Raw genomic sequence first — 71664 nt, forward strand, 5'->3', positions numbered from 1 at the left:
TTATCAAAACTTATGGTAAATGTTATGATCCCTTTTACACCTAATTCCTTACCTTCCTTGGGGCCCATTGTGCTAGGTTGCGTAATGTCTACCAAACTAGATCTTCTCACCATTGATCACAACTCTTTCCAATTAATGTGCCATGTTCACCACTAGTCCATAGTTTTAATTAAGAAGTAATATTAGTTGGCTATTGTATTCTAATTTTCCAATCCCAAAATACTTACTCAATAACCACTTTAAAATTACACAATATATCATTTCCAACTAAGAGTCTTGTGTAAATGTCCTTTACCATGAAAATCCAACCTCAAAATATTGTTATGTTTTGTACTTTTTGGGGGTTTGTTTTACCCACATAATCTATGGAAATAGATTCCATTCTTTGAGCCCAGTGAAGTTTCTTTGTGGTATAACCACTTATGTACAATGTGCAAATCTACGTATTTGGTTTAAAGTAAGGATTAAATTAGCGCGAGGACAAAATCTTAGAGGATCATCGAAAGAGCTTTGAAAATAGGACATTCTCTTATATTATAAGGTTAATGGCAATGCAAGAGCTTTCATAAAAACATTATGTGGGATTTTACTCAATCACTCTTCATGGAAAGCTCCCTGGATATACTTGTTAAAGGCCTATTAAAACCAAAACCATTTGAAGACCTACAATATCATCATTAATACAATTGAGAGCATAGGCACCATACCCTTGAACTTCGTTAATGAAATTCAATCATAGTGTAGCAAGTCCTAAACATGAGATTAGAATGCCTCAAAATCTCAACATAGTAAAATCTTTACTAGTTCTCTCTCCCAAAATCAAAGTTCACTTTGCTCTAGTTTAGTGTCTTTGGACAATGGGCATGCAACCATAGTATACAAAGAGACAAGTCTCATGTTTATGTAGCATTGAGCTTATATATTGTATTACACTCATAAGAAAACAAAAGATTAGCTCTATGTGCATGTTTATCATGGTGGGATGTCGCATATAGAGGAAATGTAGGAGATTTGCGGAGAAAGGAGTTAGATAATTGGAATATACAAAAGAAACAAGACACTAACAAGAATTTTAAGATGTGATAGAATATAACTAAATATTTTGATGGGTGTTTCAAAAGATCACAAGCCTAAGATTTAATTATAGCAATTAGACTATGGGAAGTGATGAGCGCACACCACACCTTGGCCATCCAAATCTAGCCAAAGATTCCTCTATGTAATCGCATGGAAAGGTTTGCCTTGGTATCCAACATGATCACAAGATAAGACAACAATGTGACCATTCCCAAGTGGGTGAAATATATATAAAATGGATGGAACCCCCCCCCCCCCCCCCCCCCCCATTGTCTCCTTGTGTCGATAATGTATAGAAAAAGAATTCATTGAATCAAAGTTAGTTCAATCAAGGGCCATATTAGAATTGAGTTATGTCAATGTCATGAGTATGGGGAATCCAAATATGGCCTATGTTATCTCGATTAAGTAATAAAATTTTTTAAGGGCTTAAAATGACATGTATATTAAGTATCAATAGACGAGAAGGTTTAGCTTAGCTCATCATCGCACCTAGGATCTTTTTTATTATTCAAGAAATTGTATCAAATATTGTTAAGTCTATATTAATGCTCCATGAGTTTGAATGATATTTTCAAATTTAAGAAAACTCCATAATATTATCGTATCATATGCTAAAAAGTGGATGCAACAAGGGTTGTGGTCAACAAGACAGTTGTAGATGTTTCTCTCCACCAAAAGAGGAGAGGGAACACCGGGGGGAAAGGGTTGAGGAACTCAATAGCATGATGGCGTATTAAAATAATGCACCTTTCTTTCCTTCTTTTTGTTTGTCTAGAAAAGTATCGGGAAAAAGGTGGAGTATGTGACCTATTTGTATTAAAAAAAGGAGAAGTATTTTCATAATACATGTAACCTTTAGGGGTGGCAATGTGTGTGTGTGTGTGTATTATAAAGTAATGAGTGAGCAGCGTGTGAGCATAAATGTATGTATAAAAGAGAGGAGATAGAAAGTCTTTGTTACTTCTAGATTATCCCACATCTGTAGTTAAAGTCTTGCAATGTTGATGGTCTCCTAGTCTCTCCCCCTCCCCCTTCCCCCCCCCCAAAAACATTTAGCCACATCTTGCTTTGCCCAATCATAACATCTTTAGTCCACACAATCATACATATAATGACTACAAGGTACCCATAAAGAGTGATGGAGAGATTCATTCAATATACTCATGTAATTAGACTTGGTAGAATATACCATATGCCGGTTTGAGCTTCATTTTGCCTTATGATTTTGATTTCATTCTCTTAAATTGATCATATACTTAGCAACCAAACAATGTTGAAGTCCAACTTGGTCAAGCTCAATCATTATAATTCAAGTAATAGTTGTACTGGTGGTGGCCTATCTAAACAATTCAACAATTTGAGCACATCGGCTCATCGACATCATGATGACTCCACACTTACAATGCAACAAGCCGCCTTGTGGCCCCAAGATGGACTATTGCGTAAGTGGCCACCTTAATGTCAATTCAATATAGAATAAATATTTAACCAGTAATTACAACCAACTACAATTATAGGAAGTTTATCAAACTTCATGGACAACCATATAATTTCATGAACTTTTGTTTGAAATCAAATCTATTGTGACTAGCTAGGGATAGATAGACTAGATGGTTGTAGTTATGTTGGTAACAACAAGGTTGTTTGCCAAAGATAGGAAGGTCGTGCACTCAAACCCCACACATTATGTAGTGGCATCTAGTAAACAATTGAACATATTGTGAATCAAATAGAGGTGCACAGGTTAGTGAAAACCTGGCTCAATGCTAATGAGAAATCAAAACATTTAATGACTGTAAATAAGAAGTTACTAATAAGATATGGGGACTATCCCCTTGGAAATGTATATAGTAATACGAAGACTTAACTATACTAACTATTACTCAATTTGGTTTATGAACACAATCCTTCCAATTAGCCTATGGTTCATATGTAAATAGGTTTGAGCACTAGGCACCTGTCTTCCTCATTAGAAGCTAATGTTGTGCCAATGGCTGAAAATCCCACTAACCATTGGAAAATTTTCAAAATGAGAATGATGTATATTATACTTAACATTTATTATATAGAGAATATTCATGAAAGAAAGGTATAAGGTAGTTTGAATGATGAATACTTCACTAGTACATATTGCTCACCAATCCAATAGGATTAATAGGGTGCATTCTAGTCAATGAGATCCAAGAAAATCCACATACTAAGGAACGCCTAACATATTTTATTCAACATTATCCAGATTCGTCCTCATATGAAATCAATCTTTTCATTCAATGTGACCATTGTATTCAATCCTTAATAATCCGTAAAACTTCAACGCATGACATGATTCTTGGCATAATCTAACAAGTAGGTATATAAATATCTCTCTCTAATTAGTTTCAAACGAAAGACAAAAAATAAAATAAAATGCAAAGAAGAGCCAACAAAATAATGCATGGCAATGTGGGGTGGTTTTGCACCTAATGTGGTCATTCTAGATTTTAAATGAGTACTCTCAAACAAATAGGATGTCAAGTTTTGAATATAATGAATGCTAATATATCTTTTGTTTTCCTCTAATCACTAGTTTCTCTAGAGGCCTATGCTACGACATTAAGATTGGGCAATGCATCACATTTTGACCATTGCTTGTATCCTTACATATATTAGTGGGGGATTGACATGAGTAGATGTAGTGATAAGCCTTCATGAGCACATGATATCTTACCAATGATCAAATGCATTATTACATGGTATAACATGGGAGTAGAAGGTTCACATATACCAATCATCATGTTGCACGCATGTCGACATGCTTAAACAAAAATGACAATTGAAACACATGATATAGTAAAATATCATCTAGGATTAACAATTAGTAGAGATCATAAGTCACCCCAATTGACCATATAAGGTATACTAGAGGGAGGGAGGGTTCACATATAATAGTGGTGGTTATAACTAGTGCCTTGAAACACATGTGGTAATGTGGACCATTTACTCACATACATTAACCATGTGCATGTGATTATATATATAGTGATATTACATAACAAATTTATAAGATCCCAATACGCATGATACGTTCAAGCGATGAAGATTAATAGATCGGCACGACATTGGTGTGTTATTATAAAATTATGCACATGATATTTGTTGTCAATAATGCACCACGATGTGGCGACGTAGAGGGTCTACTACGTATATAGACATCAAACATCGATGAGGGATCGTTTCATAAATGTGCGCATTAAAACATTACATTTGTTCGATATATGCATGTGGCCATTTGTGACAAAAATGTCAAGATCAATATTGCTTGTCCATGGATGATTGACAACTTGTTAATGTGATAGATATTGCTTGTTAACGTGATTGATATTATCGCTTGTCCATGGATTATCGACAATTTGTTAATGTGATAGATATTGCTTGGTAATGCAATCCATATTGTTGCTTGTCCATGGATGGATCGACAACTTGGTAGTGCGATCGATATTGTTGCTTGTCCATGGATGGATTGACAACTTGCTAATGTGATCGATATTGTTGCTTGTCCAAGGATGGATCGATAACTTGCTAATGTGATCGATATTGTTTCTTTTCCATGGATGGATCACCAACATGTTAATGCGATCCATATTGTTGCTTGCCCATGGATAGATCGACAACTTGTTAATGTGGATCGACACACAACTTGCTAAGGTGGATCGACAATTTGTGAATGCAGGCGATATCGATGGCGGGGAGGAGGCATTAGCAAGTGGGATGGCCCCGGACAAGGCTAGCCATGACGACAATGTAGCCGTAGTGCGAGATGAGGCGGGAGGAGGAGGAGGAGGCCGTAATACCGTGGTATTGGGGACACCATCAATATCATCATCATCATCATCATCATCATCATCATCAAATTCAATATCAATGGGGGGTGGTGCGTGCACGCCTCGGCCTCGGTGGTGCCCGACGGCCGAGCAGATCCAGGTGCTCGAGGCGCTCTTCAATTCGGGCACGACGACGCCGACACGAGACATGATCGTGGAGATCGCGGCGTGCCTCAAGCAGTTCGGGAGCATCGTGGAGGCCAATGTCTTCTACTGGTTCCAGAACCGCAAGGCTCGTGCCAAGCGCAAGCTCCGAATGCAGCAAGCCGCCTCCGCCTCCGCACTATCCCATAATAATCATAATCATCATCATAATAATAATCATCATCATAATAATAATCATAATCACAATCATAATCATCATCATAATCATAATCATAATCATAATAATAATAATAATTCCTCCTCCTCCTCCTCCTCCATTCTGATGCCCAAATTATTTACACCCACCCAATTATATGCTTATAATTCTTCACCCCCTCCTCATCCTCCTTCTTCTTCATCTTCTCCTTCTTCCTCTTCTTCCTCTTCTTCTAGCCTTCATGCTCCTAATGATTTAAATCATGCCCTTCATGATAATGATGACCCTCCTCACCCTCATCATCTTTATAACAATGTTGCTACTAATCACACTGCTTATGATCATCATCATCATCCTGATCTTTTCAATAATCACACCGTGATGAACACGATTAGTGCAGGTATCATTGCAGATCACCATCCATCTTTCATTCATTCATTCATTCATGGGCCGCATGTGGAAGAACAACAAACACATTAGTTAGTTTGTGGCCATTCTCATTCATTGCCCATTATACATTCCTTGTTTAATTAATACATATATAGCTCAGTTACTTCGCTGATCAAGGATAAATATTGTTTTTCCATTCTACTTACTTAAAATTGCTGAAACAATTGGATGAGATATATATATATATTCTTTAAATCCTTTTTAATAATCTGGCCAGGTACAAACGGGTCTAATGATCTCCAGATGAAATATCCGGCCGCATGCATGAGCACCCAATTTTATTCGATGGCGGCTGCCGATGGTGACGATATGCACATGATCATGCATGTAATAGAATTATAAGTAACCAGGAGTTTCAAAATCAATGAATAATGAAATAATCATCATCAGCTTCTTAATCTCTATTCATAATTAATGCATATTATATAACAAATACAAGCATAAAACCATAACCCAGCTGTTAAAATTTTAGATATATATATATATATATATATATATAATATCTGTGTGTCTGTAGTTTGTTAATGTTATGTAGTTGAAATACTGATCCTTAATATAGAATCTCCTTATAATTTGGTCCTATAGGTGCCGGCCACAACTTTTGCGATAGAATTATAAGTAACCAGGAGCTTCAAATCAATGAATAATAATAATAATAATAATAATAATAATAATAATAATCAGCATTAGCTTCTTAATCTCAATTCTAACAAGTAATGATTAATGCATAATAATATAACAAGTAACGACTAATGCATATTATTAGAAGACAACAAGCATAAAAGCATAACCCAGCTCCTAAAATTCTATATATATATATATATATATATATATATATATATATGTGCTTGTTAATGTCAAATAGTTCAAATTTTACTGATCCATAACTTGGTGGCACTATTATTATTAGGTTCCGGCCACAACTTCTTCTTCGAGCATGTCATCGACAATGTCGCCATCCATGATGATGATGATGATGCCTACATGCACGTGGGCCGCGTGCGAACCAACCCCGACCCGAACCCAAACCCGGACACTTGCGGCCGCCAGTACCACCGGGCCGCCCGCTTGTACCACGTCTCGTGATTCTTCCAGGGGCCCAACGGCATTGTCCGCTTATACATCATCAGCTACACCATCTGCATTTTTATGTCCGGGACCGGGAGCAGCCAGCCTAATGCCAACTGACCCATACTCCGGCCAATGTCCGGCCGTCAACTTGCCTTTGTGGGAAGCCGTCGCACCCTACACCATCATCGACAATAACTAGCTCCTCGTACCGAAGCTGGACATTGGTGTCCAAGTTCATATTTATAACATCAGTTTAAATCCATGTTGGCCCTAAACCCTAAACCCTAAACCCCATGGAGGAAGAACTTATATATATATATACATTGGTTTTTAAAACACTTTCATGAGTTAGCCCACATTACCTTATTGAGTCTCTACTAGTTAAGCAGTCATTGGCTATTCATACCTTATTGATCCTGCAAATTACTTCTCAAATCTAATCGCGAGAATGCATCTTCGTGTTTTGAGCCATCATCATGCTAAGCTAATTAGTTTGCCTGAGTGCAAATTTTGGGACTTATCCCCCCACAATACTTACATCCTAGAGCGACAGGAGAGGGACAAAGGCAATGCCGATTTGTAGTCGTGATCTGCAGTTCTCATAGTTGCAATGTCATAATGCAATTTATCATGACAATTTGTGGATGTGAACTCCCATAATTAACTTTATATCTGTGGGTGGAGGAGGAGGAGGAGGAGGAGGAAAAGAGATTAATTTTACACAGTGATTACTACTATAAATGTTGTCTATATAACCTTTATGTTGAACTTTAAAAAGATCACATGTTTTGTGTCATTCAAGATCAATCTTTACGGTATATGTTTAGTGAAGGAGATCATGAGATGGCTCTAATATTAGCGACATGAGGCCATGAATAGCATATTTTCAAGAGTTTAATCAATATCCATGCAAACGATTTAGATGAATAGCATATATTTTACTATTGCCCTCTCTCTTAAGGTCACTATGACATATGAGATCCACACAAAAATAATTTAGATACTACAAAGATAAAATAAGTTTAAGCGTTTCCATAACGTGTTTAATGATACAAGGAGAAGACCATATTTAAATCTATGTATAAATGTATGTACATATATATACATGTATGTCTATCAAGAAGACAATATGTATTAAGACAATTTATGAATATAGTGAATAAAATGTATTAGAATTTCTTTCTTAGGTGTTCCAAAGCATGTACCGATACCTATATATTTATAGTTGATTTTCACGGTTTATGAAAGCAAGGGAGGAAGCATCACAACTAACTCTGAACGACTACAAAAGCGCTCTTCATTTTTAAAGATTTTTGTCAACCATCAATAGTAATGGTTGAAAGCCATGGGGATTTGGGTGCTTTTCCCATTCTATTATTAACATTAATGTTTATTCATCTAATCACTGTGATACATCCTTGAAGAATGATAGTTTTGTCGTTGCCATTTACACCACCAAATATGAAACAACTAAGTTTGTGACTTCCAATACATAAATTTGTCTTCAATCTTTTGGGCCATTGGATGAGACCCGTTTGACCTCTCCAAACAAATAGTATAATAACCCAAATGCATGTACATGAAACTAGAACAAATGGGATAATAACCCAAATGCATGTACATGAAACTAGAACTTATTTCTGCACACTAATCTTCAAACGTGAGGCTACTCAAATAGATCCCACACTTTCATATTTTTAACAATGTTATCATGCATAGCACCTAAGAACATGATATGGTCATTTGTAATTCTTGCACAATACAAGTATTTGCTAATGGTAGCAAAAGTCCTACCACATATACCCCTTGTCGCATTATGTAACATTGTTAAAATGGGATGTATTACAATTGCAAACGAGAAGGTATTGCACAAACATATTTATCAAATGGATTTCTGAGATGGAGTGGGTAGGGTAGTTCACTTTCTATACGTAGAAAAGCTTGCAATAAGCTTTTGGGTACCTTCGAAAGTATTTGTACAAAGCACAATGCTTACTTGCTTTACTAGCTCGTTGGTCATTTGTTCCAGTTCATGAATGCATAAACCAAAGAGAGTTTGTGAGAGTGGCATAGGTTTTCTTGCCACCAATAGTATTAGCGAAAAGAATCTGAAATTCATCTCCCATTCACACATGGTACATCACCTTCTCATAGATTCAAGAAATTGTAAGAATATGCTCAAAATGTGATGCTTATGTTCTTAGATATGAGTGATGTGGTTGATGTAACCTAGATTGTTGGCTTGGCCACATTGTCATCCCAAATTCTCCCATTACTCTATTTGCAAATTTTTTATACCAACATAAAATGCTTTTATAAAATACACAAGAAACAGTTTTTTGACAGAATAGATAGCTGAAGCAACCTAAAAAACAATTTCATCGTTTTTTAATTGATATTTTTCACTTACCTCCCACTACAACACTACTTGGAGAATCAAGCCAGCACACTTACTCGAACAAGGATAAAATAGCTTTTCTTTCATAAGAGCAAAAACAATTAATCGTTATGCTTAATAATGTCTACTTCCCAATGCAAAATTTACTAAAAATTTGTGAGAGCACTTCCTCTGATACATCATCCCCACTTATCTCCCCGAGTGATATAGTTACATCTTTAAGGTCGATTGTCCAAAAATCCATGGGTAAATCTTGCTCCACGGATGTCCGAAGCCTTTCCAACGCTTTGCTTGCCTTTAATAATTGTTCAGCTTGCCTCTACACAAGAAATACACCAATTGTTGACTATTTGCATGACATAATTATAAAAAGGCAATCATTGCAACAATCAGTAAACAGTTTCTCACTTGTGTGACGTATTACCAAGATCCCAAAATCAAATAACTGAAACTGTATTCACCTTACTCTGAATCCAGAACTTTCATAGATATGCAATATCCTAGTTTTTTATACAAGTTTACCGTAAGAAACTTAAGGATTATAGGTCATTGACAGTTTCTAAAAGTTGTAAGGTACTATTTTCTAACAGCATGCATGGTGCTAATAATGAGCTTAAACCAACCTCCCCTTCTAAAATTGACATACAATATCAACTATGTTGTAACCTACCAACTATCTATCCATTATCTAATGTTTATTGAGATCCAAATCCTGATTAGAGACTAACAGTTGGCAATGGTTCGGTTTGAACCAAACCGTGAAACCACAGCTGAACGGTTTAAACGGTTTAGTTTAAGTTCAAGTTTTTTTAACGGTTCCGTTCTGTTTGGGGGGTGATCGGTTCAGTTTCAATGGTTAGAAACCGCAGTTTAATGGTTTTTAAATAGTTAGTTTTTAAAAAAAATAATCTTTTCAATTTAAAGCCTAATTCTCACATTTTAGGAAGATCTTTAAAATTTTGAAAAATTTAAACTTAAAATTTGAAATTTGAACTGAAACCGAACCATGAAACTGCAGTTTTAATGGTTTTGATTTTTTTTTAAACGGTTTCAGGTCAAATGGTTTCGTGGTTGAGTTCGGTTCGGTTCAAGTTTCAAAATTTTTAAACGGTTCGCTTTTGACACTCTCAAACTGAACCAAACCGTTGCCGATTGTTACTAGAGACAAATTAGTGTGAGAAAATATTGAAGGAAAGACAATACCTTCATCACAACAGGCCAAGAGCCCTCGTATACCATACCATAATGCTTCCAAGCATAGATTATAATGACTTGATATGGAGGCATTCTTTTCTTTGCATGCAAACAGTGTACTCAAATGATGGTATATAAGGACAGAAAAGCATGTTGAGAAGCAATGCATCACAAAAAGGGTTTTCATTTTCCCCCAAGAAAATAGCCTTTTGATGATGCTTTGTCTTTTTCTGCACCTCACATTATTACAAGATACAACGTTTTAATGCTGAATAAACACATGTTATTTAGTCACATTACAGACGAATTACAGAAACATTGGAAAATTAAGCAGCATATTGAAAATAACGGACCTGATTGACAGCCCACATTTGGCCACCACTTGGTATGTGCTCTGTATCAACTACTTCAAGCAATGCAGCTTCAAGGTCTTCAAATCCTTGTCGTAATAAGGCACTCGTAGGAACAACTTTGTCAAATGTCTCTACAAACTCTGATGTCTGGACTGTATTAGCTGCAGCTTGATCAATCTTATTGATTACAAGCATACTTGCAGCCGATTTAGGTTGACTTTTAAATACAGTCTCAAATATCTGAGTGTCTCCATCTGTCCAACCCTCTTGTGCATTAACTACCATTATGATTACATCAGCTCCTTTAGCAGCAATTATAGATCTCTCAACACCTGATCATTGGCATAAAAAAAACTTATCTAACCATCAAAGATAGTCAATTTGGATAACCCATATCACTTCACCAACTACAGTTCTCACCAATGCTCTCAACAACATCAGTTGTTTCACGGATTCCAGCAGTATCTAAAAGTTTGACAGGGAAACCAGATACCACAATGCCAATTTCAACTACGTCTCTTGTCGTCCCTGCTACATCAGTGACAATTGCCCTCTCTGTCTGTAATAGATAAAAAATATACAATATAAGATTATGCAAAAACACCGAGGGATGCACATATAGAAGAGACTACAGCAGATTTACTTAAGAAATTGACACATACAGGCATACATGCACTGCAATTTTGCTCTACAAGGAACTATAATGTACGTGCATACATGTCGAAAAGGAAAAGCTCACCTACTTGACTCCAGGCATTGAGTAAACTTGACTTCCCAACATTTGGTCTCCCAACAATAGCTACCTACATAAGGATGAGTTTAACAAAATAACGTAGCAAATTATCTTCCAACATGATTCTTAATGAGAAATAATGTTGCGTACTTGTATCCCAGTTTGCAAGAGTCTTCCTCGTTTCTCAGTTTTTAGCGCTTCTTGTACTTTTTCCCATATCGTCTCTATTCTTTGTTTTAACAAATTTATGTCCAGATCAGGTAGCTCATCATCAAAATCAAGCCGAGCATCTATTTCTGCCAGCATCTCAATACATTCTGATCGCAAGGATCGAACTACTGAGGAAAAGCCACCCTACAACACAGAAGATGTCTCCAATCAGATTGTAAAATGTGCTATCTTCTAACATATCATATGTTATTACACTATTCTGCCTGACAAGTTTCAAATAGATTGAAGACTTGAAAAGGCATAATAGGGGATTATGCATAAAGAACACCTGCAATCCAGCTAATGCAGTCTCAGCAGCTGAGACAGTCCTTGCAGATACAAGTTGGGCAACATTTTCTGCCTGTGAAAGATCAAGTCGTCCATTGAGGAACGCACGAAGAGTGAACTCTCCTGAAATGGAAAAATATCTGTAAGAAAGGTTCTTAATTGAAGCATTATTTCATGCCCTAGGTTTGTATAATTTATGGTTTAAGGGGCACCTAGGGAAATAATGAAAACTGAAGAACATTTCCGAGAAACAAAGAAAATCTCAGGTTATTTCAGAGTTTTTCCTTATATAAACACAAATCTAACCATTAAAATCAGAGATGTCGACTTATATACCAGGTTGCGCAAGTCTAGCCCCAGCCTCTATACAAAGTTGAAGTATCCGACGAGAGCATATGCCCCCACCATGACATTGGAACTCTATGACATCTTCTCTTGTAAAGGATCTCGGTGCAAGCATTGGAACCAATAGAATCTGCATTAATTTTTAATTAGATGAATAGACAATAAAGAATAAGCAAAAAAATTTCATGTCAGCAAAGCATTAGAGCCGAAGAGGAGACCTTTTGAAGTACAGGGAAACAAATGAGTGATATTATGCAATTCCTGAACAAATGTTTTAATGTAGTAATGATGTTACTATTAGTTATAAACAAGTTAATATAAACATAAGGGCTTAAGAGAATTCAGAACTGAAAAACTCCTTAAAATTATTATTGTGGTGTGCATGTGTTCCTTTGTGCCACCCTTTTAGCACACTCTTTTTAGCATGCATGTAGCTAAGCCAACCCACCCTTTTAGCACACCCTTTTTAGCACGCATGTAGCTAAGCCATCCCAAATGGGTACCTTTGTATCGACTATAAATTGAGCAAGAAGTAAGAAGCTAAGTAAGCTGGTTTGGAGTCTCTTTATGTGCATTTCACATATTGATGGAGATGACGGGCAAAATTTTAGCCACTAACACCTCCTTCATGGCGTCCCAACTCCCTCCCGTCGCCTCCGAAGCCAATACCCCTATGCAGCCTGAGTTCCCGCAGCCTCATGAGCGGCCACCCCACTTCAAATGGAGCAGCTCTTGCAAGTCCTCTCCAATGCAATGCTTCAAATCAGCTCTTGAAACTTACCTCTGGGGTGCTGATGGAAGAGCCAGCCCCCCACGTCCAAACGTCCGCCTCGTCTGCTTTGCAAGTATGCACCGCTCTTGCCACCATCAACCACTCCACCCACTTCATCTTGTTAGACATTGGTAGTAGTATCTCTTCCATTAGTGCCACCTTAGTTCACTAGTTAGGCCTCTCGACATCCACCGGTCCCTCCATCCAAGCCTTTTTGGCAATCACCAACATCTATACCACTCTCGCACGCAAGCCCATTGCACCTCACCTTAGGCAGTATCACATTCTCACACCACTTTTATGTCTTGCCCCACCAATTCTTCCCCCTCACCTTAGGTTGCGATTGGTTCCTCAAGTGTCGCGTTATAATTGATTTCGTTGCCCACCAACTTCTTGTCCCACGAGCTCCCCCGATCCCCCTCCTACACAATAGCCCCCCACCTCAGCCAAGTTCAGGTGGCCCTCAGTCCACAAGAGCGCTTGATCTCCATCCGCCAATTGTTAGCTCGTTTTCTGTCACTAGCCTCGTCCAACTATTATCTAATCAAGGCCGCCAGTTCCATGGGGATGTCCACAACGTCGTTGCAGCTCAACTAGGTGTGCATCAGGTGTTTACGTCCCCATACCATCCTCAGACAAATGGCCTCACTGCATGCCTCAAGAAGACCCTCAAGGAGGAGATTGCCACTTACATCAATCCATGCCACAAAATTGGGGATCAAATCTTGCCTTTTGTCACCCATGCCTACAATACATATGTACAGGCATCAACATAGATCAGCCCTTTTCGAGCAATCTATAGGCGAGACCCTCGGCTCCCACCAAAATCGTCCATTCCAAACCTACCAACATGGATAGTGCCACTTGGGGGCTCTATCTCCAACAGATGCTCCCCCTCCTTCGACAAGCCAGCTCCTAAAATCTACAAGTCGCACAACAGCGCTAGAAGCGCCACTACGAGGTGGGTCAAATTACCCTGACTTATGCTGATGGAACCAAAGTCCTTGTTTACTTCCCAGTCCGGCGACCCAATGGATCGGCTTGTTCAATGTAGTTCGTGCCATCAAAATCCACTACGTACTTGCTTCGACACGATTCCAACGGCTGAACCGCATCAAACCCTATGCCACCCCAAGCCCATCTTCTGACCCCCGTCCTTTCCCCATGTCATAAACCTCCTTGTTTCTGTCAGGGGGGAAATGTGGTGTGCATGTGTTCCTTTGTGCCATCATTTTAGCACACCCTTTTTAGCATGCATGTAGCTAAGCCAACCCAAATGGGTACCTTTTATTTGACTATAAATTGAGCAAGAAGTAAGAAGCTAAGCAAGCTGGTTTGGAGTCTCTTTATGTGCATTTCACATAAATTATAGACGATACAAAGGCACCCATTTGGGTTGGCTTAGCTACATGCATGCTAAAAGGGTGTGCTAAATGGGGTGGTGTGCTAAATGGGTATGCTAAAAGGGTGGTGTGCTAAAAGGCATGCACTTGCACGGAAGGGACACCACATTTCCCCTCTGAGAGAAACAAGGAGTTTTACGACATGGGGAAAGGACGGGTGCTAGAAGATAGACTTGGGGAAGCATAGGGCTTCATGCGGGCAACATGGGGGGAGGTGAATCGGCCATTGGAATCGCGTCGGAGCAAGTAGTGAATATGATGGCACGAACTATGGTGAACGGGCCGATCCATCGGTGCATGAGGGATTTGATGAGACCGCGCCGCCGGACCGGGAAGTAAACAAGGACTTTGGTTCCATCAGCATAAATCGGGGTAATTCGACCCACGTCGTAGTGCCGCTTCCGGATTCCTTCTTCTTCTCATTGCTTTTAACAAGCTTTCTACACTCATCAATAGTATGACCAGCCTTCCGGCAATATTTGCATCTCTTCTTCTTTTGCAAATCGCCATCATTAGAGGAATAAGTGGAAGAGGGAGGTTGAGGCTTTGGTTTTGATGAACCAAAAGCTGAACCATACTTGTTTTTTCCCTTTTGTGAGATAGCAAGTGCTTGTGTTCCCTCTATCAAACCACTTCTATTCACTCTAGATTATTCTTCTTGCAAAAGAAGAGACACAACCTCATCAAATGCATACATATCGGTATTCCCTTTTGCAACCAAATGGATTGTAGTAGCAAAGCTTTGAAAAGATTCGGGGTAACCCTTTCAACAATGTAGAGATGAGTGATGTATTCGGAATGATCTCATCTATGTTTGCCAATTGCCCTTTCAAATCTTTGATGCGTGTCACATACACATCTACTGACTCATTTTCAGCCATATATACATCCTCAAGTTGCTTTCTCAAATATGCAACGCATGCTTCATTACGCACGGCATACAACCAAGCAAGAGCGTCCCATGCTTGTTTGGATGTAGAGCATTACCGAATATGTGGAACTATCTAACGCTTCACAGAAAGTGCAATCAATGCATGAGCTTGAGCATCTTTTCCATCCCATCTAAGTTGCTCCTGAGTAGGTGGAGTAGATGAAGTCACTGTGCTTGAAGAAGAACACGTATCTGTGACAGTAGACTGTGAAGTAGAAGGACCAGCAGGACGTCGATCTACATCTACCACTATGTTCCATAGTTGTTTGGCAACAAGTGTCATCATGTAGGACCACTTGGATAGTTAGTCCCATCAAGCTTATCCTCAGCTTGAAGCATGCCAAATAAGTCACTGTTGTTTGCCATTTCACCAAAGAACAAGAAAGTGGTAAAATCTTACCTCAACGAAATCTGAAATGAGTGCTGAAATTTCAGCTCACAAACCGTCACTCGGATGGCGATTTTGACTGCACGAACAGCTTCAAAATGGGGGTAAAACAACGGGGATACCTGCTGGAAATGCTCTCCGAGTGCTGAAAATTACTTCTTTATATTCAGAAGTTGATTTGCATTGTTAAAAATGTGTGCGCACCGCAACGTGGAAAACCGAAGATGGAGAGGATGAAGAACTTGCTCTGATACCACTGTTGGGTGTATATGGAAGAGTGGGAGACACACAAGAAGCTCAGACAAGAAGCACTCACACAGACAAGACAATGGCTGGAATAGCTCTCTCTATTGATGAATAATACAAAACTAGTAAGAGCTGAAATATATATCCCTAAGTACTAAGTACCACCACATATAAGTGAGTCATGTATGTGGTTACATGGGGAAAAAACCTCTAGCCAGCACTAGAGTAAAAAGTGCCCATGTATAGGGAAAAGGTTCACATCAAAGCTACTCAAGGAACACGTAAGTGTAACATGCCCCAATCAACGTCACGATTCATCGTGATACATTAGATAGTACACACAATTTTTTGCAAGACATGAACCAAATGTTGCATATTGCCGAAGAAAATGTTCGGGCAGCTCAAGATCGTGCTCGATTTTATGCTGATCAAGATAGACGTCCTCGTGCATTTACTATTGGTCAAAAAGTGTTTTTGTGTGTCCCTATTGACTCTACGTCATTGACTACGAGCAAGTGCACTAAGTTAGCCCCATGATATTGTGGCCCATTTGAAATCCTTAAGCGAGTTGGGTCATCTGCTTATCACCTTGCCTTACCCCATAACGTTGGTATTCATCTTGTTTTTCACATCAGTAGTTTAAAACCATTTTTAGGCTCTGGTGATAACACCATTTTTAGGCTCTTGTTGAGGTGTTCGGTGAGGCCATTTGTCTAAGGATGGGAGTGGCATCCCCAATACAAATTGCATGTTGTACCGGGAAAGAGACAGTAGAAGCATGCGTGGGTTGGAGGCCTAGTGACGAAAAACGAGTTAACAATTGGTGGATGGAGATCAATCACTCTTGTGGACTGAGGGCCACCTGGACTTGGTTGAGGTGGGGGACAAGGGGGCTATTGTGTAGGAGGGGGATCGGGGGAGCTTGTGGGATAAGAAGTTGGTGGGCAGCGAAATCAACTATGGTGCGGCGCTTGAGGAACCAATCACAACCTAAGGTGAGGGGAAAGAGTTGTGGAGCAAGACATAAAACTGGTGTGAGAATGTGATATTGCCTAAGATGACGGTGCAACGGCCTTGCCTGCAAGAGTGGTATAGATGTTGGTTATCACCAAAAAGGACTTGGATGGAGGGACCGGTGGATGTCGGGAGGCCTAACTAGTGAACTAAGGTGGCGCTAATAGAAGAGATACTACTACCAGAGTCTTAACAAGATGGTGTGGGTGGAGTGATTGATGGTGGCGAAAGCGGTGCACACCTGCGAAGTGGAAGAGGCGAACGCTTGGACGTAGGGGGTTGGCTCTTCCATCAGCAACCTAGAGGTCAATTCCAAGAGCTGATTTGAAGCATAGCATTAGAAAGGACTTGCAAGAGCTGCTCCATTTGGAAGTAGGGTGGCCACTCATGAGGCTGCGGGAACTCAAGCTGCATAGGGGTATCGGCTTCGGAGGTGACAAGAGGGAGTTGGGACACCATGAACAAGGTGTTAGCGGCTAAAAGTTTTACCCCACATCTCGACCAATATGTGAAATGCACATAAAGAGATCAAAACCAGCCTACCTAGCTACTTACTTCTTGCTGAATTTATACTCGATACAACGGTACCCATTTGGGTTGGAATAGCTACATGCGTGCTAAAAAGGATGGGTTGGCTTAGCTACATGCATCCTAAAAAGGGTGTGCTAAAAGGGTGGCACAAAGGAACACATGCACACCACATTTCTACCCTGAGAGAAACGAGGTTTACGACATGGGGAAAGGACGGGGATCAGAAGATGGGCCTTTTTAGGGATAGTCGGAAAGATAGGGGGATAAAACTTGCAACATTGTACAGCTCAATTAAATCACGAAATGTCACATATACAATCATGCATACAATTCACAAAGACAGGCCTAAAACCTAGCTGTCTCTTGTCCATATTACAATGCATGAGATTATAGCCAATTAATTTTCCCTGATGTGCCATTATTATTGCAGGAGATTTATGATCAAGGCTTCGCTTCAAAGCAATGTAATTTCTATAAGTAATTATAGTCTTTGCTTTCTCTCTGTATCAGAATTGTATGATTAAGAGCCTCAACTTTGATCCAAGCATTACATAATTTGTAAAAATAAGTGAGCAATATTTTTAAGCTCCTCAAACATATAAGCAATTTGGGTACTTTCCCCTGTTATATACAATAAAAATTAGATTATGGTTAAGTTCAAAAAAGGACCTATGAACACCACCACTTACTTCATCCACCAACGAGCCCGATCCATCAACAAGTGTCCCATACTCAACTTTATGGCTAACTGGATTCCATGACACATCAGACTTGCTTTTCTTTGATCTCTTTGTTGGAATGAATAATACTTTCGAAATATGTACTGACAAGGGGCCTGATAGTCTGATAATTTCTACTGCACCAGGCTGACCTCCAGAGGGAGTGACAAGCGCAACAATTGTATCATTTGTATCAACAACTGTGGCAGGTTTATCTGATATTTTGTCCCTTCCTCTTTTGTAACTGATAGATTTTGTTCTCGGGTCCTCAAAGGAAAGAGACGTGTGCTCTGGATATTAATACATGTTAAGCTTTTTTCAAGACCTTTGTATGGAAAATCAAATGATAGACAACTTTAATGAATTGCATCTAATGCTTTTTGTCCAAACTGCAATATAATCATAGAAATGAAAAACATTTATCCAATTAGATAGAAAGCAGAGTTCTGCAAATGATTACATCTGGTCAAAGTCATATGAAAAGGTATACTAGTTGTGTATTCAAAATACATTAGAATACAAAGATAAAAAAGGGGTGCTACAAGTGATTATCAAGGTAATTGGCAGGCAATGAAATGATGCCAAACATGATAGTAAAATGTACGTTTATAAGCATTTTGAGCCTATGTGTAGCTCATTTTTCAGTAAAAGCTTTGGCTGAAACACATAACTACATTTCATACATGTGATTCAAGTGCAAGAGATGTATAGATGCAATTAGAAGGATAGGAACAATAAAAGGTTTTTCCTTTCAACGCTTACCCTAAATATGCTATAGAATGAAGCTTCCAAACAATCAAGTTGTCAAGCAATATTACTGTATGCTGATGGCTATCCAAAGGGTATACTCAGACATGTAGATGTTTTCAAGTCATTTTGTACGAATGATTTGTTGGTAAACTGTGATAGAACTGAAGTGACGGTGTTTAACACCATTCAAGCATGGGTAACATGCTCAGATACAAAATTCCTATTAGGAGAGGAAAAGGCGGCATAGACATGATCTTACACATATTGAGTAACATTAACAGGGCATTCCTCAGTTCTCCCTCAGGGAGGCTGCCTTTACTCGACTTTCTCATGGATATGCAGCCCTTGAAAGAGAATGTGCACATATACAATACCATGAACCACAAGCAAAATTGAGTTGTTTGATACACTAGTAACACCAATTATTTTCCATGGGATAGAAACTTGGGAACTGAGCCTTCATAGAAGAAAACTAGAGAGATTTAGAGAGAGACCTTTCTTCTCAATGAGTACCCCCATGATATGGAGCAAAGTATGAGTGTCCCATGACATAATCCCTGCTCGTATGGGTGCAGCCCCAATAAAGGACGAACCACCATTCTGCTTGGCAACCAGTATCCAACATGTTCCAGAGCTCCCACAGTAATGGTACTCAATACATTCAGTATCAAAACAACTGGGAAAATATTGAAAATAATCATTGTTGGTGTGTTGAAAGGCAAGGATTGTCCAAATCACATGGAAAAAGATATAAATGCTCTAGCCCCATTCCAAAATAGCTTGGATTGTCCGCACTTCAACATGAACATAGTGGAAAAGCATAGAATGATCTGAAGTGTTGTCATTAAATTGGATAATGGGAGTGTGCGGAGCAGCCCCACAATGCCTCCTTGTAGGACTATGGCCCACCATAAGGCAATCTTTTTAGACACGTTGTACGATGGATTTATCATAAATAGATACAAATCGATATATACTCAGACCTCTTCACATCAGTTAGAGATTGAGTCAATTTGATATCCACGTAAATCTATGGAAGAACAGATTTGCTGTAAAATTAGATGAATACTATGTTTGCCGTTGTCCTGTAAATGCATGTGCATGTGCTACTCGAGTGGGACCATGGGGGACTTGGACAAGGGAGGACACAAGGGCTAAGCAGGCGCGGATGATAGGGGACTCATAGGCTCTTACGAGTTGAAAGCTCGACAAAGTCGAGCGCTCGTCAGAGTCAGAAGTTCTCTAGAGTCGAAAGATCTCTGGACTCAAACGATCCCTAGATTCCAAAGCTTTGCAGACTCGAAGGCTTTCCGGAGTTGAATGCTCTTCAAACTTGAAGGATCTTCAGACACGAAGTCTCTTTAGACGCGAAGGTTCACCAAAGTCGAAGGCTCTTCAAATGTGAAGGCTTGCTTAGAGTTGAAGGCTCTTCAGACTCGAAGGTTGTTCAGACGCAAAGGGAATGACGAGTTGAATGATGATTAGCACATGAGGTGAAGATCAAAATACGCGATTAGCACAAGGAGAACGAGATTATGAAGGATTTTCACAATATTACGACCAAAATGGGCCTCCTTTTAGGCCACAAAATGATAGATTAAGAAAAAAGAATCCCTTTATAAAATAGGGTTACAAATGTACATAGCAATTAGATACAACAACGGTAACGAGAACCGATACAACGAACAATTAGAACATAACCATTCGACTTAAACGGAACCAAGTTGGGGAGTCAACCGAGATTCCAGTGAAGGCGAGTCAAGTGGGCTGCCGAGACCGCGACTACCTCCGATGGCCACAATGCCGCGAAACAGAGTAGTGTTCTCATGCCACTTCATCCTCCCTTCAAACGACCGGCATGTGAGTTTGCCTAGCCCCTTCCATGGACATGTAATGGTGCTCGCAAGAGAATCAGTCTCGATGTACACTTGAGAACAACAAGAAGAAGAACCCTAAAAGCTCACGAAGGAGAGGAAAATAAAACCCTAAGTCCTCAAGTATGTTGTGGAGAAGAAGAAGAAGAAGAAGAAGAAGAAGCAAAAAGCAAAACCCTGAAGTTCGAAGAAGAAGAAGAATATTAGAAGAGGAAAGGAAACCTAATGGTACGCTCCAAGACACAAAATGGACGAACTGAAATAAGCCCTCTTCTCCTCTTTTTATTGAGAAAAAGATGTGCCTAATTTTAGAATTGAATGCAGTTTTATTCCCTATCTTTCTTCAAAAAAGAGAAGGGAATCAATAATCCTTGATTTGCGTCGCATTGTCAAAGAATCGAACTTTGCACCCTTTTCAGCCTAGTGAATATAGCTCTAACCACAAAGCTATTTACTTCTATTTATTACCTATGATATTTATCTTTTTGTATATACATATATTTCTGTGATGTGAGCGGACCCTCCATTTTCCACTTTTCTACCTTTGGCCACACCACATCACAAGACAGTGTTGTGACTATTCTTGCTAGAAATCAAACAACCATCAAAACTTTTTCTTAGTTCCATTACTCCTCATACTACAAGTCAATCAAGGGCCACACAAGTAGGGTCTCAACCACAGCAACTGAAAGGGATTACAATAGATCTAGACGATGCAAGCCACCACCATCTCGACCGCAGCATCAATAGATCAGACCCATTATCACCTGAGACTAAATTGCTTCCCTCACTTTGGAGAATTCTCCACCTTCAATAGGCCTGTGTTTGACAGTGTTACTAATTTAGTTACATTTATTTTTATTTATTGTTCTCAAAGATGAGAGCCTTTTAAGACCTAATCTCTTGTTCAGTCTCCTAGGCCTCTTAAAAAATGTTAAAATATCTCTCATTCTTTCAAAGAGCACCTAACTTTATTTCTTCAATAATGTGGTCATAGCACAATATAATTGGCCATCCTACTTAAAAATGTGAGTTTTTCTCCATTTTCACACGTTTTACTGCATTAATGTATTTACTAATATAAGATTGTTGGATTTCTCCTATCTCATTTGTCAGAGCTGTTTATCTAGTCAAAAGTATCCATAATTAATGCAGATGCATTCAAGTATAAGTAGCTCATTTTTCAGAAAAACTTTGGCACAGACATGTAAGTTTCGTACATTTTGTTCAAATATAGAACACAATACATCTTCAACAACATTTAAAAAGGTATACGTGCTATATATTTAGTATACATATGAATGCTGAGATAATAATAACAAACTACCTCCTGCAGATTATCATTAGTAGGCAATGAAATAAAGCTACTAATGATAATTCATGCATGCACACAGTTACAGCAAGCATCTTCTAGTCTATATAATTAGTTAATTTTTGTTAAAGAGATGCATACCTAAGTTCCAACCATGTCGTTTGGAAGCAACGCACGATGTGATCAAAGAATAGGAAAACACCACTGTTCTCCTGTGGTGCTGTATTACTAGACTTTTCATGTGGCCAGCAAAGCTCACATGACCTTGAGCGAATCTAAGCCTGTGAAATTAGCACAGGCAAGGAGTTCAATGCAAATTTCTAAGGCTAGAAGTTTGTTTGGTTGATACGACCTAATTCAGCAAATAGCTGATGCAAAGAACTATTATTACACATTTCAAAGAAAAAAATCTAACAAGAATTATGATTCTAAACACTCAAAACTCCACAAATACGAATCATTCTAAGTCTGAAACAGAACCTCCACAAAGAGCAATATTGAAAGACAGATACTTCATAGCAAAAAAATGAATTTAAACATTTGCAGCTTCCAAAGTTTTCTGCAAAGAAGACTGAGTTCAAACATTCTATATCAGCCAAATTTCCACAAAATTGATTCTAAACCAGCAAAAAATCTACAAAGAAGACTGATTCAATCCTAAACCATTTGAAAAGAAGAAGATTGAAATTCCTATAAGCTGTTCTGCAGTTGAAATTTTCTGGAGCTCAGCATCAAGAATTTCGATTAGAAGAGAAAACGAGTTCCATAGTGAGATTATTGAAATTTCTCAATTATTTTCATCTGCTGAATGATTTCGAATCTCACCATCAGAGAATTTCGACCACAAAGAAGAAACGAGATCCAAAAGATTGAGATTGAAAATCGAAAAGGTATTCTACTGCTGAACAGTTTCTGATATCATCATCAGAGAATTTCAAACAATACGAAGGAACGGGTTTCCCAAAAGAAGAAGGTTGAAAACCTCGAAGACCTGCTGTTCAACTGTTCTGGAGCTAATCATCAGGGAAATTCGCGAGACCTCACTCAAACAGAGAAAATAGCCACACGTACACACAGAAAAACAGAGAGAGAGAGAGAGAGAGAGAGAGAGGATTACCCTCGAGCGAGCATTGGTACGTCCAGAAGCTTCACCATCGCTCGCTTCTCCGTCTGTCTGTCTGTCTGTCTGTCTATCTCTCCCCTCCGGGTTTCTTTATTTCTCCAAATGCCCCCCCACATATTCCACAATTTTCAGTATTATCCCAAATGCCCCTCCTCCTGCGTTTCTCCGACCAATTTCACGTATATGTACATACATGTGATACATACATATATAGATAGGTAGATAGTTGTATGTTGTTGTACATAGACCCCTTGCTAGAGCTAGCTAGTTACCTATGTTTGTCAGGCATCTGTGTCGGAACCCCTACATTGCTAGCTAGTTGCCTGTGTTTGTGTGTGGCCTTCCGAGTAGACTACACGAGGCGTATGTGCATACTTGATTGTATGTTGCCATTGGGCAATCAACTCCTGCATATCGGGGAAATAATTGAAACACGATCAGTTACATTGAACTCAATATCTACTACCCCCTCGAATATGTTGCCTCTAAAGGACAGTTATCAATGTCATTGCCCATTTTCGGCTTGGCACATTGACTTGATCCTTCAAATTTGTCAGGTCCCTTCCATTGTCTGAAAGAACTTACATTGCCAAGTTTCCCAACTGAGATAGGATGTCGTAGAAGCCCTTGTGAAGGCGTTAATCTAAGTATCATTGTTAAAGTTGTCATTTAAAGTCACGTTGTGCACTCAAGTTTCTCATCATTAAGTTATGTTGAATTCTAGTCTTGCATGCAATAAGTGTATAGAATCTAAAAGAGAAATTTGAATTAAAGAAAGTTCCTTCTCCCCCCCCCCTTCTACAGTTGAATCTAAGTTATGTTGAATTCTAGTCTTGCATGCAATAAGTGTATAGAATCTAAAAGAGAAATTTGAATTAAAGAAAGTTCCTTCCCCTCCCCCCCTTCTCCCCCTCTTCTGCAGTTGATTTCTCTTGCCACTAGATGAACATCGAGACATTCTCAACTCCCCAACGAGAGAGAAAACTTGATTTAGTGTTATCCCATTATAACGACTCAAATTGATCTTAGCACTTGGGATTCATCAAGGACAATAGAGCTTTTTATCAAAGTTGAAGAGTAAGAGGGGCAAAGTAAATCATTTGCATGGACAATGATACTAACAGTCTTAAGCACTTACAATTATGATGGAGCAATGTCAAATCTCCTCTAACCAACATGGGCATATGATTATATCACGGCTTGTGTAGGGCATTACCTATAAAAAAGACATTGCATTGAAAGGGGATACATCTTGTCTAGTGTTAGGGGGGGGGTAAACGAATACTTGACCACCCATTCGTATTCGTATTCGTTTGCATTCGAATGGGAAACCCGACAAATGCGAATATGTCAATCTATGGTCGCAATCAATCAACCAAAAGTAAAAAATCCATCACTCAGTTTATTACAAAATCAAATAGTTATAATTAAGCTACATGTTACTTCAAGAACAATTTAGTAATGACAATGTAATATGTTTCAACCAATAACCAAACATGTCGCTTTGAAATAACTATAACATGTGTCTTACCATTCACTCAAACTCGATGAGAACTTTTTCCAAACCAATATTTTTAATGTTAGCTCAATTGAGTGGAGATCTCTATGATTTCCAATGTAATGTAGGTCTGTTACGGGAGCATGATCCAACACACAACCCCACATATTACAATTTACTCTAAACATTTACAAAAACAAAGGTCCTTTGTTTATGGTTTTCACAAAAATAACGTCAAGACCTTCAATGTCAAAACCATATGTTCTTTGCACGTCAAGTACAAAGAACTTTGGGCTTTGCTAATACTTCCTTCAAGACCCAAGGGGAGGAAGAGGACCGCAAGAGAAGCGTCGTTTTTTGGGAGGAGATATGAAGAAGGCGTGAGGGGCTATATTAAGCTGTAATAACCGGTTCTTACGTTGCTCTTGTAAGCGGAGCTTCCCCTTGTCATGCCACTTTGTGTCTAAGTTGCAAACCGAAGGGATACGTGTCGATGGGCTCAAATCACCTAGGCGTTGATGTCGCACCACACTTCGCCACTCTTGCTCGCCCACATCCAACAATTTTGCCAATTTCTCTTGTTCCCTTCGTTGTTCGAATGAAGTTAAATCATATGGCCCCTTGGTCAACACAAACTCACTCACTTCCACTGCCCAACTACTTAAACCTCGACCCTTCATGTCGGGCTTCCTTGTACATCGTTGCTCCGTCGCCATCCTTTCCCTTTGATTTTCTTTCATTGCCTCTACAATCTTGTCATCGATGTCATTCACCCCCTTCAACACCGCTACATATGGTGAATAAAAGGTTCCGTTCCTTGACTTGGTGCTTATCTGAAAATCAAAATCCCTCATTATCACGTGAAAAATCAACGAATGATCATAGGTCTCATGAATTAGTTCTTAATGATAAACACAATCTTGCATATGAAACTTCATTTCATGAAGAAATATTGATCTACCAACATCATATAAATTAGCATAAAATGATGTAAAATGCGCACTTTTAAAGCATTGAGAAAACATGGAAAAATTTAAGCAACCAACATGGGCACACCTCCCCAACATTAAAATGTCTAAGCATAAAAAATAGTCTTGAACACATCATTTATTTCATCTTAATGGAAAGTTTTTTTTCTTATCATCTCAAGTACGACAAGTTATTCAAGAAAGGCCCAATAGTAAGCCATGATCCTATTTACGGATGTATCGTTCAAGTGGCATGCTTAATAATGATACTTACCAAGCATTGGACTAAAGGAAGAGGTTCCTTCCCCCCATACCCAAGCACATAAATACATGCTTTCATAGGCACATTATGCCCCAAATTTTATCTGACTTATAGAATTAGTTTGTACACTTTGCCGAGCCAATATGGTAAAGCCGTAGAGAGTACAATAGACAATGGACACACACACACACAGAAAATCATACTTATCTGGTGTTTGATAGTATTTGGCATTGCCTGTTGGCAAGGAAAGATTTGAATATGTGACTCTGATTCCTTATGCAATAATCCTTAAGATGAAATTGTGGAGAGATCACAAAGAGAAAGCATACTAGATGGTGGTTGGTGAGCCAATAATTTTGGATGTGTCCTTTGACACGATCAACAACATTCTCGAGTTCTTGGTGTCTAAGTTCGAGATTGTAGCAATGCACATCCTTCCTGACCATATCACCGACACCCAAAGACTGCACGATGAAGCGTTTCCGGTCGTAGAAGCTATGCACATACTTCCTACTATAGAAACCTCGATATATACGTTGGATGGCAGTGGCTTTCGCATCGAAGAATGCCAATCGGTTCTCCTTGCCCACCTCAATTTGCTTGAGCTTGAACCTTACCCTGCCCAGGTGCCCTCTGTACAACCTTTGTATGTCCGTTGCGGCTCGGTTCCATCTCCTCAGCATAAATCCAACCAGTTTCCTCCTCAATGCTCTCTGTCCATCATAAAAAAAAGGACATTCGGCTACATGATTAGTCGCCTTTAATCAATAATTACTGTAGATTTGATATTCAGCGTCATTTGATTAATGCCAAGATCTTTTTTAACCCTCCACATCAATTCCTGATTAATACATACAATTTGGAACTGATATATGGTGCCTCCATAACATAACGTATCATAATCACATCAAGTGCTTGATACAAACATAATTAGTCTCCTTTAATCAATAATTACTAGTGATTTGGTTCAATTTCATCTGGTTAATGCCAAGATTTTTTTAGCCACTTAGATGCATTTACCTGAATTTTAATGGCGGCTTGGTGCTCCTCTAGCCGATGCAATTCTGCATCTCTGGATGTTTACATCGGAAATCAACAAATTGTCATGAACCACGTTAATTCAGATGACGGGAAGAAAATGAAATCGAATCATTAGTGTTTTCGAACAAAACCAGATCAAAGCAAAAGCCCCTCTTACTCAGAGAGCTTGACAAAGGTCTGTATGACATCTTCGATTCTCTCTTTCGCGTGCAACATGATGATTCCTTAATCTTTATTTATATTGAATCCTTCCCCTGCTTGATTCCTGATTTCCATCTCCTCTGCTTCTGTCTCCTATCCTTCTCTGTCTGTGCTTGTGTCTTTTCTGTCTACTCGACGCCGTCCCTTCAAAACCTTCATCATTTTTATAAATTATAATTATTTATTTCTATTTATTTTATGAATTTTGCATTTTCCAAAATCCCCAAAATACCCCTCCCTATCCCCAACCTTCCGAATCCCATGTCGTCTACCCACCATTTTTTTTTGTAGAAACCCTAACCCCACCCTCTACAAACACTATATGTAGTCTTTTCGGTCCTCGCTCATGTTTTTTTTCTTTGGACGGGAGGGTTCGTAAAACCCACAGGAACATCCACCGAGAATCACGTTGAATAATCATCATGCCTTTTTTATGAAATCCCTGAATGTATCTGAGGATTTTGCAGGCTCTGTCTCTAGATCCTACCTCGTATTTTTGTAACCCAATGGAGACCAGGAGGTCATGGGTTCAACCCCTACATTCCACAGTGGCATCTAGTGAATTAAGAGATATGTATGAAGTATATAATAGAGAGGTGAGAAATTTAGGTTTTGAACCCAATATGTAGTGCTTGTAGGGTAAAAACTTCCCATTAGGGTAAGCTAATTACATTAGGGAGATAAAGAGAATTAGAATTTTTATTGTCCATAAAGAGGCCAATTTTGACCTATGGGGCTAGAGTATACACGTGTTCTTGATACGTGTGTCCTTAAAAAGGGATATTCATACATTGAAGCACAATGTATGAATATCATCCAAATGGTAGGTGTATTTTGGGAAATTCGTGAATACTTTGAGGTGTTTTGTTCGATTGTGCAAATAAAAATTGTATGTGTAATTATGTGGGCTTATTTATGATTTGTGTCTCTGTTGTACAAGTAAGAGGTTGTCAACTGAATCAATTCCAATTATTGATATGTCACCACAAGATTGAAAGCTTGGTCATTCAAATATTCAAACGTTATTCTAATTAAATTCTGTGATCTTAAAAGGTTGGTGATTTGAATTGTTCTTGTTGATATCATGTTTGTTTTAGGCCCTATCCAATATAGTATAAACTATCATTACTCTTAATGGTTGACATCAATCTCAGCCAATTTTTGTTTGGGTAGAGCCTTGTAGAGTCTATTCTCGTTCAAAATTTGTTCACGTTCCTTGGATGTATTGAGAACGACTCTTTTTTGGCTTGAGTAGTGTTATTTCATGTATTGTTGGCTTTGTGTACAACGTGTACTATTTTATCATTTCTAAATTTTCTTTCTTTGTAAAGCTTAGGCTTGATGTCAATGTTGCTTGCACTCACAAAAGTAGATGCTAACCAAGGTATAGTTGAAATTATCAAATGCATACATTCTTTCACTATCTCCGTTTCTCCCTTATGCAATTTGGTGGTTGCCTCCATGTGGTTAGCATTGTGACAATGGAAAACTTTCTACACATTGTCTTTTTTGCCACATTTTCATGTCCCTATTTGCATAACTGACTCATGGAGTTTTGTGTAGTTAAAATAGAAAATATACTACGACGAGATGACATCTACACCTCCCCCAATTTCATTGATTGGCCTAACAAAGATTAAAAACCAATGTCACCTTTAATTGTTGTTAATGTTGTTGGGATTGTATGTATCATAGTAGAAGAACATCAATGAACATTACATCATAAGCCATTCACAAATGGGAGGACTCAAATCTTCCACTAGGTTAATATTAAACATGATTAACTAAGCATTTTGTGACTATCTTGCAAATTGATGATAAAACAATATGAAGATATTTTTTAGTACACATACAAGTGCCACCAAAGTAAATAATTGGCTAAAAAACTTTCTTATACCCTCAACGCGAACCAAACATACAACTCCTCAAATAACGCATCTAACTAATCATAGAATTAGATCATTTCTATTGAAGGGAAAAACTTTCACATGCACCCATCCAATGCATTATTTTTTATGCAATAAGAGTTCAAATCGAACACCATGCAAATATTAAAGAGTGTTCTGCAATCTATTTCCATAACAAGCATCAGAGCAAAAAATATGTAGCTCTAATATGCGGTGGATAAACAAATGCTTGTGCCTTGTGTTATGTGTTATGTGTGGGGTTTTATGGCTACACCAACGAAGAAAAGATTACACCAACTCAATGTATGTAAATCAACAAGAACAAAAGAGCGAGGAGGGACAATAAACAAAGACGAGGGGCATTACCTAGTCTAATTTCCCAAATCTAGAGTTGGTGGTCGAGGAACATGGAAATATTGGTCATCTAGTAGTGAAAAATCTAGTAGCAAAGTAACGATGTATACCATAATATGGTTGAAGATAGAGCTCAGTTAACAAATAAGGTTTTGGATACGCGACAGATTACTCGACATGTAAAGTGGTGGTGTTGAGTTTCAGATGCAAGATGGCATTCTCATCTTCCATTTCGTGTAAAGAAGTTCCTTTTGTGTGCAATGGTGTATGGGTTACCATTGGCAATGGCTTTAAAACGAAGGCATATTTCGAATGGGACATGTTATTTTTGTATATAGTGGTTGAGGAGGATGACAGACATAGGTTCATTACATGTCCGGTTGCCAAAGCCATTTGGGTGGTTACATCACAAATTTGGGCATTAGTAACAAGAAGTGATTTGCCACCTTTTCAAGTGGGTTTTCATTAATGGTGCTAGAGCTCTACCCACCCCATCATATTAGGTGGTGTCAGTGTACCTTATGTATCGGAGGATGTGGTTTAACTGGACCATGAGAAATGGGTTATTGTTTGGGAAGACTTTGTGGGGGTACCACAACAGCTGCGTAGGCTGAAAGGAAAGTTGATTTGGCGATTTTCGCAGTTATGTTGTATGAGGACGTTGTCCCAAGATGAGGTAGATTTATTTTCTTGTATTAGAGCATTTGAGAGGATTTATTGTGCCATATCACTTCTAACGAAGTAGTGGAGATAGTATGGGTTTGTATTATCATCTTGTTTTAGTAACAAACACAGATTTATAAGAAAGAAGAAGAAGAAGAAGAAGAAGAAGAAGAAGAGGCGAGGGGCATTTTTAGAAATACAGAAAGCTCAGGGGTAGCATCCGGAATTACGTATTTCCTGATGATCGATTCGTATGGACGTCACAACCCCAACCCAATCAATGGAAAGGAGGAAACGCAGAAGAAATTTGTACAGGTTCCATGGAGCTCCTCCCCCTGAGCTTCCCTCTTCTTCGCCAAGAAGACGCCTTTCCCTTCTTCAGAAGCAGAGGAACCTCCCCGAAAACCCCCCCTTTCCCTTCTGGGGGAACTCATCTTCTCCGCCATAACCAACGAGGTATTTCTTCTCATCTTCATCTTCTTCTTCTTCTTCTTCTCCTTCTACAAGGAAACACATCTTTAAAAGTGTAGACGTGAATGCGCAGATTTTGAACAAATGTAGAGTAGGAAGACAGATGAGGGAGGAAGTTTTATTATAGCGATGGATTTAGTCTGGTATTTAAAAAATAAAGGGAAAAGCTTCCCAAATACCCATCTCAGTTTTTCATTATTTCCTCGATGATCCTGACTCTCGACCACATACATATATGTGGAGTGTGACCAATTATATGGCCATAACATCCCCTTTTTACTCAACTGTGTACGCTATTTGAGAAATCATATGACCATCGGTATTTTGAGAAACAACAGAATATCAGAGGCATTTGTGGAAATAAAGAAAAATTGATGGGGGTGTTCTGAAGCTTTTCCCTTCAGGGGAGATGAACCTATTATACTTTGACGTTTGAAAATATATTGGATTCGTCTTAGTCGAATGATTTAGCCTAATTTCTAGACATATACCTTAAAACGGCTCATCATCATCAGGAATTTAAGTGGACAAGAAAGCTGCTTTGCCCAGGTCCTATCATAAAAAGAGTTGCAATTGTGGATGAACATATTACATCTAAAGGGCAAAGGCATGATCCAATATGTGGCTTCCTGCCAACTTCAATTTCGGCTTCTTCATTGGAGCTTCTGTTGATAGATGAGTTGATCTTTGAATTACAGATATGCCGACAAAGAAAAGATCGTGATCATGCAAAATTTGTACATACATTTATATGCAGCCATGGTCTGGAAGATCACATAGTTATTGGAAATCATATTGTTCCTACTTTGGTTGGATGTGCAAGTGTGGATGAGGCTCAAAACCTCTTCCTTAGGTTGCCGTACCAGAGTGAGCATTCGTGGACTTCTCTCATATCAGGGTTTAGTAATTGTGGGCAATGGCATCGAGCTTTCACCTTATATCAGAGAATGTGCAAGGTTTCTATCACTCCTACTACCCATACATACGTTTCGCTTCTGAAAGGATGTTCGATGCACAATGATGTGAGAAGGGGACAAGAATTCCATACTCAACTGGTGCAAACAGGATGTGAAATGCATACCATTGTTGGAAATACTTTGGTGAGTATGTATGCGAATTGTGGCTTGGTTTTAGAAGCACAAGAAACCTTTGATAATTTGGAAGATCGGGACTTTGTATCATGGAATGCACTTATATCAGGATATGCTGAATATGGACCCTATGAGGAAGCTCTAAAAGCTTTCAAAAGGATTTCTTTAGAGAATGTGCTGGTTACTGATGCCACATTTGCATGCGTCTTGAAAGCTTGTGGTAATCTAGGTTCCATGGAAATAGGAAGAAATGTACACACAGAAATCCTTGGGAAAGGATTTGATAGAGAGTTACTTGTCGGGAATGGCTTGGTTGGAATGTATGCTAAGTTTGGATCAATGTCTGAGGCACATAAAGTCTTTTCACAGCTTCTCATTCAAGATGTGGTGTCATGGACTGCGTTGCTTTCTGGATATTCGGAACATGGTCTGCCACAAGAAGCTCTTGAGATATTTGAACGTATGCAAGCTGAGGGCATTTCACCAAATGATGTCACATTTGCCGCTGTTGTAAAGGCTTGTGGTGCCTTAGGAGCTCTAAACAAGGGGCGAGAGTTACACATGAAAATCACTGAACAAGGATCTGGAAAGAATCTAAATGTTTGCAATAGTCTAATAAACATGTATGCAACTTGCGGTGCAATTCCAGAGGCACAGAAAGTTTTTGCAACTCTGGCAAATCGAGATGTGGTCACGTGGAGCTCTATGATAAGAGGATTTGGCATGAATCATGAAGGTGATTCAGCAATACAATACTTCGAACAGATGCTGGAGCACGGAGTTCAGCCAAATGCAATCACGTTTTCCAGCCTATTGAAGGCTTGCAATGGCAGAAGTTTGATAAGACGAGGTTATATGTACTTCCGAATGATGGCAAAGTATAGTATCTCCCCAACTATTGAACACTATACTTGCATAGTAGATATGCTTGCCAGGGTTGGGCTTTTGTACGAAGCTGAAAGGTTTCTTGAAGCATTGTGCCCTCATTTTGAAGCAGGATGGACATCTTTACTCGGTGCATGCCGAGCTTATGGAGAAGCTGAACTAGGATTAAGATGCTTTCATCAACTTGTCTCTTTGAATCCACTAGATTCTGCTTGGTACTTGCTTATGGTTGACATATATGCGAATTTGAGCATCCATCTAGATAATGCTCATCAAATCGAGAATCTTAGAAAACATATGGGGGCACTGAATAGACCTGGTGTTGCCTCAATAGAAGTGAATAAATGTGTTTATGAATTTATTGGGGGAAATGATCAAAGCTTGGATGTTTCTGGGATGCTTGGAATGATGAATATGTGTGTCAAGGAGGGAGGGCATATTGCGAATGTAGAGTTAGTTCTTCGACCTGTTTGCGAAGAGAGAAAAGAAACTGCAGTTTGTCAACATGCTGAAAGGTTTGCATTAGCCTTTGGGCTCTTAAATGTGCCTCAAGGTGAAACAATCCGTGTCACGAAAAACATGAGGATGTGCAATGATTGCCACAATGTAAGCAAACTCATATCAAAGATTGAAAAGCGGGAGATTATTCTCCGGGATGATTGCTGCATCCATCATTTTAAGGACGGGTTATGTGAATGTGGGGATATATTCTGAATTTCTTTAAATGTATATAGCATGTCCCAAATCGTCCTTAAATGAAGCAAAAAAAAAGTGGTATATTGAAGCAAATATGCAGTTCATGAATGGTCTTCTGCCAAACAGACTGGAAATGCAAAATCAAGCCGTGTGGAAATCCCTGAATTTTTTGAATGTATGGCCCTTTGTTGTTGGATTAGGACTATCCTTAACTGAAGCAAAAGGAAGTGGTCTATTGAGGCAAATATACATTACATGAATGGTCTTCTGCCAAACTGAGTGAAAATGCAAAATCAAGGCACAGGGAATTGGCATAAAATGTTATTGTCCTTAATGAAGATGAATCAATAATTGTGCACTGAACCCAGCTTATAATGGCAGGCTGCCAGTTGGCTTCTTGTGACAGGAATGCCAAAATATCAAATATTGAATCAGTACTAAGAAGGAAAATTAACATGGCTGTAGGAAAGAGGCTTACCATGGTGGTAACATGTGATGGAAAATTAGGGTTTGATTCCAGAGTGGGAGGCTAGAAATAGCTACCACACCAGGGAAAACAAGGTGAAGGAAAAGGAAAGGTTGTGGACATGTGCAAAGAAGCATGGTTTTATTTTGAAGGATTGAGAGAAGAGATGCATATGAGCACCCTTACAAAATATAGCTAGTATGAACCTCCATAGGATAATTAGTTTGAAACCTCACTGACGAACTAATAAATAGATGGTGTAAATCATGACGTTTGTTTGTGGAACTTTACTCATGGAGCTCATATTCATTGAGCCCATAACAATCAAGAAAACCCACTTTTATCATTTAAACTAGGAAGCAAGTAGATAACTAACATTATAATTGTGGTTGATTGATGAATTCAAGATATACGAAACCGAACAATGAATTTGGATAGTTGAGTTATAAGTAATTAGAAAATAAACTTACAGAGATGATAGACGCGTAGGTTTTTGATGTGATGAAAGTTTGGGTCATCCATAGAATTATAATTGTGGTTTCTTGTTTGAATTCAAAATGTACTAATTTGAATAGTTAAGTTGTAAGTCCTTAGAAAATAAACTTACAGAGATAATAGAAGCTTAGATTTTGGGAGGTCATGGAAGCTTGTCACCTATGCTTAACCCAGAAAATAAGTCATTAGTCACCACAGCACATTTAAACATCTAAAACATAGGCTAGCGTTAATATAAAATCCACAAAAGAAGTTGTAAACACCAACTACCATTTGAGAGTGGAAATTGTAAACACTACCATTTGAGATAGAAATCTGATATTCCAAAACAATATTCTCTTTTATTAATTGAGACAAAACAGCCTCTAGAGAGCTGCTGCAAACAATACATGTAAAATTACCGTCATGTGCTCCCACAATGGGATGTCACAAAATGTAAAAGGCTCTTCACCACAACCCTCCATGGTGGGCATGGTATTTATACAAAGTCAACGAGAGAAAACATGATTGGAGAACAGGAAATACTAATTTTACCTCTATTTTGATGCCCAATATGCAACTGGATAGATATCAATCTTTCCCAATAGAGTGGGCGATATATCCTGTTGTCCACATCTCCATGGATATAATCAGAATCTCTAGATGATGACGTACATGCAACTAAGCAATACAAACCATAAAAGAAAAAAGAACTTGAAAATCATGCCAGTTTTACCATCTTCATACTGATATCTTTTTGTTTGTTTTTTTATTACTTTGTTGATATCTACAAGTATCTTTTGCTTGCTTGTAGGGATCTATAGTAGATGAGGTCGACCATCTTAACATTTTTCATATCTTATTGAGAAGTGGCCTTCATTCCACAATGAACCTTGAACCTTGTGAGACTCTTTCATCACTTCAATCAATCTTGGTTGCAACATTGTGAATCAAATTTATTGTATGTGATCATTTTCAATCAAGCCATTGTGGTTCTTTTCATCCATTCCACTCAGATTCTTTGGCACATCATGCTCTTTAACTGAGGTCTGGATCATTGTGACACTTGGCTGACTGTTATTCAAGTTCTTATCAATCAGTTTGATCAACTCATTTGATGATATAACTTTATCAACACCATTCAAAATCATTTCCTCTTCCAAAGATTTTGATTTTTCTTCTTCATTGCCACTCACTTGGCTCTGGACCATTGTGATGCTTGGCTGACTGTTATTTGAGTTCTTATCATTCAGTCCTATCACATCGTTTGATGATATGACTTCAAAGGATCTTAAATTTTCCTCTTGGTTCCCACTCACCTGGGGATGGTTCTTCATAGATTCCTCCTTATTACTCAGTGGGATATGTTTCTTCATAGATTCCTCCATCCTACCATTGAAACCATTACATAATAAATCTATCCCTCCATTGGTGGATTCATTTGCAAAATCCTGCATAATATCATTTGCTTCATTTCGATGTGATTCAGCTGATTTCGTATTTAAATGCAGCTCAATATCATCATTTTCGACTTTTTCCACATTATCATCATTGTTTAACAGCTGCCCAATATCAGCAATTTTTTCCATTTCCACATTTCTATCATCTTTCAGAAACTGCCCACTCTGATCAATCCCTTGTATTTCCACATTTCCACATTTATCGTCGTCATTAGGAGCTATCTTGGGTTTTTCAGGCACAATGTCATTTTCTTCTTTGATATTTTGTTGAATTAAATTGTCATCCCGGACACTTTCTCGAACAAAATCCCCATTTTGAATTATTTCTTGAGCAATTTTTTCCATTTCCACATTTCTATCATCTTTCAGAAACTGCCCACTCTGATCAATCCCTTGTATTTCCACATTTCCACATTTATCGTCGTCATTAGGAGCTATATTGGGTTTTTCAGGCACAATGTCATTTTCTTCTTTGATATTTTGTTGAATAAAATTGTCATCCCGGACACTTTCTCGAACAAAATCCCCATCTTGAATTAGTTCTTGAGCAATTTTTTCCATTTCCACATTTCTATCATCTTTTAGAAACTGCCCACTCTGATCAATCCCTTGTATTTCCACATTTACACATTTATCGTCGTCATTAGGAGCTATCTTGGGATTTTCAGGCACAATGTCATTTTCTTCTTTGATATTTTGTTGAATAAAATTGTCATCTCGGACACTTTCTTGAACAAAATCCCCATCTTGAATTAGTTCTTGAGCAATTTTTTCCATTTCCACATTTCTATCATCTTTTAGAAACTGCCCACTCTGATCAATCCCTTGTATTTCCACATTTCCACATTTGTCGTTGTCATTAGGAGCTATCTTGGGTTTTTCAGGCACAATGTCATTTTCTTCTTTGATATTTTGTTGAATAAAATTGTCATCCCGGACATTTTCTTGAACAAAATCCCCATCTTGAATTATTTCTTGAACAATATCTTCTTCATCTTGGGCACTTTCGTGTAGGGCGGAGTTTGAAAGATGCCTTTGAAGAGCCGTATCAATATCTACAGATGGAGCACCTGCAAGTTCAAATTTCTCTACAGAGGCGTCTAGCACCTCCTTCCATGCTGACAACCCTAGCCTATACCCCACCTGAGAGTGCTCATATAATATATTTCCCCATAGCAGGTAAATATGTGATCTCAAACCTTTGTCACTATCCTGCCCCTCTTCTCTACTGTATTGCTCTAATATTAATGCTGCCATCTTCATCCGTTCCTCGGCATTGTGAAAAAGCTCTAACATCTTCGATGAATCCCACGTGCTAAGATCTGTCTGATTCGCTATGGCTAGAGACCACTTCAGCTTCGCTCTCTCAAAATCCTTCTGTCCAAGGCTAAGCATAGCATCACAGAAGTCTGGTTTCACGTGCAAGGATTGCTTGAACTTCTCCTCGGCAAGAGCGTATTGAGCCTCAGCCCAATCAAAAGCTTCTTGTAAGCGATCACAAAAATCAATTTCCTCGTCTTTGGTGTCATGAGGTAACTCTTTCCTTGCCATACACATATAAACATTTCCCCAATTAAGGTATCCTAGAGCTATCATTTCTTTGAATTTAATACCTGCAGATTCGAAAAGCTTGTGTGCTTCTTCGGTAGAAGCAACTTCCTCTAAAGCTTCAGAACAAAGGTCTATACCAATATTATGTAAATCAATCCCCCCAGTTGCATCTATTCCCAGATGAACACGGAAAAGATCAGCAAAATCAGATAGCCACTTATCATGTTCCTCTTTCTCTTTTGAATAGTCTCCTTTCTGCTCAACAGAGGATGTCACGTCCGATATACCCTTGCTATATGATGTAATAGAAAACTCTTTCATATCCACCAAAGAAGCCTCTTCCTTATCATATGGCTCTTGTTCTGGGGGTACATCAACCACATGTAATCTCAATTGATCTATGACAATTGATCTACTAGATTTCTCATGTGATTCATTAGATATCGAATGTTGCATAGGTGTTCCAACACCCCTTTGGCTCCTCATGGCAGAGGCTGCCTCCGCAAGCCTTAACTCCTTTGTACTCGTGATAGTTACAAGATCTCCCTCGATGTCTTTGTATTTTATTAGCACCGCCTTAGCTGAAGGAAACTTGTCCTGAACTATCTTTCTCAGATCTTTAAATTTGCAATTCATGGGCATTTCCGCTAACCTTATGTCATGATCATATATCAGCTTCAAGGGTTGCACTGGAGGAGAAGTAAGCATCTCAAAAGACTTCGAGACTTGAGAATTCGACACCTGACCATTATCCGAATGAACAGTTCTTTCAAAGGTCTCAGTCTTGGGGCAGGCGGAAGAGGTTGCTGAAGATGACTGTCGACGAAAAGGGTCATTGAACATTCGTCGAAAGAGAGGTATTTCATCTGCATTTGTGTGAACCATGTGATGGGAGTATGGAGGAGTTTGCATCATTTGAGAGGATGAGGATGAAGGAGTTTGCACCAACCGAGAAGATGAGTGTGGGGTTGACTCTGGTGTACAAAAACAAAAACAGCAGATTCATGATGGGCATCGTCAATCACATTATTAGGAGACTGGTATTGAGCACTTTCTTGTGGGACATTATGCCCATGTCCATGGAAGGTTCATTCCATGCCCAGGGCGAGATGATATATGACCACCTCATTATGGAACAAGGATATGTTCCATCATGTCCATGCCCATTCTTCAAGATCCATGGACATGTTCAAGCATATGTTTAGAATCAGGTGAAACATGAGGGATATGAAGGGAAAACATACCTTGAAGATCTTGTTGTGGCATTCTGTCATCACCCCCCTGATGATAATGATCACCGAGCAACCCACGGATGCGAATCTCCATCTCCAAGGCATCAGGATGGGTCATATCACTCTTAAGAAGACTTTCCAAATCCTCAAGGGCAAGATCAAGCTTACCTAAAGCTTCATATGCCCGCGCTCGTCTCAAAAGGGCCCTCCCAAAACCTGGGTGGACATTGAGTGCTAAACTGCATTCTCGAACTGCCTCTTCATAATTCACTGGCTTCATTTGCATCAAGCATGCAGCTCGATTACTATGGAAAATTGCACGATCAGGATGGTCTTGTAAAGTAAGCTTAAGTGCTAGATCATATTGCTCCATAGCTCCAACATAGTCTTTCCTCTGGAATCTCCTATTACCTTCTTCCTTGAGCTCTTTTGCCCTCGATGCAAGATACAGAGCATAGTCTTGAAATTTAGAGACTTTTCCTTCTTCGTTTTCATGGGTTGTAATTTCTTTCCCCTCCCATCTCTGATGAATGGCAGGATGCTGATGATGGGGGCGTTGATGTCGCCGTTCAGATTTCAGCCTTTCATTCCCATCTCTCGATTTGTTCTCCTTCCTATGATTCTCGTCTTCAAACCGATCAAATGCAGAGCCACTGACACCATTGTTACCGCTTATACCAATTCCATGATTGTGTCTGATGCTACTACCATTGCTGTTGATGGCATCGCCATGATTACTGTTAGTGATATTGATATCATGTTGTGGGTTGTCGGAATGAGAATGAAAAGAGCTTGATCCCACCCTTCGTCTTCGATTACCTGATCTCGCCATGGGTTTGCTTCTTCTTCTCGAAAAACGAAGCTATATATAATATGGAATAGAAGGAACAACCCAGAGGATTGAATGAGATGCAGAGAGAGAAAAACAGAGGCAGAGGGGAAAAAAACAAAAAAAAAGACGAAGATTTTTGGGCAAAATAAAGTATACAAGAAAAGAATTTAAAGCAAAATATGCAGAAAGATGGAGGGAGAGAGATCACATATACTAATTTGTGATAGGGAGTTTTTGTTTTCTCTGTTTTTTGGGGTCCTTTTTTTGAGTTCTCTTCGATTTCACGTCAAGATCAGGCAGTATATGAATTCTTCCATTTTTTGGGGGGGGTGCTTTCCTGTTTCCTGATGCTTCTCCTTTCTCTTTCCGGAAAGATCTATCATCAGTTTTTTCCCATTTTTAGCTTTTATTCTCTGTCTTTTTGTCAATTGCACTCCATTCTTTCTCTCCTTTTGTTGTTGGGTGGGTGGGGGGGGGGGGGGGGTTATGTGTGTCTTGTCTGTCTGGTATGTTTTGTTGGATCCTGCATTCAGGCAGAGAGAGAGAGAGAGAGAGAGAGAGAGAGAATTAAATTCAGAGGATTTGAATGGTGTAATAGAAAGGCGAGAAAATTCGGTTTCGAACCCAAGACATGGTGCTAGTAGTGTAATAGCTTACCACTAAGGCAAGAGAGATTATTGATTGCAGGTGCAATATGGGCCCCTCTAATGACACTACATTCCACTTTGTCAATCCATGAGAACATGCTTCGATGAAAATGTGTCTCAGAAAGGAGTCCTGGAGAACTCCTTTCAGGAGTGAGAGAGAGAGAGAGAGATTGTGTGAAATCAAGCTTGAATTCGTTAGAAGTCAAACTGTAACGAACGTAAACAAAACTGGTCGCAAACTACGATTCGGGAAGGTCCGTAGTAAGCTAGCCATGTAAAAACTTGTATGGGCTATCTAGTGGCACGAGTTCCGATTCTATCTCTAAGAGCCTTTTACACATCGGTTTTGAAGTGCCCCGGTCGGATATTGCCAACATTTGACATCAATATGGCAGTCACCTAATGTTAATGAACCTAGCCTTGGAAGGCTTGCGAATGTTATCATGGTTATGAAGCTATGGCAAACCAATGATAGCATGTGACAATGCACGATCCACATTTTTTTGTATATGACACTCATCATATTTATTATTTGCTGCCCCTTATTCCAAATCACCTCTCATGACAATCAACATGTTTTAATGGTGTGCTTGTGTCGAGTTAGACTCTAAATGTAGATGTCCCCCTTGTTAGGAAATATTGCAACTATATGTTTATTGTACAAAAGGCCATTCGAATTTTACTCTTCTTTATTGTAAGAGTGCGTTGAGCTAATTTGAAATCAACACTGTTTACCCAAACACACCTTTAATTTACTTAAAGTTTAGTTCATCGTTGACTACATTTTAACAATTCTCCACATAGAGAAAAGAATTTGGGATTTTGATCTTATTACATGTCGGACAAAGTGGAGCAAAGTTTCCACCTTCCATGTCCAAAAAATACTTCCCTAAACACATTTTTTTATCCAAAAGCTCCACAAATGATGACAAAAATCATACACATTATGACAATTTGTGTAGGTAAGTGAACAAGAGTGGGATGTCTCTATTGTTTACCATGTGTATGAATATAAATACAGCAAATGCCAATGCCAATGCCTCGAAATTTACACACTCTCATAGCAACCAAAGTTACTAAAGCAATAGGTTGTCCCTTGATAATGCAAATTTGCTCTTATGTGTTCTATTTTAGAATGGAAGATGTTTCTTCTTTATGAGCAATAGTTGGCCACGTTCTTTCCTTGTATCATTATGTTAATATCTATGTTCGTGTTCTTGTCACATACCGAATGTTTTGAACTATATTAATTGAAAATTATTTATTTATTTATAAACTCTTAGTGTCCTCGATTGGACAAGTAATGTTCGATTCGGATGACGTTACCGTGCTATTTAGTTAATATAATATCAACTATTACAACTATTAAAGAAATAGGAAAATCTATGAAAGAAGCACTTCTAAGCAAGCAATAATGAGCATGGTTCAAACATCATGGCATCCCATTATTGCCATTCTTCGTCTCCCTCATTTAAGCTTTTCACAAGACGCAAAGATTCCTTTTGCTACATTTGCGAACATCTCCTAAGGAGAAGAAATCAAATGGTAGGGCCATCAAGAGTGTTACCTTCTCACCTTGGATATACAAATGTTTCTTCGTGTGTTGAAAGCAACATCTTTAAGTTCAATTTTTGAAAGAGATCGAAAATGACCTTCGACAATTTCCTTAAGAAGTTTCAAGATACAAAAGCAATAATGTACTCCTTAGTGAGACCATATCACTTCCCAATGAATGCAATGGTTTGTGGAATATATGCTTAAGATTCAAAAAACCATTTAGATCAAATTCTCAAATTTATGAGGAAGTACGTAAAATGATTATACACAAAAGCAAAACAAGCTTTGGGAGAATGCAAGAAAAAGTTTGGAAGATGTGGTACATTAGGCTTGCGTAAAACCATACGGAAGCCTTTTACCAACATCGATGTATCATGGCTTGGAAGGCTCACACTCCACACGTTATATCACACCAAACTACAAGATTGACATATATTTGTAAATGTGTAAATCACCATCGCCATATTGTAATATACACAAGAAGGAAGGGGAACCTATTCTTCCCTTTTAATGGGCAGACACTCCACTTATATAGAGGCTTGTTAAGAGTCTATTAGGGTAAAAGCATGCGAGTGGAAACACTATTATAGCTAATTAGCTACTAAAATGGCCATAGCTAATTAGCTATTTGTTTAGCTAGTCTTTCTTGTGGGAAAATCAAATATTTGAAAAACTAATTTATGAAAAAACTCAAATATTTGAACTTCTGTTTCAGACGTAGTGGAACTTGGGGAATATCACCATCATCTAAGGTCGACTTCAATGTCATCAATTTCCTGTTTAGCCTAAGTCTGATTTTGAACGCAGATGGAGTACTCAGAGCACGAACGCAGACGTAGCTCCCGCAACAGCAAAAAATCGACATTGCAGATTGAGAGCTACAACACAGAACCCGCTCGATCATCGTCCAGGTATGTTTCAGTTACAGAAACCCCAAACATTTGTTTTTTCTTTTTGACTACTGTCTGAACTTTGGTGCCGATTCATATTTCCCCAAAATCGAATAGGGCGAAGTCCTTGGAGTCCCATACAAGGATGTCTCGCAAATCGGGGAGTAGCAACAGGTGTGTTTATATTACTTTTTTTGTGTTTAATCCTGTCTTTAGTGATTAGGGTTTGTGATTGAAATTTCTGATTAGGGTTTGTGATTGAAATTTCTGATTAGGGTTTTTGATTATAAATTTCTGATTAGAATTTCTGAATAGGGTTTCTGGTTACAAATTTTGATTACAAATTAGAATTTCTGAATAGGGTTTTTGTTTATAAATTTCTGCTTAGGATTTCTGATTAGGGTTTGTGATTGAAATTTTTTATTAGGGTTTCTGATTGAAATTTCTGATTAGGGTTTTTGATTATAAATTTCTGATTAGAATTTCTGAATAAGGTTTCTGGTTACAAACTTCTGATTACAGATTTTGATTAGGGTTTCTGATTTCAAACTTCTGATTACAGATTTTGATTAGGGTTTCTGATTTCAAATTTTTTAATACAAATTATGATTAGGGTTTCTGATTTGCTAAGTTAAAGATTTTGCACCATTTTTGTTGTTGTTGATTGAGGTTTTTGATTCTCACATATTCTGATTTTGCACTATTTCTGATTTCTGAAATGATATTTCAGATGGCTCGTTCCTCCGTATACGAGAGTGCTAAACTTCGCAAAATTTTGCGAGACAAAGGAGGACTTCCACAACACCTATGGTCTGTCACTCGAGGGTGTTGACCCTGCTGTCCTAAGTAATAAATTGATCAGTGATATAGACTGGATGACAGTATATACAGTGCCTAGAGTCAAAGGCAAGGTCAAGCTGAAGCATGTACGAGCCGACTTGTACGATGACTGCATGAGACTGCACCAAAAAGTTCATCAGGAGATCCCAGTCAACAATGAGTTGTCAGTTTCATTTGCTAGAGCATTTGCATATGAGTACTGCAAAACAACGAAGGAATCTAGAGACCCTGAAATGTATAGGGTAGCTTGGGTAGTCTATGGTGAGGCATCGGTAAAAAGATGCCGAAAGATGGGGACCTTGGCACAAAAAATAGACAGATTTTGGAGCATGGCAGCTGTTGATGCAACTGCCGACTCCCAGCAAGACCGGGGGCATACACCACACCGACACCCAAGGAAAGCCAATGTCGATGATACAGGTGAGACATTGGTTAGCTATATGCTAAAAAATGTCCATGAAGCCTGTGAGACATTGGCATTTTTTAAGACTGATTTAGAGAAAGCCACAATGGCTTCTGCAATGGAGAGCAAAGTTACTTCTGCTGTTACAACAATTAGAAATAAGATTCAGGTAACTATTGTTTTGCTGGTATGTGATTGTGTTATAAATAACGGGTAAAATGTGCTAATCAAGCATTATCTGGAATAGGTTGCGCAACAGGAGCTTGAATTAGAGGGGCCACTGGATCCCCAGCGTAAAATAGAACTGCAAATAGAGATCCAGGTTCTTTCAATGAACTTGGACCTTCTAGGTGTAAATACTGTTGCAGATTACAATTTGGATAAGCTTCAAGTAAGTTAACGATTCCTGAGCAAAGTTGGTGTATCTTTCAACAACAAGAATAATTAATCGGTAAATTTCTCTGTTGCGTTGAAGGAACAATACATTCATCAAGAACAGGTAGTTAGCTGCCTTAAGAAGAAGCTACATTTTGTGGAGGGAATGGTAAGGACCAGACAGGATTTGGACCTGAACATTCTTGCTCCCTTACCAAATGAAGTAGAACCAGAAAATGATTTATTGACAGTTCAAGCACGTTGCATCGCTTGCGGGTTAGGTGTGGAGGACAAAACTGCGTCTTTGTTGGTTCACCTACAACCATGCAACCACACATACCATCTGCTTTGTTTTCAACATGCCTGTCGAATTGCTGCATTCTGTTTGGGAGATTGCAGTACAACTCTACCAAATGAGTGGAGAAAACAAACAGGTATACCATACTGTAGCTAATAAGCTTAGTCTTTTCTAATTAGCTATCCTACTAGCTAATTAGCTACTGGCAGCTAATGAGCTACTAGCTAATTAGCTATCCTAGTAGCTAATTAGCTATGGTACTAGCTAATTAGCTAGTACCATAGTTGTGTAAAAAAGCTAAATAGCTATCCTACTAGCTAATTAGCCATTGGCAACTAATTAGCTATCCTAGTAACTAATTAGCTACTGCCATAGTTGTGTAAAGTAGCTAATAAGCTATCCTAGTAGCTAGTTAGCTATGGTACTAGCTAATTAGCTAGTACCATAGTTGTGTAAAAAAGCTAATTAGTTATCCTACTAGCTAATTAGCTACTGGCAACTAATTAGCTATCCTACTAGCTAATTAGCTATCATAGTAGCTAATTAGCTACTGACATAGTTGCGTAAAGTAGCTAATAAGCTATCCTAGTAGCTAGTTAGCTATGGTACTAGCTAATTAGCTAGTACCATAGTTGTGTAAAAAAGCTAATTAGCTATCCTACTAGCTAATTAGCTACTGGCAACTAATTAGCTATCCTACTAGCTAATTAGCTATCCTACTAGCTAATTAGCTATCATAGTAGCTAATTAGCTACTGACATAGTTGTGTAAAGTAGCTAATAAGCTATCCTAGTAGCTAATTAGCTACTGGCAGCTAATTAGCTGTCCTAGTAGCTAATAAGGTATCCTAGCTACTACATAGTTGAGAAAGTAGCTAATTAGCTTTCATTGTAGCTAATTAGCTATCCTAGCTACCACCATAGTTAGTAAAGTAGCTAATTAGCTATCCTAGCTACTACCATAGTTAGTAAAGTAGCTAATTAGCTATCCTAGCTACTACCATAGTTGAGTAAAGTAGCTAATTAGCTACCATAGTAGCTAATTAGCTATCCTAGCTACTACTATAGTTGTGTAAAGTAGCTAATAAGCTATCCTACTAGCTAATTAGCTATCCTAGTAGGTAATTAGCTATGGTACTAGCTAATTAGCTAGTACTATAGTTGTGTAAAAAAGCTAATTAGGTATCCTACTAGCTAATTAGCCACTGGCAACTAATTAGCTATCCTAGTAACTAATTAGCTACTGCCATAGTTGTGTAAAGTAGCTAATAAGCTATCCTAGTAGCTAATTAGCTACTAGCAGCTAATTAGCTATCCTAGTAGCTAATTAGCTACTACCATAGTTGAGTAAAGTACCTAATTAGCTATCCTACTAGCTAATTAGCTACTGGCAACTAATTAGCTATCCTAGTAGCTAATTAGCTATCCTACTAGCTAATTAGCTGCTGGCAACTAATTAGCTATCCTACTAGCGAATTAGCTATCCTAGCGAATTAGCTATCCTAGTAGCTACTGCCATAGTTGTGTAAAGTAGCTAATAAGCTATCCTAGTAGCTAATTAGCTACTGGCAGCTAATTAGCTATCCTAGTAGCTAATTAGCTACTAGCAGCTAATTAGCTATCCTAGTAGCTAATAAGCTATCCTAACTACTACCATAGTTGAGTAAAGTACCTAATTAGCTATCCTAACTACTACCATAGTTGAGTAAAGTACCTAATTAGCTATCATACTAGCTAATTAGCTATCGTACTAGCTAATTAGCTATCGTACTAGCTAATTAGCTATCCTAGCTTCTACCATAGTTTAGTAAAGTAGCTAATTAGCTATCCTAAATAACTGTCATGTTATTGTAGAATCTTGTGGATTAAGGACGACACATGATGTGTCTGGTGCTGATGATGCTGCAACAGATGAGGATACTACTGCCAATGTGGCTGAAAGTAAGAGTCCTGCTATCACATCTCCTTCAGATCAGCTGCACCCTATTCTTTTGGAACAGTGTACTGAATTAGGCAACGATGTGAAATGCCATGAAATAGTGGAAACAACATGTAAAACTGAGGTTCACAACAACAGTGTTTATGAACACTTGATGCAACATTTCTTCGAATCTCAAGACCTTGATTCCACCCCACCGAGCCCAACTACTGAAAATGTCCAAACAGATCCCTCTGTACTTGAAAAGCTAGTTCAAGAAACAGCTGATGTGCAATTAGCTGCTGAGGCGATGGGAAGGTTGTCGGAGGAGGACACACTTGCGCATTGGGTCCTAGAAGCAAGGCTAAATGGGGAACCAACCAGAAAAAGGCTGAAGAAGGGGCCACGATCGGGAACAAGACCAGTTACTCGGTCAAGGGGCCCAGACGTAGTGGAGCGAAATACTGTTTAGTTGGATATGATTGTTAGCTTAGGGATTTTGCTAGGGTTTTATGAAGTTTTACTATCCTGTTGGACAAGTAAAACCTCAGATTGGTTGTTGCTTGATCCACATTATGTAATGGAACTCTATGATGTTTTTCCAAGATAATTTGAAGAGTGTTGTTCTATGACTGAAACTCTTTGATGTTCAGGATATTGTTTTGTGAGACTAGTAGTTACTTTGTGAGTGTGAATATGTTGGTGTTTTCTGATGTTGCAGAGTCTAAAGGGTTTGATTCTATTGCTCGTAAGGCCAATGGCAGTGTGGATACTGTTGATGTTGCGGCATGTTTAAAGGGCCCCATCTTGAAAGTAGATGTAGCAACTGACACAAGTGATCTGGTCACACAAGTTGATCAAGCATGTAGCACGGATGACTTGGTGTTGCAGGTAGATGCAGCATGTAGCACGGATGACTTGGTGTTGCAGGTAGATGCAGCATGTAGCACGGATGACTTGGTGTTGCAGGTAGATGCAGCATGTGATACCAGTGGACTGATATCGAGCAGAACAGTAGCTACATGCACTGAGGTAATCCAAGGATTGATAACTAAGTCGACAAAACAAGAGCACCAGAATGTGAAGCTAGGCCCAACACAGTCGACTAGGGGTTTAAAGAGGAAAAGGACACCAGTTGTGTCAGCCGAACCTGAGCTGATTGAGATTGATCGTATCCTACCAGAAAATGGTGTAACAGCGGCTCAGTTTCAGGAATGGAAACCTAAACCACTAGAAGTCGAGCGAAGAGCCTTGATCTTGGAGCTTGATAAAGTCTTGATGAGTGTGAGATATATGCAGCCAAGGAGGGACGCAAATCAGTTTCTAGAGTGGGCTGTGGAGTACTTCGATTTGTTTATTTGGAGTGAAAAACCAAAATCAGATGTGTGGAAGTGTTTGGCAAGATTCTTCCCAAAATGGCGAAGTCGTTTTAAAGGTCAATGGGCACGAGAAAATTGTGAGCAGATGGAAGCTGCAAGATTCAAGAGGCTTTCTGATTTTTGGGCTACTTGGCCTGAATATAATGCTGACAATACATTGATTTTGGATACAGAACATTTCCGACACTACTTCAATATTCGGAGATGCTGTCTCATTCTACCCGAGGAAATGCCTGAACAGTACCTGGTGCAAACAGTGAGCTGCCAACTAGGTGCATGGTTGTGGACTCCATACCGAGCTCAATATGCGGATAATATATGTAGACTCGTTCCACTGACTAGCAAGAGCTTAGCTGTTTATAGGAGATTTGTAGACATTTCCAATGGTAATTTATAAATATGTAAAGAGATGACATTATTCAATGAAGAATTTAATTACTTGTTCCCACTGTACTTATCTACTGTGTAATTTGAGGAATATGTTGCAGATTGTTGATTTCATTCTATTGATGACTATTTAGCTATTGACAGCTAATTAGCTGCATTTGTACAGCTAATTAGCTACTGATGACTATTTCGCTATAACTTATAACTTAAAACTTAACAAAAAAGACATGATTTTATTGAGAAAGAAGCACAGAAAGCAGACTGTATACAAGAAATTGATTCCAAACGAATTTATTGATCTGTTTTCGCGAAATACATGTTTGTTTTACAAGAGAACATGGTAAGTGCTACTTGTAGCTACAAATTCCGTGGCATACTATTGTAAATACATTTGTACAGCTAATTAGCTGCATTTGTACAGCTAATTAGCTACTGATGACTATTTCGCTATAACTTATAACTTAAAACTTAACAAAAAAGACATGATTTTATTGAGAAAGAAGCACAGAAAGCAGACTGTATACAAGAAATTGATTCCAAACGAATTTATTGATCTGTTTTCGCGAAATACATGTTTGTTTTACAAGAGAACATGGTAAGTGCTACTTGTAGCTACAAATTCCATGGCATACTATTGTAAATACATTTGTACAGCTAATTAGCTGCATTTGTACAGCTAATTAGCTGCATTTGTACAGCTAATTAGCTACTGATGACTATTTCACTATAACTTATAACTTAAAACTTAACAAAAAAGACATGATTTTATTGAGAAAGAAGCACAGAAAGCAGACTGTATACAAGAAATTGATTCCAAACGAATTTATTGATCTGTTTTCGCGAAATACATGTTTGTTTTACAAGAGAACATGGTAAGTGCTACTTGTAGCTACAAATTCCATGGCATACTATTGTAAATACATTCATACACATTAGCACCAACAGTGTATAAACCGGAGCAGCTATTGTATTCTGACATTGGGACGTTGATGCATCTGACCAAATGAGAGTACATATACGCCGCTGGTTTGTCTTCTAACAGCCTGTACACATATTCGTAGTCATCTAGTTTTGCATAAAAAATGCCTTCGATGTAGAATGTCCCGGCAGATACAAAATTTCCCCATGCATCTACAATATTCTGCCTTGCACACTGTTTACTAACCGTGCACTTTAATATATAGAAATCAGCACCCTCTGAATTGCCTTCTTCAGCATTTACAACGAAGTTATCCCCAACGTTCAGGACATCACTCAAAGTATCTCCAAGTCCCTCATATGTGAAGTCAGCATTCTGCCCTGTTTCTCCATCAACTGCTTCCTTATCATTCAAAGTGTGATACTCCCAATTCTGAATGTATGCTTTGTTTAGACAATATCTCCAATTTCCCTGCACACAATGGAAGCAAAAACAAGTCAATTCTCTAACCGCAATACAATGACCATCCAACCTGGAATAACCGCGAACAACATGCAAAGATCGCAATTCGGGAATTCCTTGGCACTCCCAGGTCTTCTCCCTATTTACTTCATCTATCTTCACTTCCCAAAATTCACATTTGATATCTCGAACTTGCGAGGAATAAACACCTATGGCACTCGTCGACATATTTGTTCTTAAAAATTCAACTACATGTGATGCACAATTCATGTGCACACCATCTGTCTTTAGTTGTTCATGGGTAAGTGCCCGCTTTATAACAGCCCCTGCACCATCATGTTCACCTTTACCATGGCCAGACCCAAAAAAATTCCATCTCATCTCCAAACCTGTTATAGCAGGATACCTCCCCACAAAATAAAATGGACGTCGAGCCTTGAATTGTGACGCAGCTCCGTCAGACCAGACCCAATGTTGAGTAAGCTCCAAACGTTGAGCTAATAACCACTGCCAATGTAACTTAAAACAGTGTTGGACGAACAAGGTATCATGCTTCTTATCATCGGAAATAAAGAAATGAATTACTTTTTTAACATCACCTGAAACTCGAAAATATGTTATGTGCACAAAAATGGTTACCTGAACTGAACACCAATGCATAGATTGAATTTCATTCTGCTGCTTGAAAGTATAATTCTCTGCGAAATCTACTACTGAGACTACTACATCATTTGGGAAATCAGATATGCAAGTCTTAAACTGATGGGCCTGCCATGAATAAATGAAGTTGTGTTTAATGAACTTTCCTAGAGATACTACAAACAGAGACACCAAATCCCTTGGTTTAAGCATCTTCCGAACTAGATCCTTTCTTTTACACACCTTTCCTTCGAAATTGGTGTTCACTGACTCAAATAACTTCACAGAGATCAATATTTCACTACTCAATTCATTTGGACACCACCTAAATCTAGTAGGGCCACAATCTTGACATAAACCCATGACACATTTATGAATATGGAAGATAGCGTCAGATTCTCTCGGACACAATATTGAATCTAATAAATAACTCATGGAAGAGATAACGTGCTCAGATGATTTACACTCCTCTTGCGGGCTTGATCGACAGATTGGGCACCCACATGTGCAAACTGTATTAGTTAGGGATGCGCTATGGTGACGTAGTAGATTAACAGAGTCCTTCAGAAAACCCATCTGTACATGGTAAATGCAACAACATGTGTATCGATCCTTTAAGCGTCTCACAAAGTGTGGCTTAAGAGACTCGAATGTTCGTAGTTGAACTTTGATAGTTGGATGCATTCGTTTGAACCTAATAAATAAATCGACCTGCGTAATAAAGGGGAATTAGTTATTCTCGTAACTAGCTAACTATCCTAGTAGCTAATTAGCTATTCTAGTAGCTAGTTAGCTATTCTAGTAGCTAGTTAGCTATTCTAGTAGCTAATTAGCTATCATGGTAGCTAATTAGCTATCCTAGTAGCTAATTAGTTGTCCTAGTAGCTAATTAGCTATCATGGTAGTTAATTAGCTGTCGTAGTAGCTAATTAGCTATCATGGTAGCTAATTAGCTATTCTAGTAGCTAATTAGCTATCATGGTAGCTAATTAGCTGTCGTAGTAGCTAATTAGCTATCATGGTAGCTAATTAGCTGTCCTAGTAGCTAATTGGTTGTCCTAGTAGCTAATTAGCTATCATGGTAGCTAATTAGCTATTCTAGTAGCTAATTAGCTATCATGGTGGCTAATTAGCTGTCGTAGTAGCTAATTAGCTATCATGGTAGCTAATTAGCTGTCCTAGTAACTAATTAGTTGTCCTAGTAGCTAATTAGCTATCATGGTAGCTAATTAGCTGCTCTAGTAGCTAATTAGCTATCATGGTGGCTAATTAGCTTTCCTAGTAACTAATTAGCTATCATGGTAGCTAATTAGCTTGTCTAGTAGCTAATTAGCTATCATGGTGGCTAATTAGCTTTCCTAGTAACTATTTAGCTATCATGGTAGCTAATTAGCTGGTCTAGTAGCTAATTAGCTATCGTGGTAGCTAATTAGCTGGTCTAGTAGCTAATTAGCTATAATGGTGGCTGATTAGCTTTCCTAGTAACTAATTAGCTATCATGGTAGCTAATTAGCTGGTATAGTAGCTAATTAGCTATCATGGTAGCTAATTAGCTATCACGGTGGCTAATTAGTTGTCCTAGTAACTAATTAACTATCATGGTAGCTAATTAGCTATAATGGTGGCTAATTAGCTATCCTAACTAATTAGCTATCATGGTAGTAGCTATTGAGAGTAGCCAGTTACCTATGTAGTAGCTATCATAGTAGCTAATTAGCTATCATGGTAGCTAATTAGCTATCATGGTAGCTAATTAGCTTTCCTAGTAGCTAATTAGCTGGTAATAACGAAATAGCTAACTAGCTACCATGATAGCTAACTGAGCTAATTAACTTTCCGAGTAGAGTCAAAACAAATGTTGAGATAAATGTAAATACCTGAGGTACATCAAGAAGATGAATGGGATGCTCCTCATATTGATTTCTTCCAACACGTTTCCTGCATAAATCCTTTTTATTGGGTGAAACCCTACTCTCATTAGTCCAAAACATTGTGATTACATCCTTGATTTCAAATGTTATGGGTGTCATTGGCTTACATCTTGTAGTTAGCTTTAGTAGACTAGTTCCTTCACCCGAGGAAATTATACGGTTCATTGTATTGTACACTGTTTTTCTACTAACACCAATTACCTTAGATAGCTCACTGATGTTTATATCGTCAACATCACTATTAAGTAACATCATTAGACTAGACCTTTTTAAGACAAGATCATCTTCTGACCTGCTCATGGATACGAAACTATTACGAAGATTATTTACTAAAATAGATGATGTGTTTGCATTAAGACCATCACAATCAACTAAGTCCTTTATCGATGGATCATTACATATTCCATAAAGTACTACCTTCTTTTCTTCATTGCTGATGTGCTTGGTTTGAACATTGAAATAGTCTACAACCTTTCTCTCTATGATGGTAGTCGCATTACTTACATTCTCAGCTAAACTATCCTTACCTTTACTGAGTGTGGCTTTCGTATCCTTCAACAATTGACGATGTTTCCTTTTTTTTTCTGCCCAATAGTTTCGTATGGCTTGTTGTGTCCTGATAACATCATCCCTATCCTTATGATCATTGAGGGGTAATTCTAAACACCCTTCTTCCCCTTCCATTTGGCTAGACATGTTAAAACCCTAAATTTCCAGAAAAAAAAACAAGTATTAAAGATGGCTATGGGCAACAACAATACACAAAAATATTCCACACAATACACAAGATTAGACACAACAATACACAAGATAATCAATAGACAGAAAAGTTATTGCAATCCAAGACCGAACAGTAGAGGATTTCACTCTGTTGGATCCAACAGTTGAGGAGGCGATCCAAGACCGACTAATGGCAACAACTGAGTGTAGAATGTTGCCGTTGGATGAGTGAACTCCGTCAAATCGAAATGTGGAAGCAATCCGGGACTGGACAGTAGTGGCAACTGAGTATAGAATGATGGCAATGGAGGAGAGAACCCCGTCAGATTGAACAGTTACCGATGATGCTTGAAACGCACATAGAAGGCACTTGAGAATAGAGTGGCATAGAGAAGAGAACCCCGTCAGATTGAACAGTTACCAATGATGCTTGAAACGCACAGTAGCGGCCCCTGAGTGAGAGTGGAAAAGAGAAGAGAACCCCGTCAGATTGAACAGTTACCAATGATGCTTGAAACGCACAGTAGCGGCCCCTGAGTGAGAGTGGAAAAGAGAAGAGAACCCCGTCAGATTGAATAGCTCTTTGATTATGCTTGGAACGCACAGTAGCAACCCCTGAGTGTAGAGTGGCAAAGAGAAGAGAACCCCGTCAGATTGAACAGCTCTTTGATGATGCTTGGAACGCACAACAGCGGCCCCTGAGTGTAGAGTGGCATAGAGAAGAGAACCCCCTCAGATTGAACAGCTCTTTGATGATGCTTGGAACGCACAGTAATGGCCCCTGAGTGTAGAGTGGCAAAGAGAAGAGAACCCCCTCAGATTGAACAGCTCTTTGATGATGCTTGGAACGCACAGTAATGGCCCCTGAGTGTAGAGTGGCACAGAGAAGAGAACCCCGTCAGATTGAACAGCTCTTTGATGATGCTTGGAATGCACAGTAGTGGCCCCTGAGTGTAGAGTGTCACAGAGAAGAGAACCCCGTCAGATTGAGCAGCTCTTTGATGATGCTTGGAACGCACAGTAGCGGCCCCTCAGTGTAGAGTGGCGGCAGGTGGACTCGATAGGGTTTAGCAACAGTGGTAGCAACTAACCCACAGTACTCAACTAGAGATGGCCTACGTGATGTGGCAAAGGATCATGCATAATGGACCTAGGAATTCGATATATAATTTATGGTACACATTTATGGTGCACACATCAATTTATGTTGCACATTTATGGCACTCATTTACATATGTAATTAAAACACTCTAGTATTTTCAATGGTAGTTTTTTGCATACTTAATTTATTAATGATGGCTTTTTACTAAAATGACTATTTATCAATGGTAGCTTTTTGCATAGCTAATTAGCTATGTCAAGGACATAGCTAATTGTTTCCACTCGCATGCTTTCACCCATTACTACTAATCAATAGACCAAAATAAAATAAAAAGAAGGAAAATAGATTGGATAGAAGAACCCGTTCCACCCGACCACCCCCGAGCTATGATCAAGACATAGCCAACCTACCACTGACGTCCCATATCGCAAGATATTAGGATGACTAATACCTTGGAAGAGATAACACGATCGTCAAGATGAAAGCCTTGCCCGCACCACCGGTGTCTAAGTCAACAACCTTCCGACATAGTGTGCATATGAGGGTAGCGAAGCCTCATATTTATACCTCTTCCTAGGCCCCTTGAATAAATGTGCCTTTCTAAAAGACTCTCCATTCATTGGTTGTCCAAATCATGATAGTACATGCACCTATCATTCCTTCTATCCAAACACATTAGTCCCTTTTTAACATTAGTGAACATACCCTTCACTTATGTATATATAGTGACCTACCCTCACCTACATTATATGTACATAACAAGGCCCAATTTGGGCGACACGCATGGTGCATAATCATTACTCATCGTGGCTGCATGGGCTACTTGCATGGCGCTTCGCATGGGAGTGGTTGGGACTGAATCGGACTCGGTCAGCCCCACTCCACAATATATGCTAATGCCTTTCTACTTTTCCATAATCTACACCATTCCACCAATACAACTGAGCTTAAATTCTCTTTAAATTGAGTTGGTGTGGTGGGCATATACTCTGAGGTTTGCCGATCCATGATCTTAGGTTCAATAGTGACTATGTAATGTTTTCCTTTCAACATTTTCTCTATCAATATTTGATTGATGTGTTTGTTTGACTCATGAGCTAAATTTGGCCTATGAGTTTAATTTGTTTCAGGCTTTCGATTATGCTCGAGAGCTTATTTTGGCCTAGGCATTTTGTCTGATGTTTATAATGTTTGTTTGTAGAGTCTATAAGTATGGACTTCGTCTTTTTTTACTCTATCGTGAGCTCTATCTATCATGGCCTCCTTTTTTATCTTGAGATCATACTATATAATGAGCCACTTCCTTCTCGTGAGTTTTGTCTAATTCATGAGATTTGCCCATCCTTAACTCTCATAAATTGTGAGCTCATTTCTTTAGTGTGATTGTAATCATTGTCTTGTTTGAGCTTTTTCACGAGCACCACTTAGTCTCTAAAAACCTTCCAATGCCTCCAACATTTTTGGTACTATTCACACCACCCAAAGAACCTTCTCAACTCAACAACCATTTTTTACTCATGAATCCTTGAGCCCTTTCCCATGTGACAACCCTCACCAATTACTCACCCGTTTGACATAAATCATGCAACCACCTCCCCACCCAATGTCGTCATTAGGTCTCTACTCCAAAGACAATTACCTTCCTATGTTCTTGATGTCCTCTTTCCCATTACATTTTTTGACTGGCCTCAACCGTTTTCTCGTATGTAATATTTGGGTGCAAAGAATCGAGATAGATAGTGCACAGACATACAAGAAAACAGGAGTACAGAAAACGAGAGAAATCAGTGACACAAGATGTTTTAACATGGAAAACCCGAAAGGGAAAAAAAACATGTGGAGTCCACAAACTCCAAAACATATCACTATACGGGGAGGAGTACAACAAGGGGATTCAAGGCAACGACCTTTACCTCTTCTTAGTCGATTGACGACTACAGAGTTACACACACTCACACACACACACACACACACTCTCTCTCTCTCTCTCTCTCTCTCTCTCTCTCTCTCTCTCTCTCTGGTTACAAGGGCAACTACCTTTGCTAACGACACAAAATAGTGATCAACTACACTTACATAAAGTTTGCCCTAGTTGTATTTATACTTATACAACTTTCTAGGCCCTATTTATTGACATAGCCCACTTGGGGCACATTTAGACTATTTACAATTATAGTCTCCCAAATCGGTTATATAATCAATTTTCGGCCTTGGCCGAATTATTCATCAACTCCATCTGATTCGACTCTTGCTCTTCCCATCCAGAGGGACATGTTTCCCACCATTAATGAACCCCCATCTTTGAGTGATATATTGTTCTTGTGAGTTTTTACATGGGTGCGAGAGAGAGAGAGAGAGAGAGAGAGAGCTCAGTTGGTAAGGTTGCCCAATGGAGACCAGGTGGTCATGGGTTCAACCCCTACATTCCACAGTGGCATCTAGTGAAATAGAGATATATATGAAGTATATAATAGAGAGGTGAGGAAATTGGGTTTCGAACCCAAGACACAGTGCTTGTAGTGTTATCGACTTACCACTAGGGTAAGCTACTTAAAGAGATTCTATTATCATTTTTGGAGGTCAAATATGACATTTCACGTGATACATGTGAAAGTGAGTAACAACTCTTCATGTTCAAGAACTTTACTAGTGAATGTTGCAATTGAGAGTGCACATTGCGGTTGTGAGAGAAATTTGTGCAAGCATTGGGCTTGATCAAAGATGCATGGAAAGCATGGTTGAATACAATCGAAGGTAGAGAAACTGATCAGAGTGTGATACTCAAGACTCTTAAACTTGTTTAGGGCAAAGTGTGCATTGTTGATCGCTCTCGTCACTTGTGCCTCAACGTATTGTCTCACATCGCAATGCATGTGAGCTAAGTTGCATGAAAGCAATGGTTCGAATGGCAAACAATAGGATAGGCTCTAACATGTATCGATGAGTATGGGTTCCCCATTCCACATCTGTAGTGTAATGTGTGAAGTGTGAGCCTCCACATTTGTCCCATGTCATGATACATTGGCATCGCAAAAATGCATCATTTACAAAGGAATCTAGTGATGCATCATGAAGCAAGTGTGTTGCATCCTATCTATTAAACCATTTTTCCAAATCTTGTATCCAACCAGAACACAAATTTTGGCTTTTATGTATCTTTTGGATCTTTTTGATCGCTTCCCATGCAATTATAGGAAGTCTATGTGAGGGAATTTTTTGAACCGTAAGCATGTATTCAACAACCCTTTTTGTGGCCATGATCTCAATGGGAAGACTTGATTCTCTGTCAAGGAGGAGGAGGGTGTATGGTGTTTGTTTCTTAACTTGTAGAAAACTTTGTAAGAAAATGTTTTTGGACATTTACAAACTCATTCCAAGTAGATTTAAGGATACTACCACCCCATAAAGAAGCATTGATGTCACCAAAGTCCCGAAAAGGTATTTCTTGAGGACCCAACGCTCAATATCTCCATGATTGAATGTGTTATTATATTATGCATAATATGCTCTCTTTCCCACCTTTAAGCGGCATGTAGCACATTCATTCCATCTATGATTTGAAGGGACTTCAAGGCCAAGATATTCGTAACTTTCTCTCACATATACACCAACCCTAGACTACGACAAAGCATAGATGACGAGGCTACGACCGATAAGGTTACGAATGTGGAACTCGACATGATGAGGGTAGAAACTCGGGAAGTTGGGAGCGGTGAGACGAGGAACTTAAGACACTAGGAACGACACAAGAGCATAAGACAGAGATGTAAATAAAGGAGAGAAGATGGGGAGAAACGAGAATACTAGATTGATGTATCAATGACTATGTTGAATCCCTTCAAAGGGATCAAGGAAGTTATAAGTATTTATACATGTTTGTGGCCTATGCATGTAGTTCCATGCATCGGCCCATTTTCATGCAGAAGCTTCTGGAAGCTTCTAAAAACTCCTAGAACTTGGAATATAGATAATCTACTAATATATAAATAACATGACTATGTATTTGGATGTGTTGGTTAGAATATAACACTTGCATCAGGAACCAGGTGCTGTAAATATGTATAGATATGGTATGAATTACTAGGTTATAAGAGTTGTTGGGATACTTTTGTTGAAAATGAGGTGGGGACTATGACCACTTTGGTGAGAAGGCTAGAGTGAGGGTTGATGAATTTTTGGTGGCCTATGATGTAATTTGTTTGCTAACTAATGCGAAGTAGTGTTTTCTTTGGAACAAAAAAAAGAATATAACACTAGCCTATATACAAGAGGTGAAGAGTTCGAATCTTGACATGATTGTTGTCATGTCCGTGACACTTTCCACATATTCAAGTGGCTAATTATTGTACATAATGCACGGTTTATCTTTTTTTTTGTTAGCTCTTCACAAGCATAATATTTGTTTTTGAGAAGTTGACACCTAATTTAGTATGTATGCAAAAAAATTTGAGAGAGAAAGAAAGTAAGTAAGAAAGAAAGATATATTAAAGTCTTCTAAGACCAAAATTGGCCCATGAGACAATTGGTTCACAATAAAAATGGGGTATTGACCCATTCATCGAAAGTAAAAGTTAAAAAAATAAAAAATAAAATAGAACTTAAGCTAAAGAGTTCTAGCAAAAAAAACATGTTCTATAAGGAAATGACTTTATACTAGGCCTAGTTTCATTTCCATCCAAGTCTCTCAAAAAGAAGCGGGAGGTCAAAAGGTTTCGATGTTGAGGTGGCCCGTAGACCCAATGTAAAAGATACCACAACCATAGCTTCTAGGTGGCGTAGCTCACGTTCCCTTATCTTCTTAATTGTTTCTACTCCACGTCAAGTTGCTTTGAAGCTCGACATCCGAGGGCGTTTGGTTGTTCTTTGCATTTCTATTTCATCAAGAGAGAGGTCGAGTGGTGTAGGTGTGTTCACATTCATCGTCTCACCTTGTTCCTGAAAACTTATATTAGTTACATGTTGGTGAATATTAAAATGATTATGGTTAACATTTTGTAGTTTTTCCTCCCTATGTTGTTTTAGCTCTAAGATATACCTACCTAGTCTCTTTATAACCAGGGGGTATCTAATAGTTTGGAGAGGGTGGGAGAGGATCATAGTATGTCTTGGTATTTCGCCCTTATCTCGGCATAAGTTGGACACTTGCATGTAAAGTGATACTCATCCTCTATCTCTATGTGATACATAGCCTTTCCTCTCTAGGGACTCCATTAATATGACCATTCTCAATCTCAAGTTGGTGGGATGATTTCCTAAGTTGTCCAATGGGCACCCTTAATGCATTTGTCAAGAATGTATCTAGATATTTTGGTCGTGTAATAAAACCTAGCTCAGAGAAGTGCATGAAGTGTTCCTTATAGTACAACATTTTAGATGGGAGTGGCTCTCGTGGGGTGATCCGTTTATATTGGGTATAAATTTGCCATATTTCTTGGCGTATTGCTTTATTACGGTCCTCATGAGAGATTAAAGTTTGATCAGTCCCATGGTTGTACCTAAGGGGAGGTAGGTTATTAACGTCTATGCCATTTGCAAGTAACCAATGCACTACAATGCTATACTAAGAGCTACTATCTCCGGACTCATATAGGGATCGGGATGCCTAAAAAGCTTGACGGGATATCCTATCTTGTGGTTGGCTATGCATCCTACGAATAAAAACTACCAATTGGAAGAGTGCTTCTACTAACATTGGGGGCAGATTGATAGAGAGAGAGAGAGAGAGAGAGAGAGAGAGAGAGAAAGAGTGCCTAGATGGATGTAGCTTAGTTGGTAAGGTTGCCCAATGGAGACCAGGTGGTCATGGGTTCAACCCCTACATTCCACAGTGGCATCTAGTGAAATAGAGATATATATGAAGTATATAATAGAGAGGTGAGAAAATTGGGTTTTGAACCCAAGACACAGTGCTTGTAGTGTTATTGACTTACCACTAGGGCAAGCTCATTACGAGAGAGAGAGAGTGCCTAGATGGATGTAGCTTAGTTGATAAGGTTGCCCAATGGAGACCAGGTGGTCATGGGTTCAACCCCTACATTCCACAGTGGCATCTAGTGAATTAAACATTAAGAGATGTGTATGTATGGGGTATATAATACAAAGGTGAGTAAAATTGGGTTTTGAACCCAAGACATAATGACTTGTAGGGTAACAACTTACCAACAAGGTAAGCTAATTACAAAAAAGAAAAAAAAGAGAGAGACCGATGAAAACATGACTAACAGATACAAAGTCTACCCCCAAGGAAACAACCAGAAAATGGTAGGGGGGGCATTTTTTGAGGAGATTAAGCAAAACTCAGGGGCATTTCGGGAAATAAACAAAAGCTACTCCCTCACTCTTAGGTTAGGGTTTCTTCCTTTGTCTCTCTTCCCATATCCAGCTCCATCGCTGCGGGATCGAGCTCTGCAGGTTCTATTTGCTTCCTTTGTGTACCATCAAGATCTGCATCTTTTTTCTGTTTCATCTCCCCCTCCCCCCGCTCTCAGCACTGGCAAAACGTCTGCATCAATCCGCATCTTCTTTGGTTGTCTTCTTTCTTTCAATCTGCATCCGTGTGCAGGATAAGCTAGGTACAGAGATCTGAAAAGGGAATAAGAGGAGAGAGATGGTGAGGATCAGTGTCCTCAACGATGCTCTCAAGAACATGTATAATGCTGAGAAGCGTGGGAAGAGACAAGTCCTGATCAAGCCTTCTTCCAAAGTCATCATCAAATTCCTCACAGTCATGCAGAAATTCGGTAAGAAAAAATGAAATCCTACATTGTAGATTTTTTTTGAGGACAAGAATTTCGATAAAATATCATTCACAGTGGCTTAATAATTAGTTTTAATTCCTCCTCCAAAGTTAAAATAAAATTTGGTAAAAAAGAAAGGAAATTTCCATTGCATTTCGATTGATGATGAGCTTACATAGAAATTATCACAGTAATGAAGGGTTTGAGTAGATCTCACTAGGGCTTTAAAGAATTCAGGAAAATTCCATCTCATTTAGATAGGTGATAAACTTATCGTTGGGTTTCTCACAGCGATGAAGGAATTCAAAGAAATATCCAAAGTTATCATCATTTCATCACAGTGATGAAGAAAATTCCGCAAGAAAGTTTGCACTTGCAAGGAGTGATAGAAAACTAGTTTTTGAAGAGAATATTACCATGAAATGTACTAGTAGAAATGCTCCATTTCTTATCTTCTATATATTGAAGAGCATAATTATTTCCGTGAAATGGTACAGTACAGACAATTGGATTCTAATATTTAAAGACGCAGATGAAAAAATTATCATGATATGGCACCACTGTAGGAATGCACGAAAAATTTAGGTTTTGTGCTAAAATATTAGGAAATGTTAGAGTGGCAATAAATTTGTTGCAAGTGTATTTGAAATGGAGGAGGATATTGCCATGGAATGTCACATTAGGAATCTTGAAATCTTTTGATATGGAGAAATAATAACATGGAATTGTTACAGTAGTAATGCTCCAATTCGAATTTCCTAGGAAAGGTTTTTTCCTGTAAGTTGTTGCAAGTGTATCTAAAATGGAGGAGGATATTGCCATGGAATGTTATATTAGGAATATTGAAATCTTTTGATTTTGAGGAAAGAAAGAAAGAAAGAAAGATATATTAACGTCTTTTAAGAGGAGAAATAAATAACATGGAATTGTTCCAGTAATAATGAGTTTTATCCTATAGGTTGTTGCAATTGACGTCATTGCAAATTCTAGAAATCTTAGATTTTGAGAACCAACAGATTCATCTGACATGTTACAATATACTCATCAGACATGTTTTTTTGCTTGAAATTTCTGTTATAAACATTTCAAGCTATGGCATTACAAAATCTAAAATTTTAGGGTTCTTGTGCCAATATGATTATCTTCTAGTGTAAGTTTTTTAAAACATCACAAACTATGGCCTTATAAGCTATCACAATGTTGAAGCTCTTTTTGGTAAACTTATGAGTAAAGAAAACTTAATAATTATCAGGATATATTGGAGAGTTTGAGCTTGTGGATGATCACCGTGCTGGTAAAATTGTGGTTGAACTGAATGGAAGATTGAACAAATGTGGAGTTATCAGTCCTCGATATGATGTTGGAGTTGCAGAGTTGGAAGCCTGGACTGCTAGACTTTTACCTTCAAGACAGGTTTGATTCTTACCTACAAATTTGTTTTTCTGATTCTGAACATCAGTGTTGTACAAATAAATGATTTCCAAGGTTGGATTCTGGATAATTGGTCAAGTGATGGGTATGTGGATTATGAACTCCAAAGAATGGCATATAATGATCATGAATCTTAAAGAAGAATGGTGCATGATGATCATGAATTCTAAAGAACTGTATATATTTATCTTGAGTTTTTAAAGAATGGCCTGTAACTGCTATGCTATTTATTTAGTTGACAAGGAATATTTCTAAGTTTTAGTTTCGTTTACTGTTAAGTGATGAACAGATTGATTATGAATGGTAAAGAGTAGCTGTTAAAAAAGATCATCAATACTAAAGAAGAATAACATGATCACAGAATTTAAAGAAGAATAGCAGATTTTGCCCAAATCAGGTTATGTCACTAAGGCAAATGTGTAGCAATGTTTCTGTTGTAACCAGAGATTGGGGAAACAAAGCTCTGTGGATGGGAAAACTGATTGTGAATGGTAAATATAGCACATAAAGAATCTCATGAATTCTAAAGAAAAATCACTTATATAATGATCACACAATTTAAAGAAGGATGACACTTAACGCCCAATCATGTTATAGATGTGAGTCAAATGTGTATTAATGTTTCTGCAGCTGCCAAAGATGGAGGAAACAAAAATGATAGGAACTGGGGATATCATTTCCAAAACCAGAAAACGGAAGGAAACTTTTATTACTCATTGCTTATATAGACATAAATATATCCATACATTGGGAGTAAGATAATTCAAAGTAATAATTGATTATACACTTTCAGATTTATGTAATTCGCAAGCTGTAATTCACATTCAGATTGTGGAGTGTAAAGGGTGAATCAGATCTATAGCTGGTTTTATGAGCTTAGAGCATTTAGATTGATCTGCATCATTGAATTGGATGTTTTGTTGAATGACCTCTGGAGAATTTACAGCAATATGTATGTATCAAAATTGTTGATAATTTCTTAACTTGTTTAATGTTTCAATGATGTTTTGTAGTTTGGACACATTGTGTTGACTACATCAGCAGGCATTATGGATCATGATGAAGCCAGGAGAAAGAATGTTGGTGGTAAAGTGTTAGGTTTCTTCTATTAAGCCGTTTCATTCATTCACATGGAGTTTTGAACCTGAGGAAATACTAATGCCTGTCAATTTGACTGGGGATAGCTATTGAGATTTGGAAATATTTTTAATTTTAAGGAAGCATCAGTTATCATTTTTGGTGAATTAAAATTTCTGGCATTGAGTGTGTCTTCTCTTATTTTTGGTTGAAAGGGTGTCTTGATTATTAAGTTTTCATGCTTCTATTTGTTCTGTAATGGAAACGCTATAAATCTAGGTCTATTTCATTGGCACGCTTCTTGACATGACATGGTTATTGCTTATATTACAATTTACATTGCCCTTATATAGGATGTATCCCTTTTATGTTGCCATCGCTGATAACCATAGCAGCTAATGATTAAGTTCTCCTTATTCAAAAGAAAATGCGAATGAAGAAAATTACTATTTGATGATGCTCAGTGAAATTTATAGCTGCCGCTGATAGTAGTGTTGGATACACAAGTGAGTGGTTGGCCATAAAGGGAAATTCTATGGATATATGCGTGTTATTACCCATAAGAGAAAAATAATATATTTCCTGGACAAGGGAAAATTGTATTTTGTCTGCTCTTTGCTACCTTAATACTTTTAAGAGAAAGGATCACCAACTCACCATAGAGGTTGGGTATCTTCCCTGCAATTGTTGATTTTGGGTACGTCATGGGATTTTGAAGAAAGACTGATTTTCAATGTTGAATTTGATGTGGAATTAGATTCATATTGGCAAAGAAAGACTGATTTTGTGGCTTTCTAGCAGGTATTCTAATTTGGATGATTAACTAGATTTTATTTGACTTATCTCCTCTAATAAGTCACTATGTGTAATTACATGTTAGGTCCATTCTCTAGGTTTGCTATGTGGTATAGGACCTTTCACAGGAATGAAATCATTAGACCATCAACAGTGGAAAAGCCTTATAATAGAGGCAATGCCTGTACAGAAGAAGGGAAAGAAAACAAGCTTGTGCTAGAAGTTAGAACCTCCTGGCATAAGGCTCCTAAGATTGATAGATTATGTCCTCTGAAAGGTCTTCCATTAGTTCCTTCTAAGAGATGGGTAACGCAAGCAAATAAAAACTACATGCCCCCTTGTATCTAGTACTTGTGCAAATCACCAATACATATGGCATCCATATCCAATGTAAGTTTCTATGATTGTCTGCATGAACTACAAACAGCTCCATCCAAATGGATGAGATGGTTTTGGCATTGTGGAGATAAATAGATCATTTGTTGCTCGCAAAGGTGAAATATGATAAGCAGGATCAGAGTGAAATATTTTCACATAGTGCCTGTAGTTGAGATGTGACTCTTGATGCTGAAGAATTTCACTAATGAGCAATGCAATTGAGAATGTACTTTGTGGCAAAAGTATATGGGTTTTAGTTTTGGCTGCAGACGTTAAATATGACCAATAGTATCCGGATGCATGGGCTGGTAAAAGAAAAAGGCTTATGACTAGGGTACATCACCACATTTGTCTTAACATCATAGTAATTTTTTGAGATGTTTGTTAAGGTAGTGCATTTAGGTACTTGATAAATTGCTACAGCTAGTTTTTTGAGAGATAATGTTGAGTTTGAATAATTATTTTACTTTGCTACAATTAAAGAGGTAATAAATAACTTTCCCCTTGAATTAAGTGTAATATAAAAGCTTCTAGGGTTAATATTGAAAATATCCCTACTATCCTTGGTAGAAAATGCAGCACATAATTAATATTGAAATTCTTTTTTTTGGAAATAAAAAATAAAAAAATATTGAAATTCTTATCAATTGGATCTCCTGATAGGAAAGAGATTCAACTAAATTCTGGTAACCAGATGTGCAATGGCAACTAAAGAATTCAAATTAGTCAAGATAATTGAAGATATATTGAATGTGATATGTGCATGTCACATTTTACAAATAAACGATGTATGTGGCATGTGGTTTGATTTCCATGGATAGAAAGTTGATGTAATGGTAAGGGTGAAAAAAATTGCTTGAAAGAAAATAGTACATGTTACATTTACAAAAAGACATGATAGTCTTGTACATATACATATGTTTATATGGTCGATCTTCAATGGAATGTACACATGTGAGTCCTTACATATACAAGCTGTTCATACAACTGTTTGGTCATTATTTTCTGAAGCAAAGGATACCTTGGATAGCATCAAGTCAGCCATACAACTATCTAGATTCAGTTCAAGTGCACGTGTGATAATACGCTCTCCTCGGTGCACCTCACCAGGTTGTTTACATGCACCAAGCAATGTCATCAATGATACCAAATTTGCTTGTGGTGACATACTCTTAGTCAAATTCTCGGCTTCATCTAACCTACCAGCTCTACCAAGTAAATCAATCAAGGAGTTGTAGTGCTTTCTCACTGGTTCGATGCCATAGGTTTGATACATTAGTGCGAAACATTGAAGACCTTCATCGACCAAACCTGTATGACTACATGAAGAAATGATAGATAAGAAGCTAACTTCATCAATAATGACTCCTTGTTCGACCATTCCATAGAAAACATCAAGAGCAACATTGCCATGGCCATGACGAGCACAAGTTGTGACCAAGGTATTCCAAGTAACTGTATCCTTTGTTTGCATGTGTGCTAACCCTCGCTTAGCCTCTTGCAAGCAACCACATTTACTATACATGTCAATAATGGCATTGCCCACTAGAACATCAGAACCTAGCTGCGTTTCTAAGGTCATAACATGTGTCCGTCTCCCATCTTGTAATGAAACATTTTTGGCACATGCATCAAACACACTCACCAAGGTAGCTCTGTTTGGCTCAATTCCTTCTTGCATCATCCTTGTGAAACATTCGAGTGCTTTCATACCCTCTTGGTTTTGGACAAACACAGCAATGAGAGCTGCCCACACAACCACGCCACATGTATTATCAAGCCTTTCAAATGCAGCTTGGCTATCTTCCACACTATGACATTTACCATACATATTGATGATGGCGGCATCAACAAGGAGATCAGACTCGAATTGAGAATTGAGAACCAATGAGTGCATGTGCTTACCTTTAGATATGGCTCCTTCTACACTTCCTGTTGCATCTAAGACACTAACAACTGTAAATTTATTGGGTAGGATTCCTTCACATTTCATTTGCTCAAAAAGCTGGAAAGCTCCATCACCCTGCTCATTGTGGGCATGTAGTTCAATCATTGCTGTCCATGTGATCACATTCTTTTCAGAAATATCGTGAAATGATGCGTTTGCAAGCTCTAGATGACCACATTTCCCATACATGTGGAGAACTGAGGTTCCTAAGACCACGTCCAAGTTGAGCGCGAAACTCATAATGCAAGCGTGAGCTCGTATGCCTTGAATAATAAGATCACTCTCTCCGACACAACAAGCATCAATCACAGTACAAAAGGCAACCTTATCAGGCAATATGCCTTCTTGTTGCATTCGATGGAAGAGTCCAAGTGTGGTTTCACATGCATAGGCTTTTGGTCTGGTGGACATTCTATCATGTGTAAGTGATTCAGCATAAGTTTTGTCATTCATCCACGATTGGGTGCACATTTTGTCATTTGTCCAGAATTGGATGGACATTTCATCATTCCTACAAGGTTGGGTGGCAGACATTGTTTCCTTCATACAAAATTGGGCAGTCCACATTTCGGCATTCGTACTCGATAGGGTTGTAGACATTATGCTAGTCCAGGAGATCACATTCCGTTCGTTCATATCATCGAACTCTCTTCGTACTTCCTTTAAACAACCTTTCTTGCCATACATGTTCAATAAACCATTTCTTACCATCACACACTCTCGGGAATCACTCTCTCGTATACACACATGGGTTTTCTTTCCCTCCTGGATTGCCCCTTCATCCATTGATGACAAGCAAACCGTGAGAAAGCTCATGAAAGTGATGGTGTTTGGTTCCAATCCTTCATGATGCATTTGTTGGAGTGAAGAGAGAGCCAAATGAGAAAAAGGACCATCTCTGTTTCCATGCATCTTTGTATATGCTCTTATCATCACATTCCAAGAAAACACGCTATGTGGGTGAATACTTGCAAATGCATCATAAGCATCTTCTAAGGATCCACAATCACCATAGATCTGTACAAGGAGGCCACCAAGAATAGGGCTTGTTTCAAGTCCCCTGTTTCTGATGTGGATATGGAGAGCTTTGCTCTCTGAAATGGACTGGGAAGCAGCATAAAGACGCAAGAGAGAGACCAAAGCTTGGAAAGAAGGAAGAGGATGATTTGCCATGTCTTTCAAAACCCCAGTTTTAGCTTCATGGTTAGTGGGTTCTATTTCAAAATCAATTAGTGTTCAACTAGTCCCCAACATTAGTCCTCTTATGAGGTGAGGGGGGTTTTATTCTTAGAGAGAGGTGTTTCAATCATCTAGTTATTATATAAGATCTATTCATTCAGACTCGCCTTGTTGTCTCTATTCGCAAAAGAATACGTATCACTCTCGAGAGCCTCTTGGACCATGTGTTCAATGCTAAGTTAAATCTGAACTCAATTAGTGGGTTATGTAACATGTCTTTGAATCATCCCAATTATTGGATTGATTATGCAACTTGTCATGTTGACTTATCAACATGAATATCTAGATTATCTACTTCTATTTTTTTTTTGGTGAAAAGCATCTATAGCCTGTAGCCGCTTGAAAAATGAATAAGCTCCATCATACATAAGATCGATGGACTCATAGTGTGTCTCGTTATCACGAATACTCGGAACGAATGAGTAAGCAAGAGGATGCACTCAAGAAGGGGAATGAGTAGTGGATTAAGGCTCAATCGCAACTCCAACAAAGAGGATGGAAAAAGCTCCTCCTATGATATCAACTAGCCGACTAATCAAAGTTCAAGTCGAGAAGAAAAGGTCAAACTCATCATAGGATATTACCAATGATATAGTTGAGGATGAGGTTGAGATTTGAGTTTGAAGCTCTACAACCTGGTGAAGATGACTTGTTGAAGCACTAGTAGAAGAAAACTAATGGGAGAGCTAGTAAAGAGCCAATGAAGAAGCTAGGAAAAATATCTAAGGAACTAGAGGAAGAGAGTACCGAAGAGCCATAAGCAAAGCCTAGTGAAAGAGCTAGGAGAAAAGTTGAGAAGAGCCGAAGAACCAAAGAGCCAAAAGTGTTGATCGAGAAGCTAAAGAATAGAACGAACTCATAGGTCGAGAAGATCGTAGGCTTGAGAAATTAATAAGGTTGATTTGAAGGTCCTCTAGGCATTGAAAGGGGAAGGTACTAGGTGTGTAAACAATGACAATTGATCCAAAGTGTAGCGTGTCCCAAAGATATCCTAGTTTTAGTTGTTACTAGTAGCATAGTGCACACAACTATGCTTCCATGATAGTTTTCTAAACGTCTTACTTGTCATTTGATAATTCACCAGAAATTTACCTCTTAAGAATGTGAAAGTTTTTTTAAAATTATATTGACACAATATATGACAATCATGGTATGTATCAATGGAATTCCAAAAAATATTGTTTGTCCATCTTTGTTAACATCTAATTAGCCCTTTGATCTTCTATGTTTCCAAATTTCAAACACACAACCCTACTGCATATCATGAATTTTTGGGCCATTCAATGATACTCCCATATGATGATCTATGTTCGATCTATTTCTTTTATCTCCTTAATGACATTTTTCCTAGGAAACCCTATCTCAAAAGCAATAATTCTATATGGTATAGCTGAAATAGCTCGGTTTGGTCTCAACAAAATAGGGAAACTATATTGCCAATCTTTCATTTTGCAAAACATACCCTAAGCTTCATGCACAATGTAACCTCCTTAATTCAGCCGTAATGTATCAACACAACCATGCATATCCACTTGACGAGCTTTTACATCACGTATTTGTTGAGAGCATGCATTGACATCAATATTTTGTTATAACTTGTAAGTAAAACATTTTCAACTACCTTTTACATTTGAATCCCTTAGAACATAATCAAGGGCATAGTGGCACGATGTAAATAATTTTGTTGCATTAAAGAGGCATAAGTTTCGTAACTTGCATTTAGTCTAGCTCCTATGTTTAAGCATAATGTTGGCATACTTATTTGAATAAAACTTTCTAGTGATCCATATGAGTGAGCCATTTCCTTTAGGTTAGTAATCATTGTGACAAGTCTTATCCATGTGATTTGGCTCCATAAATGAAAAATAAAATAAAATATTTATCGGCTTGGTTGTGCTCACGTTCGGCTTTCTCACAAGTACAAAGGCTTATTAGGAATTTCCTTTGGGGATTTAAAGATGGTTCATATGTGAGAGCCAAGGTATCTTGGAAAGGTATTACAGCTCCAAAGGGCAAGGGTGGTCTTGGATTGATCGATCTTCTTTTACAATGTAAGGCTTTTTTGGGAAAATTTATTATAAGAGGTTTGTTGCTTGGTGGGGGGCCTTGGAAAATAATCTTAAGGCAGAGAATGGTTAATGTTATGCCTTCTACAGGTGCTAATTTGAAAGATAGTATTAGATGGTGGTTTTTAAGAGATTTTAATCATTCCATTGATAATTTTCGCCAAGGGGTGGAACATATTTATAAACTCGTGAGAGAGTAAGAGAAGAGGATTAACATAAAAGCAATAAGACATAATCAAATTAACATTAACACACCATTATGACATATAAATATATTAAGGACACTGGGGGATGGAACACAACGATAAATATTGTGGTGTGCATGTGTTCCTTTGTGCCACCCTTTTAGCACACCCTTTTTAGGATGCATGTACCTAAGTTGACCCACCCTTTTAGCACACCCTTTTTAGCTAAGCCAACCCAAATGGGTACCTTCGTATCAACTATAAATTGAGTAAGAAGTAAGAAGCTAACTAGGCTGGTTTTGATCCCAGGTTTTGTTGCATGGATCGATGTAAACGACAATCTCCTTTTTGAGGGTCTTGTTGAGGCGTCCTTTTTAACTAAGCTGACCCACCCCTCAGTCCACAAGAGTGATTGATCTCTATTCGCCAATTGCTAGCTCGTTTTCTGCCACTAGCCCCGTCCAACTATTACCTGATCAAGGCTGCCAGTTCCTCGGGGATGTTCTCAACGTCATTGCAGCTCAACTAGGTGTCCAATAGGTGTTTAAGTCCCCGTACCATCCTCAGACAAATGACCTCACTGGACACCTCAACAAGACCCTCAAGAAGGAGATTGCCGCTTACATCGATCCATGTTGGCAGGTTTCAAATGGATATTAATGGGCGATTCTGGTGGGAGGTGAGGATCATCCTAACTTTGACCAACCATTCACGTTGTAGACAGACGCATCAAACCATGGGTTAGGAGCTGTCCTTTTGTAAACCGATTTCCATGGGCAAGAAAAGGCGGTCGCCTTCATTAGCCACACTCTCACGCGGGCTGAACGCAACTACTCAACCACCGAGAAGGAGCTACTTGCGATTGTCTGGTCTTTCCAGCGTCTTCACCCATACCTTCATGGTGGACATGTTACGGTTGAGGCTGACCACTAGCTCTTGCTTTCTCTTATCCATCGACCTCACCCCCCGGGCCGCTTGTTGCGATGGACATTAGCACTCCAAGATGATCAGTTTACCCTCTCCTATCAAAAAGGTGCAACCAATTTGGTCGCTGATAGTCTCTCTCGCGTCGACTTCCAAGTTGTCCAATTTCTCCCTGAGACATCTGATCTTCCGCTACCATTGACACAATTCGCGACACTTCAACAACACGACCCCACCATCCAAGAGATAACTCATCATTTGTGCTCCCTCCAACCGTTTCCCTCACAACGGCGGTTCATGCTTCGTGATAACTTGGTGTTCTTCATTCAAGCGCATCACGAGCCTTGTCTCTACATCCCTGATGCCCTACAACAAACGTATCTCCAATTTTATCATGACCACCCATTCTCGCCATCTGGGTTCCCACAAGATTCTCGAAAAATTATGCCTCAAGTACTACTGGCCCAACATGCGACACTATGTCGCTACCTACATCAAACAATGTGCTTTGTGTCAACACATCAAACCTGCAGGCAAGCCAGCTGGAACGCTACAACCCATCATCGTCACGTCACCTTTCGAGCTAGTCAGATGAGATTTCATGGGACCTTTTCCTGAAACCTTGAGGGGCAACATGTATATCCTGATCATAACAAAATACCTCACCAGGTGGGCTGAAATTGTTGCCATCCCCGACATCACTACGCCAACAATCGCCTCCCAACTCTTGCAGAAGGTAATTTTTCAACACAGTTGCCCTGTCCAACTCTTATCTGATTAGGACTGCCAGTTCTGTGGGGATGTCCTCAATATTATTGCAACTCAATTAGGTGTCCCTTTCATGCAAGTGCATGCCTTTTAACACAGTGCCACCCTTTTAGCACACACTTTTGGGACGTATGTAGCTAGGTCGGCCCAAAATGGGTACCGTTGTATCTTCTATAGCTGCCCTCCTATCCTCCACCTCAACCAAGTCCAGGTGGCCCTCAGTCCATACGAGCGATTGATCTTTCTCCTCCA

At 38.7% G+C, this 71664-nt stretch overlaps 6 protein-coding genes and 2 long non-coding RNA genes across 10 annotated transcripts; 4 read left to right on the forward strand and 4 right to left on the reverse strand.

The window, feature by feature from the left end:
* The first annotated feature begins 5578 nt into the window (after positions 1-5578).
* LOC147859296 (uncharacterized) lies at positions 5579-6714 on the forward strand. Its single transcript, XR_015530399.1, has 3 exons — positions 5579-5641; positions 5909-6018; positions 6602-6714. It is a non-coding gene; the product is annotated as an uncharacterized LOC147859296 (long non-coding RNA).
* A 2511-nt stretch (positions 6715-9225) lies between these two features.
* LOC147859297 (tRNA modification GTPase) lies at positions 9226-23449 on the reverse strand. The gene is made up of 10 exons (XM_087326162.1): positions 23341-23449; positions 22365-22504; positions 18258-18577; positions 12275-12413; positions 11940-12061; positions 11591-11794; positions 11451-11510; positions 11128-11266; positions 10708-11039; positions 9226-9479 (listed from the first exon to the last, which is right to left on the reverse strand). The coding sequence occupies exons 1-10, from the start codon at positions 23376-23378 to the stop codon at positions 9285-9287; spliced, it is 1689 nt and encodes a 562-aa protein (XP_087182288.1). The 5' UTR covers positions 23379-23449; the 3' UTR covers positions 9226-9284.
* Positions 23450-25037: 1588 nt separating this feature from the next.
* On the reverse strand, positions 25038-27404 carry LOC147859298 (uncharacterized). The gene is made up of 4 exons (XM_087325338.1): positions 27273-27404; positions 27095-27146; positions 26404-26787; positions 25038-25677 (listed from the first exon to the last, which is right to left on the reverse strand). Exons 1-4 carry the CDS (start codon positions 27329-27331, stop codon positions 25156-25158), a joined length of 1017 nt encoding a protein of 338 aa, XP_087181464.1. The 5' UTR covers positions 27332-27404; the 3' UTR covers positions 25038-25155.
* A 414-nt stretch (positions 27405-27818) lies between these two features.
* LOC147859299 (uncharacterized) lies at positions 27819-56400 on the forward strand. The gene is made up of 2 exons (XR_015530305.1): positions 27819-27890; positions 56227-56400. It is a non-coding gene; the product is annotated as an uncharacterized LOC147859299 (long non-coding RNA).
* Positions 30536-34128, forward strand: LOC147859300 (pentatricopeptide repeat-containing protein At3g26782, mitochondrial-like). Of its 2 annotated transcripts, none has more exons than XM_087325848.1 (2): positions 30536-30696; positions 31195-34128. In XM_087325848.1, exons 1-2 carry the CDS (start codon positions 30561-30563, stop codon positions 33399-33401), a joined length of 2343 nt encoding a protein of 780 aa, XP_087181974.1. In that variant the 5' UTR covers positions 30536-30560; the 3' UTR covers positions 33402-34128. The 2 variants fall into 2 exon arrangements, with proteins under 2 accessions (XP_087181974.1, XP_087181975.1); XM_087325849.1 differs by having other exon boundaries at positions 31261-34128.
* Positions 35280-39464, reverse strand: LOC147859301 (uncharacterized). 2 transcript variants are annotated; one of them, XM_087325556.1, is made up of 3 exons: positions 38579-39464; positions 35682-38308; positions 35280-35651 (listed from the first exon to the last, which is right to left on the reverse strand). In XM_087325556.1, exons 1-3 carry the CDS (start codon positions 39396-39398, stop codon positions 35280-35282), a joined length of 3819 nt encoding a protein of 1272 aa, XP_087181682.1. In that variant the 5' UTR covers positions 39399-39464. The 2 variants fall into 2 exon arrangements, with proteins under 2 accessions (XP_087181682.1, XP_087181681.1); XM_087325555.1 differs by having other exon boundaries at positions 35280-38308.
* A 3762-nt stretch (positions 56401-60162) lies between the features above and the next one.
* On the forward strand, positions 60163-63289 carry LOC147859302 (small ribosomal subunit protein uS8z/uS8w). Its single transcript, XM_087326341.1, has 4 exons — positions 60163-60275; positions 60427-60604; positions 61854-62014; positions 63046-63289. Exons 2-4 carry the CDS (start codon positions 60472-60474, stop codon positions 63142-63144), a joined length of 393 nt encoding a protein of 130 aa, XP_087182467.1. The 5' UTR covers positions 60163-60275; positions 60427-60471; the 3' UTR covers positions 63145-63289.
* Positions 63290-65138: 1849 nt separating this feature from the next.
* On the reverse strand, positions 65139-67473 carry LOC147859303 (pentatricopeptide repeat-containing protein At1g50270-like). The gene has a single exon (XM_087325223.1). It carries the CDS (start codon positions 67401-67403, stop codon positions 65262-65264), a length of 2142 nt encoding a protein of 713 aa, XP_087181349.1. The 5' UTR covers positions 67404-67473; the 3' UTR covers positions 65139-65261.
* Between the last annotated feature and the right edge of the window lie 4191 nt (positions 67474-71664).

Source organism: Azolla caroliniana, unplaced genomic scaffold (genome assembly GCF_043228905.1).
Source record: "Azolla caroliniana isolate FFs.n. ecotype wild unplaced genomic scaffold, voAzoCaro1.0.p SCAF_10, whole genome shotgun sequence".
Classification (NCBI taxonomy): domain Eukaryota; kingdom Viridiplantae; phylum Streptophyta; class Polypodiopsida; order Salviniales; family Salviniaceae; genus Azolla; species Azolla caroliniana.

Bases quoted from the DNA above. Each gene is read 5' to 3' on its own strand.
- LOC147859300 (XM_087325848.1), top strand. From the start codon at position 30,561: ATGGAGCTCCTCCCCCTGAGCTTCCCTCTTCTTCGCCAAGAAGACGCC. The intron at 30,697-31,194 runs GTATTTCTTCTC...CCTAATTTCTAG, and splicing joins TCTCCGCCATAACCAACGAG to ACATATACCTTAAAACGGCT.
- LOC147859297 (XM_087326162.1), bottom strand. From the start codon at position 23,378: ATGGTGAAGCTTCTGGACGTACCAATGCTCGCTCGAGG. The intron at 18,578-22,364 runs GTATGCATCTCT...ATTAATATCCAG, and splicing joins ACGACATGGTTGGAACTTAG to AGCACACGTCTCTTTCCTTT. The intron at 12,062-12,274 runs GTATATAAGTCG...TTTCCATTTCAG, and splicing joins GGCTAGACTTGCGCAACCTG to GAGAGTTCACTCTTCGTGCG.
- LOC147859301 (XM_087325555.1), bottom strand. From the start codon at position 39,398: ATGGCGAGATCAGGTAATCGAAGACGAAGGGTGGGATCAAGCTCTTTT. The intron at 38,309-38,578 runs GTATGTTTTCCC...TTTGTACACCAG, and splicing joins GCCACAACAAGATCTTCAAG to AGTCAACCCCACACTCATCT.
- LOC147859303 (XM_087325223.1), bottom strand. From the start codon at position 67,403: ATGGCAAATCATCCTCTTCCTTCTTTCCAAGCTTTGGTCTCTCTCTTG.
- LOC147859298 (XM_087325338.1), bottom strand. From the start codon at position 27,331: ATGTTGCACGCGAAAGAGAGAATCGAAGATGTCATACAGACCTTTGTC. The intron at 26,788-27,094 runs GTAAATGCATCT...TATGATGGACAG, and splicing joins AAGCCGCCATTAAAATTCAG to AGAGCATTGAGGAGGAAACT. The intron at 25,678-26,403 runs GTATGCTTTCTC...TTTGATTTTCAG, and splicing joins GGCTCACCAACCACCATCTA to ATAAGCACCAAGTCAAGGAA.
- LOC147859302 (XM_087326341.1), top strand. From the start codon at position 60,472: ATGGTGAGGATCAGTGTCCTCAACGATGCTCTCAAGAACATGTATAAT. The intron at 60,605-61,853 runs GTAAGAAAAAAT...AATAATTATCAG, and splicing joins CACAGTCATGCAGAAATTCG to GATATATTGGAGAGTTTGAG. The intron at 62,015-63,045 runs GTTTGATTCTTA...GATGTTTTGTAG, and splicing joins GACTTTTACCTTCAAGACAG to TTTGGACACATTGTGTTGAC.